Genomic DNA, 61,920 nt, shown 5'->3' on the forward strand with positions numbered 1-61,920 from the left:
CCTATGCGTAGCATTCCAAGTCACTCATGGCGCAGCACGAGTTGAAGGAAGAGCGAGGGTCCAAGAGGTGTGATTTCCAGCTCTAGATATTCCAGCTCTAGAACAGCGATCAGCCTTAGTAAGCAATGCATAAATACTTGTGGAACGAACCTAAATCATCTAATAATTTGCATACAGATTCGGCCAAGTGTTTCTTAACTTTTTAAGAGTCAGTTTCACACTTTAATGTAGTCACGACAAATTTCTAAAAACATCTTTTGCTGGCTGGGCACGGTGGCTCATGCCTGTAATCCCAGAACTTTGGGAGGCTAAGGCTGGTGGATCACCTGACATCAGAAGTTCGAGACCAGCCTGGCCAACATGGTGAAACTCCATCTCTGCTTAACAACAACAAGAAAAAAATACAAAAATACAAAAATTAGCCGGGCATGGTGGTGTGCACCTGTAATCGCAGCTACTTGAGAGGCTGAGGCAGGAGAATGGCTTGAACCCAGGAGATGGAGGTTGCAGTGAGCCGAGATAGTGCCATTGCACTCCAGCCTGGGCGACAAGAGTGAAACTCCATCTCAAAAAAATATATATATAGCCAAACAATCTACTTCAAGATAAAGAACTGAAGATAAACATGCTGTTGATGAATGACAATTTCAGATATGTTCTCTGAGCCAGAGAGAACATTTTCCTTAGAGTGAAGTTTCTTCTAAATCTCCCTCTCTGTTGACAGTGCCTCCCTGCCTCTTCCTGTTCGCACTGTGACTCTTGCCCAGGTGTTTATATCGGGGAACACTGAGATATGAAATATTTTAAGGCCCCCTAAGGTGAATATTTCACTGTAGTTTCACCTAGGGGACGAAAGTACATTGCTGGAACCTCAAGCTGTGAAGCTATGATGATACAACTGATGAAACTGTCTGATTTCTGGAAGTTCAGAGAATACCAACCCTTTGTTCCATTCTGATCGTTAAAAGACTCCTGATTAATAAGGAAAATAATTCTCCCACGTGGTGGATGTCTGTACAGAGTAAATAATAACTAAGTTTTAACTTTATATACACAATCCAAGGTCACAGCCTCTTTCTGCAGCATAGAAATTGCAGCCTGGATTTGAGTTACCTTCTGGGATTGGCTAGATCTTGAAAAAGAGAGAAAAGAGAGGAGAGGAGAGGAGAGGAGAGGAGAAGAGAGGAGAGGAGAGAGGAGAGGAAAAGAAAGGTGAGAAAATTATAGTGATTCTCCTGGTAGTATAGAACTTCACATCAGAACACACAAGCAATGGGGAAAAGATTCCCCATTTAATAAATGGTGTTGGGTAAACTGGCTAGTCATATGCAGAAAACTGAAACTGGACCCCTTCCATACACCTTATACAAAAATCAACTCAAGATGGCTCAAAGACTTAAACCTAAGACCTAGGACCATAAAAATCCTAGAAGAAAACCTGGCAACACCATTCTGGACGTAGGCATGGGCAAAGACTTCGTGACTAAAACACCAAAAGCAACGGCAACAAAAGCCAAAATTGACAAATGGGATCTAATAAAACTAAAGAGCTTCTGCACAGCAAAAGAAACTATCATCAGAGTGAACAGGCAACCTACAAAATGGGAGAAAATTTTTGCAGTCTGTCCCTCTGACAAAGGGCTGATATCCAGAATCTACAAAGAACTTAAACAAATTTACAAGAAAAAAGCAAACAGCCCCATCAAAAAATGGGCAAAGGATATGAACAGACACTTCTCAAAAGAAGACATTTATGCAACCAACAGACATATGAAAAAATGCTCATCATCACTGGTCATTAGAGAAATGCAAATGAAAACCACAATGAGATATCATCTCATGTCAGTTAGAATGGTGATCTTTAAAAAGTCAGGAAACAACAGATGCCGGAGAGGTTGTGGAAAAATAGGAACGCTTTTACACTGTTGGTGGGGGTGTAAATTAGTTCAACCATTGTGGAAGATGTGTGGTGATTGCTCAAGGATCTAGAACTAGAAATACCATTTGGCCCAGTAGTCGCATTACTGGGCATATACCAAAAGGATTATAAAACATTCTACGATAAAGACACATGCGCATGTATGTTTATTGTGGCACTATTCACAATAGCAAAGACTTGAAACCAACCCAAATGTCCATCAATGATAGACTAGATTAAGAAAATATGGCACATATATACCATGGAATACTATGCAGCCATATAAAAGGATGAGTTCATGTCCTTCGCAGGGACATGGATGAAGCGGGAAACCATCATTCTCAGCAAACTGTCACAAGATCAGAAAACCAAACACCACATGTTCTCACTCATAAGTGGGAGTTGAACAATAAGAACACATGGACACAGGGAGAGGAACATCACACACTGGGGCTTGTTGGGGGTGAGGGGCTAGGGGAGGGATAACATTAGGAGAAATACCTAATGTAGGTGACAGGTTGATGGGTGCAGCAAACCACCAGGGTATGTGTATACCTACGTAACAAAACTGCAAGTTCTGCCCACGTAACCCATAACTTAAAGTATAATTTAAAAAAAAAAGAAGAAGAAGAAATTGTGGTTGGGGCTTGAGTTACCCTCTGGAACTAGCTAGATCCTGAAAAAGAGAGAGAAAAGAGATAAGAGGAGAAGAAGGGAGAGAGAATTATGCTGATTCTCCTGGTGGTACCTGTGAGCTTGTAAGGAACTAATGTAGGACAGGATTCTGACTCCCTGTGCATTACCTTTTTCTCCTAAACCCCATCAGGCAACAACAACCTGCTGCTGCTCCCAGATTTTAAAGCTGAGAAAAGCCAGAGTCCTGCATTTGTGGCCATCTTTACCATGCTTTGTCGGAAAGAGGCTATGACTATCCTCAGTAGGCAGGGGAGCAGAATGTTGCAAGTTCTTTGGAGTATCAAGCTGTAAGATGTTCCTGTGCCAGAAGAGAAAATGTGATTTGCTGATATCAGTTTGCCTGTGTTATACCATAGCTTTTTGACACGGTTGGAAATTTTAACCTATTTGGTCTTATTGTAATTTAATAGACAGAAATTATATCCATACATGTACATGAGTTAAATTAAATTGAAGGGTTTTAATGATTCAACCATTTACTATATTCAGCCAATGCATCAGAGATGAACTCATAAGTTTCCTAAGAAATAAAAATTTATTATGGGTTATGATGACTACTGAGAACAAATTATCATCCATCTTTTTGCATTTTCATTTTGGTCTGTGGCTGAAATCTACAGTGAAATATATTCACAGATTTTTCTTCTGGACAGGGAGATAAAACATTTTCACTCTCAATCATTATAACTCTTTCTTCCTATGCACCAAGGCATTGGATTCTGGGAAAATTTATATTAGATAAAGTTTCTTGTTTGCTTAATGGCATTACAGCAAGTTTCTTGATTGACAAAATTTGTCCCATTGCATGTGGCCAATAGCAATCAATAGTAAGTCTGTGGTAGGAAAAATCTGTCTTTCAAACGTTGCACCCGACAATCTAAATGAGTGCAGCCAAACTCATCAGGGCAAGCATTCTTATTCTCTTATATCATAAATAAAGCAATTGGAACATTACAAATCCCTCTGTCAGCCACTGCTGTGGCAGATGTGGCTGAAAGACTTTTTTCACTGGGGACAACTCTATAGTTTTACCTTTCAGCAGCATGAAAGTTAGTGACTGATTTACGTGGTGTCAATGTGTAGATTTACGAGTGTGATTCAGTTGACCACAGCTTTTAATTGTCTACTTATGTTCTCTTCTTTGAGTCAATATAATTGAATATAATATAATGACCTATAGTCTTTCTTATTAGAAAATACAGCTTTTTAAAGTCCACGATGATTTAACTAGTGATACAATTATCAGAAAGTGGTTGTCTCTAGGAGGAAAAATTAGACTGGAAAGAGACACAAGGGGACTCTAAGGATGTAGGGAATGTTCTATATATTGTCTTGTTACATGGGTGTATACGGTTCTCAAAACACATTAAACTAAACATGTAAGTGCATTTCATTGTAGAAAAAATTATACCTCATAAAAAGAACCAAAATGAAATAATATATACACAGAGAAAATTAATGTTTTTAGCTTTCTACAGTTGTTGCAGGAATTTGTTTATACTTTTCTAATTGCTACAGAGCAGCTGTGGTCTGTCGTGATTATGGTCTACTCTGATAACTGTCTGAGACTTGGAATCAACAAAGACTAGCTGGTCGTTAATATGTCCTGGGATGCTAAATATACACAAATGAAATGACTAAAGAAAATAAAACGCCCCAGAGTCTGAGAATGAAGATTTATGGCTACACATAATAATACAAATACATCTCATAAGGTTATGATTGTGTAAAATTAGCTAGAAACCAGAGTACACACTAAATGATCCCATTTAATTAAAGTGCAAAACTAATCTGTACAGCTAGATGTCAGGATAATTGTTACTTGGGCTGGTAGAGACAGGAAGCAGGTACAAGAGTGGCCTGCCATGTGGGTAATGCCCTTTTTGTTGATATGAGTCCTGGTTACATGGGCTTTTCCAAATTGTGAAAACTTACCTAACTTTACAATTGTGCAGGGGCACATTTATTTCTACATAGGTTATTTTATTTTATTTTGGTTTCTTTTTTATTGAACTATGGTTGACATAATAAAAAGCACAGATACAATATATTCATTTTAATAAGTTTGAGAATTTTATACGCCTGTGTAACTATCACCTAAAACAATACGCAGAACATTTTCATGATCACAGAAAAATCCCTTTGTGCTCCTTTTTAGTCAAACCCTCCTTCCCAGAGGAAACCACATTTTTACTTCTATCACCATAGTTTAGTTTTTTTTCTTGAATTTTATATAAATGGTATCATGCAGTGTTTGGGGGGAAGGGCCTGGTTTCCATTTGCTCAACATAAGGCTTTAGAGATCCATTAATATTGTCATGTGTACCAGTCAGTAGTTCCCTTTTATCTCCTGTTGATGGACATTTAAGTTGTTTCCAATTACAGCAAATATAAATGAGGTGCATACACAATTTTTTGTATGGATCATTTATGGGCCTATATTTTCACTTATCTTTGCTAAATATCTGTGAGTGTTCTTGCTGGGCCACTGCAAGACCCCAGAGTGATTGTGCCATTTTACATTCTCACCAGAACTGCATGAAATGTCTAGTTGTTCCACGTATTTGCCAATACTGGGGTTGTCAGATGGCTTGTTTTTAGTGCTTCTAGTGGGGATGAATGACACCAGAATGTAGGTTTTATTTGCATCTCCCTAATGACTTATGATGTTTAACATATTTTATGAATTTGTCTTAGTCTGTTTGGGCCTCTATAACAAAATATCATAGATAAGTGACTTGTAAACAACAGAAACTTATTTCTCACAATTCTGGAGGAAGCAAAGTCCAAGATCACATTCCCAGAAGATTCAGTGCCTAGTGAGGGCCTGCTTTCAGGTTGGTAGTCATCTTTCCAGTGTCCTTACATTGCCAAAAAAGCAAGTAAACTCTCTGTGATCTCTTTTACATGGGCATTATTCTCATTACCTAATCACCTCTTGAAGGCCGCACCTCCAAATACCATCACACTGGTAATTAAGTTCTGTCATAAGTTTGTTTAATGTGGTTGCTGCCTTGGCGTCCATTTTCAGGCCTGACATAAGTCATACTTCATCTCCCTTGGCCTAGTTAGAACTTCTCCTCCCTTTGTGGTTGTTCCTCATCCCACTGACCAACACTTTCCACAGCTGTTAACCAAGATAAATTTAACAGCCAATGCCAGAGTCATGTTCACAATTTCTCCCCTTTTTATGTGTTTTCTCTAAACTAGACAGTCCTAAATACCCGTGGATAAGCCTAAGGGATAATACCCATGAACCTTAATAAAGGTATATTCCTACAGGCCTCTCTCTCCCTCTGTTTTTCTCTCTCTCTCCACCTACTAGTTGAGCTCCCTGCTGCCTCCAAACTTCCCATCAGCCTCCCATTGGCACCAATAACCTCTCTGGGACCTGTGAGTAATAAATTCCTTCTATTTTATGCATTTTCGCTGGGAAAAGGGCCTGGTTTCTATTGCTCAACATTAAGTTTTAAAGATCCATTCCATTTTACCTGACCCACACACCTAAACCTAATTTTTCCCCTAGTCAGGGCTCTCCTAGGCAGTGGTTATCTTGGCTTATGGTCATTCTCAGGAGAGAGACCTCAAGTCCAAATTAAAAAGACATAACAAATTAGTCAGGTGAGGTGACTCAAGCCTGTAATCCCAGCACTTTGGGAGGCTGAGGCAGGTAGATCATGAGGTCAGGAGATCGAGATCATCCTGGCCAACATGATGAAACCCTATTTTTACTAAAATACAAAAACTTAGCCAGGCATGGTGGCGCACATCTGTACTCCCAGCTACTCAGGAGGCTGAGGTAGGGGAATTGCTTGAACCCAGGAGGCAGAAGACACAGTGAGCCGAGATTGCATCACTGCACTCCGACCTGGCAACAGAGCAAGACTCCACCAAAAAAAAAAAAAAGACATAACAAATTAAAATCACAACAGATTTCAACACATGAATTTTGGGGGACACAAACATTCAATCTATAGTAGTACTCATTCGTTACAACATTTATGTGTTTTATTATTGTGTAATTTTTAATTGTTAATTTATGGGAGGTTTTAAATATATTCTGGAAATAATATTTCTTCAGCTGTGTCTTTCTTGAATATTTTTTCAGACTTTAGGTTGCTAATTGACTTTCTTAATACTGTCTTTTGATGAGCACCATTTTAAAATTTTATTCATGTCCTATTTGTCAATCTTTCTTTTTGGTTAGCGTATTTTGTATACATATTTTTAAATACACTGGTTAATCTATTCCATATATATATGTATTTATTGTATATATTCCATATATATATATTTGTTCTCTCTCTCTGAAACTTACATCTCTCAGCATGCATATTGTCTACAATTTCTATTAAATCCATTGGTATTTTATTATATTTATTTCAAAGTACGTCCGATAAATCCAACACCTGGATAGTCTCTTTTTGGGTTTGTTTTATTAACTGTTTTCTCTTTTGACCATGGGTCACATTTTTGTGTGTATGGTTTAATCTCCCAGTGGTTCTTTGCACTTCTTGTATTTGGATAAACCATTTCTTCTAATTATTTTTTAATTTATTTTTTATTCATTTGTGGGTTTTTATTCCTTTTTTGCCCTCTTGAGGATATGACTTTGATTATAGTTTATTGCAATCTGGTTTGGCTCCGGGTGCTTTCAGAGATGGATTCTGTATGAGTTCCTTCGTTATAGAGAGTCTGTATGACAGCTTTCTTGGCTGCTGGTTGTAGTAGCAATGGACTCAGTACGTGAGCGGGTTCATTGTCTCCTGTGGGGCTTGAATGGCAGAGATATCTAGACGCTTGTCTCATTCTCCAGTGGTGTGCACCCTTTTATTTATTTACTTTTTTTCCCCAGTATTTTATTCACTGGGTGGAATAGTTCGAGCTTCAGACCAGTAAGAGATGTCCAAGGGGAACAACAACAACAACAAAAAAAAAACTGTGGCTAAAGCAGATGGGTAAATGCAATATTTAGTGGTGGGCAGAGGTCCCAGTCTTGACAGAAGCAGCTGGGGGAACTCTCAGTGAAACGCACTGAGTCCTTTTCAAGGGGAAGGGAGAGAGCCACCTCAGCTACCCTGCCAGTCCAGCAGGAAAGTGATCCACCTCCCAGTCATACTCCTGGCCCAGTGTCCTGCTATACGGATCATATAGGCACCTCTTCTTCACCTGCAAGAGTGTTGATGTTCCATGTAGACAGGGATTGTGACTTTCCCTCTTGTGTAAGCCTGAACTTGGAAGGCATTTTTCCCGTGGGGATGCACTTACCTTGAAGTATTCCAGAAAGGTTGTCTACAGATGCACCCAGACTGAGCTTCTGTGGGAGAAGCTCCAGCTGTGTCTACAGTGGTGGATGAGGGGGAAAAAGAATTCTATTTTTCAAGATGCTTCTCTAACACCAGGGCTGACTGACTGTTGAGTTAGAGCTACAAGCTTTTCCTGCTGAGCCCAGCACTGCACCTGTGCCTCCGTTGAAAGAAACTTCCCCAAAGCAGAAAATTCTGGGACTCAAGACCAGCCATCTGGATTCTTTTGTCCCACAGGGTGCTCCCTTGATGTGGTGCACTCCTTTTTTTTTTTTTTTTTTTTTTTTTTTTTTTTTTTTGACGCGGAGTCTTGCTCTGTGCCCCAGGCTGGAGTGCAGTGGCGCGATCTCTGCTCACTGCAAGCTCCGCTCCCCCGGGTTCACGCCATTCTCCTGCCTCAGCCTCCCGAGTAGCTGGGACTACAGGCGCCCGCCACCTCGCCCGGCTAATTTTCTTGTATTTTTAGTAGAGACGGGGTTTCACCGTGTTAGCCAGGATGGTCTCGATCTCCTGACCTCATGATCCGCCCGTCTCGGCCTCCCAAAGTGCTGGGATTACAGGCTTGAGCCACCGCGCCCGGCCGGTGCACTCCTTTTACCCCTAGAAGTAGGAGTCCCTGAGAGCCAGACTACTGTGAATGCTGCTGCTCCTCTGGATCTGGCCACTCAGTGGGACTGATGCCTCCAGGCTGGTGCTGCAGAATGTCGCAGGTGATCTGGTGATGTGACCTGTTGTCAAGTCTCCCAGAAGTGGCTACCAGCACCAGCTCTGATGGGAGTGGCAGGAGAGTGACTTAGACTCTGAGAGATTGCTTGGTTATGAATAGCTTTAGCGTGTCGGCTTTCTCAAATACTGGTTATACTAGTAAATAAACTGATCATGTGGACAGGCTGAGGACCTCCTGGTTAGCCAGGGTGCTGCAGGCAATGGTGATAGTTGGGGTCACACTCAAGTTTCCTCTTTCTTGGTGCTGTTTTATTCTGTCTACAAATGCTGTAAAGGATTGCGTTGGTTGGCCTCCAGCCAGGAGATAGTGCTTGCAAAGGAGCACCAACTATGGTAATAATGGTGGGATCTGTGCTTGCGTTATGCTACCGGGAGAGGTACTCTGTTGTCTCAAGCAACAGGAAGGGCGATATAGCTCCCAAAAGACTCAGTCTTTGTGTTAAGCAACCAGAGCTGGTGGAGGGGCAAAGCTAGGTGGGGCTAGGTTAGGGAAGTCCATGTTCTGTGTGCTGGCACAAGCAGAGGCACAAGCTGGCACAAGCAGAGGAGCGGAGCTGCCTCTGTTGCACAGAAGGCACTTCCCCATGTGTACTCTTCCACATGGGGAGTGGGGAGTAGCAGGCAGCAGTAAGCCTCCCTCAGCCCCCACACACTTGGCAAGGCAGGTCTCACACCTGCAGTGTTTCACTATCAGCAGCTAGCTAGATTCCAAGCAGTCTGCACTCAGAACTCATAGCTTCTCCAGCCATAAGCCTTCCCCACAGAGACAGAAATTGTGGTTTTCAGGCCATGCCCCTCCTGATCCACCTGAAAAGCAGGGGCATTTAGCTCCTGTGCTAATGGTTATAGTACACTTTCCGCTTGTCCCTGAGTTCGGGCCAAGGGGGTTTATCCCCACTTGAGATTATATTTGCAAATCTCAGTTGGTAGCGTCTCTCAACCACCGCCTGAGCTAGCTGGCAGACGTCTGTGAGGTCCCCTGTGAGGATCAGAAATGGCTTCCCTCTGTCCCCACTGGAGACTGGGAATGCATGCAAAGCACACACCCCGATGCTGCTCCTTCTCACATATCCCCTGCAGCTCACTAAATCAGCTCTATGGCTTGGTTGGATTAAGGCTTTCCCTGTAGCCTGGATTGCCAGGTTCCCCAGTGGGCATGTATATCCCAGAAGCAGTTTCTAACCTTCTCACACTCTGGGGACTTACAGTTTTCCAAGTAGCTCACAGTGCAGGCTGCAACCTGCTGCTGCTTTTTTTTTTTTTTTTTTTTTTTTTTTGAGATGGAGTCTTGCTCTGTCACCAAGTTGGAGTGCAGTGGTATGACCTCAGCTCACTGCCTTCCAGGCTCAAGCGATTCTCCTGCCTCAGCCTCTCGAGTATCTGGGACTACAGGCACGCACCACCATGCCCAGCTAAGTTTTGTATTTTTAGTAGAGATAGGGTTTCACCATGTTGGCCGGGATGGTCTTGATCTCTTGACCTCGTGATCCACCCACCTCGACCTCCCACTCCCAATGTGCTGGGATTACTGGCATGAGCCACCGCACCCGGCCTACCTGCTGCATCTTTTAAAGGGTATGTGGTTTCTTTCAGTTTTCTTGTTAAGTTCCTGTGTTGCTTCTTGGAAGAAAGTTCACGGTGCGAGTCTCTACACACTATTTTGTCTTCCCAAGTGGGAGAGGCATGTTGACGATGCCTCCAGTCCACCATCTTGGAGAAAACGAAAACCAAAAAGAACCTTGACCCTGTTTTTAATGAAATAGCTTGAAGGGAAGGTAGATACCTAAGAAGAATGGAATAGGTCTCTAAGAAGAAAGCGCTAAACATTCATATTTTATAGATTCATAGCAATAATTGGGGCAATGTTCAATTATTACTTGCATCATTTTCTCCTTGGGTACAGATAATAATCCCTAATAATTCCAGACACAACTTTTTTTTTTTTTTTTTTTTTTTTTTTTTTTTTTTTGAGACGGAGTCTCGCTCTGTCACCCAGGCTAGAGTGCAGTGGCCAGATCTCAGCTCACTGCAAGCTCCGCGTCCCGGGTTTACGCCATTCTCCTGCCTCAGCCTCCTGAGTAGCTGGGACTACAGGCGCCCGTCACCTCGCCCGGCTAGTTTTTTGTATTTTTTAGTAGAGACGGGGTTTCACCGGGTTAGCCAGGATGGTCTCGATCTCCTGACCTCGTGATCCACCCGTCTCGGCCTCCCAAGGTGCTGGGATTACAGGCTTAAGCCACCGCGCCCGGCCTCAGGCACAACTTTTAAGTAGAAAAATCTGAGGTCTCTTCCTTGCGCATGTCTTCATAGTTCTCATGGGACAGAGAACATCTGCCTAGAAAGTCCTCTCTACTCTCCTTTATTCCTTTGTCTGGATCAGTTCTATTAAGCCCCCAAGACACAATTAGTATGCCATCTTATAAACATGATAATGCATGTTAGAAACGTTATCTGATGTGGCTTTTTTCAAATAATCTGTGATAAATAATCAGTGTTTTCACCAACTTATCATGGACCACTACAACTGTAAAATACAACACAAATAAATTACTTTGACTTTTGTTTCCTTGATAAATGTATACTGCTACAGAAATTGATCTTCAAATTTAAAAGCTGGACAAAATAAAGGAAATTTTCAGACCTTGGACTGCAGATAATACAGAGATAATGGAAATAAATGAAGTGAGTCCTAACATTGCTTCCACTTATTTCCTGGAGGCAGTTTCTAGGCAACAGCACAGGGAGGATTAACCACAACACAGCACAGCTGCCTCATTGCATTGAGGAATAGAATAGGAGAGTGGGGATCCTAAAGCATCTAGAAGGTATGAATAAGTGTACCAGAGAGGAGGAATTTGGGGAGAGAGAAAAAGAGAGACAGACAAAGAGAAAGAGGAGGAGAGAGAGATTCAGAAGATAACTGGCTCTGGAGGGGTCACTCTCTGTCTTTGGATGATCTGTATATGTATGAGAGGAAACTCAGACAAAGAGAAGCAACAGGCCAAATAATTTCCAGAGTTCACACAGTGCTGGGCATAGTTTGTACTACTAGCATCCAAGATTCAAAGGATATTGTAATGCATGGGACAGGCACTAGAATCCTCAGAAAGGTGATAAATTAGTAGTGAGTTAAATTAGTCCCAGAATAAAGGCTGTTCAGATAAAAATTAAAAGAAGTCTCAAAAAATCAAAATGATACACAAATTATTTTAATGATGAGTACAATGTCCAATTGTGTTTAAAGTAATATAACAAAATTCTGCATCCAACAACGTAAAATACATAATATCTAGCACCCAATCAAAATTATCAAGCAGGTGAAGAACCAGGAAAATAAAGTCTATAACCAGGAGAAAGAAATGGAATTTAAAATGATGCAGATTATATAATTATTATAAAAGGACTTTAAAACAGTGCATATAAACTACATATATACAATAAAAATGAATTCAAGGATGTAAAGAAATGCAGAAACATAAGGAGGAGGAAAATGGAAGACATGAAAAGATCCAAGCGGAACTTGTAGAAATAAAAACCAATTAAATAAATAAAATGAAAAATAAGTTGGACAAGATTAACAGCGGATTAGAAATCACAGGAAAAAAATCTTAGAGAACTTGAAGAAAAAGCAGTAGAAATGATCTAAACTGAAGCAAAGAAAAAAAATTTAAAAAAAAGAAATAGTGCTCCTGAACTCTACGAAATCAAATAGTCTAAAATAGGTGTAACTGAGGCCTCAGAGGAAGAGAGGGAGAGAAAGAAAGATACTTAAAGAAATATTGGCTGAAAATTTTTCATAGATACAAAGAAGAAATATGGAGAAAATTACCCCAAGCCTCATTGTAATCAAATTTCTGAAAACCAGTAATAAAAGGGAAAATTTTAACAGCAATTGGGGTGACAGGATAGAAAGATGAGGAAAGACAGTTTAGGTACCAGGAGTCAAAGCTAAGAATAACAGCCAGCTTTTCATCGAAACAATGTATGTCAGAACAGAACTTTAAAGAGCCAAAAAAAAAAAAAACTTTAAAAGATAATATTTTAAGGAAAAACCATAAAACTGCATTGTGGGGCTTTTAACTTATGTAGAATAAAAATGTGTTGACAACAATAGCACAAAGAATGGAAGTGAAATGCTGTAAATTTATTGTGAAATGTGTGTGAAATGGTAAAATATTATTCAAAGTCATATTGTGATAAATTGAATTTCTAGTCTGTAAACCATCAGTTCTCAAATGTGTTGGTCTCAGGATCCCTTTATAATTTTACTGAGAGATTCCAAGAAGACTCTAAAGAGGTTTTGTTTGTGTGGAATAGAGATAGAGGTAGAAATATATTCCATTAACCATCAGAGGGATGACCTTATCACATATCTTGTAGACCGGAAACCTTGCATATACGCCTGCGAGACTCTGCAAGTAAAAAAGGATAGTAATGTGTTTTGGAATGCCAGACTCCCTAAAAGGTCTGTCTAGGGTTCCCTGGACCATACTTGGATGACAGCAGTCTTACACCTTTAGCCTTATGAGAAATAGGTAACCTTACTTTAGTAACTTGGCCTTTGAGATGCCATCTTTTTACTTTTTGTTTCTTTTACAATGCCATGTTTACATACTTACTACTACACACTTCTCTTCGTTACAGAGGCATTTATTTTATTATAGCTGTCTCCTGTTTATTTGTTTTATTAGGGATTTCAGGAATCTCAATTAAAGGTTCTGGTTGCTCGACATCTGTTGGCCTATTTGTCTAGCGCTTTTAAAATTATTTGTGCTAATGAAACAAGACCAGCAGAATTCATAGCTTGTAATTTCTCTAGGATTGGATTTACTTTATGCAAGGTATGGTTGTAGTATAGTAAGAAGCCAAAGCATAGTTCTTTGCTTACACAAACCATTTTAAAGCATTAGGACTGTGTTACTGAGGACCGCTATAGTATTTTTTTACACAGGCTCTGATGGGAAGTGCTGTCAATATGATAACAATAGCTATGGCAAAAATAAAGTGAACATAAAAATAATCTTCAAATAATAAATATTGATCCTAAATGAATTTTCTCACCAATTAAAATTGCCTACACACTTCAATTCTTAGTAAAATTATGGTCTTGAGTACAGTTACCATGCTGACAAGATTCTCTGGCTGGACAGATCATCTAGCCGCTCTTAAATCACTATGCATGCTCAGGAATCCCCAGGCTCAAGTACTCATTCCAGAAATTCAGACTTACATGATATGCAAAGCTCTGCAAAAAAAACACATAAACCAAAACAAAACACGATTTCTGCCTCAAATTGCTTTCATTTGAGTGAAGAGCAGATAGTAAAGCAAATTCTAATCGCTGTCTGTACTCCTGTTAGCCCAGGCACAGGCTTTTGGAATGAAGGGTCAGACTAGGAACAGATACTGGATGTATTTAGCACTAGGCAAATAAAGACTGTGTGAATACCTTCTTTACAATGTTCAGATTTATTTTGGTCCTTCTATCTCCCTCTTCTTTTCCTAGTCTTCATATCTAGATGTTTAACTTCCAGTGCTCAGGTGTCTAACACCTGAGTTTGTGGAAGTCAACAATGTAAGGATAGAAGGTAGCACTTACCTTCAGTTTGGTAGCACTTACCTTCAGTGTCCAGACATCCACCTAGTCTGTTCCCCATTCTTTCAATTTCATCACACTAGTTCTGTGGCTAGCTTCCAGAAAGATTTAGTATAATAGAGCCTTTGGAATAAAAAGTTAAGTTTTACATTAATATAGTTAAATTATATTAAACTGGGCTTCAAAATCAAAAAGTTCTCCATTTTGCTTAACAGTTAAATTACTTGAGTAGTGGTTTCTGGAATTTGATCAATTTGAAACTTATTTCATTGTGATTCATTTGTAGTTCTTGAAGCCCATTGTTCCCCATTACCTCTTACAGCCTTCTTTGAAACTTTTCAATATGGAGTCTAGGATATAAAGGTAAAATTAAGGCTGCCTGACCTTTAAAAGACTCTTTTTCTTGTCTCTTTCTTACTTCCAAAAGCAGATTTTTTGGAGATGCAGTGATTATTTTCTTCTACAATTCAGTTTTTGCTCCAGAAGTCCCATAGAGCAGAGGCAGTACAGCTTTGTCAGTCCTTGAGCTTGCTAGGAACAATGTTGAAATAAAATCACTCAACTCTACATAGCCCCATAAATGTCTTGTCCGGTATTGTGAGAGACACAAAAGTGTAAGCACATTTAGAAAAAAAATGTATATTTGGGAGGAGATAACGTATATACTTATAATAAGGTAATTGGGTATAAAGAGCTTGGATGAGAACAGTGAGCTTTACCCTTGGCTAAGCACCCTGGCTTAGGTCCCCTCACTTCTCTGAACCTCAGTTTTTTTGTTTGTTTGTTTGTTTGTTTTTTTTGTTTTTGTTTTTGTTTTTGAGACGGAGTCTCGCTCTGTCGTCCAGGCTGGAGTGCAATGGCCGGATCTCAGCTCACTGCAAGCTCCGCCTCCCGGTGAACCTCAGTTTTTAATCTACAAAATGAGATTAGTTCTTTGTACCTTGCCTTGTTCATAATGTTATTATAAAGAGTGAATGAGATAGTGCTTATGAAAGTGCACCGTAAAATTAAGTCAACTATATTTTAAAACATACATAAAACATATAAAACTATATTTCAAAAATTTTTTTTTTGCAAAAAGTCTTTTTGAAATATATTTAAAACATTTTTTTGGTAATTTATCAGAAGGGAGAGATCACTGTGAGCTGGGGTGACCAGAAAATTCTTCACAAGATAATAATGATCAGAGATAGCCTCTAGGATCGGGAGAAATAATTATGGTAAGCATTCAGACAGGTGTAATGATGGGAGCAAAGGACTATGAGCAGAGCTGTTAATGGAGGACAGTAAATGTCTCCCAACCTCATTCACAAGTTAGACTTAATCTGATGAAGCAGAAATTTCGTGACTACTGTAGAGGCCATCGAGAGCTACACCATGAGTTTTAATTAACCGTACTCCTATAGGCAAAGGATGGTCATTGAAGGTTGTTAAACAGAGGACTGATGTTATTGATGCTGTGTTTCTTAAAAGAATAAGTCATTTGTAGGGTATGAGAGCAGATTATGGGGAGGAAATGCTGGAAGGAGGGAGGCCAGTTAAAAGCCTGTCACAGAAAACCATGTGTAACATGCTTGTATTAGACCATTCTCACACTGCTATAAAGAACTACTTGAGATCGGGTATTATGAAGAAAAGAGGTTTAATTGACTCACAGTTCTGTAGGCTATACTGGAGGCATGGCTGGGGAGGCCTTAGGAAACTCAGAAAATCATGGCAGAAGGTGAAGGAGAAGCAAGTACATTTTCACATGCCCAACAGGAGACAGAGAGAGAGGGAGCAAAGAGGGAGGTGCCACACACCTTAAAACAACCAGATCTCTTGACAACTCTATCATGAGAGAGCACTAGGGGGGTGGTGCTAAACCATTAGAAGCCACCTCCATGATCCAGTCACCTCCCACCAGACCCCGCCTCCAACACTGGGAATTACAATTCAACATTAGATTTGAGTGGAGACAAAGAGAAAAACCATGTAAATATCAAAGATCTAATCTCAGAGCAGTAATTAGTAAGCTACACAGGAAAGTTCAAGTCCATCTAATAACACACTAGATCCTAGGACCTGGGACCAGAGCATCTTTTTAAACATGTAGCTCAGTCCTTTGTTGAGAAAACAATTACGAAGCATCTTTTAAATAAAGGCTAATGTGAAGGGCAGTGGGGCTATGAAGATGGATTGAATAAGAATTATGTTCTCAAAATTTAGGCAATGGGATGGATAAGGTTTCTTTTAAAAACTTTTAAAGTATAATATAGATTCAGTAAAGTGCACAGAACTTAAATGTAGAGCTTGGTGAATTTTCACAAAGTGAAATCGCCTATGTAACCAGCACCCAAATTGAGAACCAGCGTTGCCAACATCCAAAAACCTCCCTTGTACTCTTTCCAAGTCACTATCTCCTTATAAAGATAGCTCCTATCTTCACTCTCCTGACTTACAACTTCATAGCTTAGTCTTGCCTTTTTTTTTGAATTTCTTTTGCTTTCATTTTTCACTCAGTAATATTTGTGTGATTCAATCTGCCTTGAGCATATGGCAAATTTATTCATTCTCATTGCTGGGTAGTATTTCATTATCATAATTCATTTATCTTTGAAACTGTTGATGTGCATCTGAGTTGTTTTCCATTTTTAGGATATTATAATCACTGATGTAATACATGTTCTTATTCTTGTACATGTTTTACAAATGAATATATGTAACTTTTTACTGGGCATATAGGTAGAAATGGAATTTCTGCATCACAGGGAATGCACATGTTCAGCTGTAGTAAATATTGCCAAATGTTTTTTGAAATTGTGCCAGTTGACATTCCTTCCAACTGAATACATGAATTTCTGTTGCTCCATGTTCTTGTCAACATTTAGTGTAGTCTTTTTCACTTTAGCCATTCTGATCATGGTATAGTTATAGATATGAATTTTCGGAACCATAATGCAACATATCAAGTGGTAAGCAGGAACAAAGGTTAAAGAGTGATTGAGAAGTTTAGAGAAGGAAAGATTACACACGTTGTATCTTTGCATCAGGACAGCTGTGTCTTGTAAGATAAGAATGGTGACTGTACGTTATCCAGGACCACTCTGCATTTTAATAGTTGTTCTTATAAATTATGAAATGACAATATTCAATGTCTAGGCCACATCTTCTAGACTATCAACCAGCAAAACAGATGTCTTTTCTCACCTACTGTGTTCTACACTTTCCTTTCCGAAAGCACAGTCATAGAAGGTTGAGACAGAAGTTTAGCCTGTGGAGATGGAGAAAGGACATTCTGTGCAATGGGGACAATTTAAGCAGAGACACAGATCCATATCCAGACACAGTGGCATCCATATTACTGTTAACAAGCAGAAGAGTGAGGAGGTGTCTGTGCTCTGCTGGTGAATGAAACCTTCTCCTAGCTTCCTGGAGCAGGTTATAAATCTCCTCTCTTTTGTATGACAGCTTGCATTTAAACTGAACACAGGATGAGAATATCTTCTTTGTCAATAATTACCTCATCTTACAAAATATATTAATTCAGCAATCAGTAATATTTCAAGTACATTTTAAAAGTGTTTATGTACTCTTAAGAGAGGAAAATCTCCATAACCTATATTTATTGCTTCACGAGTCATCTTTTAGGTGTATATTTGCTCAAGGGAAAAATGTCATTTCTTTGTTAGCTTTTATCTTGATGTGTGGGACTTCACTGGGTTGTTTATTTCAATATTGTGAAAGACTGAAACCAAATTGGTTTGAAGGCTGATGTGAATATTGATTACATCTTAGAGCATTTCTTCTTTGGTCTGTTGGCAAATATGAGAAAATGTACCTTAAATTACCTAGTTAGGGCAATTAAAGCAGCCCTGCCTGCCCCCTGAAAACACTTTTATGTTAAACATCCCTCATGTGCTGTTTCTCTACAGGGCCTGGGGCCTATCAGCAGGGTGGGTACTGGTGGGGGAGCAGCTGCAAATGGGTTTATTTACCGGAGCTGCAAATAGGGATATAGGGCCCTGTTGGGGTGATTTTCAAGCAGAGCCAAGATGTCCTTGCCTTATCAATAAGTTTTGGCTCTTTCCTTTGAAAAACGCGTCAAGGAACAGTGTGGTGTTTTGAAACTAGCACATGATTGAAAATCTGATTTAGGTCCTGAACAAATTCCACCCTTTCCATTAACATTGGCTGTCACAAACCGAGTCTCCACTGTGTCGACATGCCATGCTAGGCACTGTGTGAAAACTGTGTCTGTATAAAATCATGTATAGTTTAATTTAAACATATAGGTGTAATGCAAATATGTATAATTTTAATTCTCAACTCGACTTCAAGAGGTAAATTCTATTATCACCATTTAATGGATGAGGAAATTGAGACATCAATGGGCTAAAGAATCAAAAGTCACGCTGCACTGGAGATGACAGGATTTGAATCTAGCCAATTTCTATTTTTAATTTTATTAAAGAAAATTTCTCAAATGTATAGAAAAGTACACAGTATGGAACAATGAAACTCCATGTACCCATCACCCATGTTCATCAAATATTGATTCTTGGTCAATCTTGTTTTATTTATGCCCCAATTGCATTTAGCCATTCAATTATTTTTTTAAACCCATTCATACATTTTTAAAATATCATATTATTTTGCTTTTGCTTATTTTAGTACTATCACTAAATTTTGACTTTTTAAAAACACAACCAAATTAGTAAATGTGTTCATATTTTCAATTATTTTACAGCTTGTCTGATTCAGAATTCATCTAAGAGTCACATATTGCGATTTGTGGACATGTTTTCCAAAGAGAAACCATTCAAAATTTATTTTCCAACAGATAACAGTAGCAGCTACAGGAGTTTCTCCAAAGATCATACATTGACAAGGCATTATTAGCTCAACAGTGAAAAAGTCACTGGTGTGTTCTCTGTAACAATATCCACTTCACAGGATAAACAGATACCATTATTGTGTTCACTTACAATACCAGAAGAAAAGGCACAAATGGCAAAAAAAAAAAAAAAAAAAAAAAAAAAAAAAAAAGGGCGGGGTGTGGTTAGGGGGAAGCCTAAAATCAGGTACAATAACCAACAGGCAAAACATTAGCTAACAGTCTCCATCTACATTTCAATCAGGGCCTTCCACATACAGGGGACAGACTTCTCCCAGAAGTTAGGATTTTTCTTTCTCCTTTTTTGTTAAACCATTACAGAGATGTTTCATTTGCTCAATATCATTACATATACAAAAGGAGATTACAAATAAAGGAATCACAAAACACCTTGAACATCCAACTCTGTCCACCAATACATTGACTTTTAGGTTTAAGACAGAACCTGGGAATTCTTCAGCAGTCTTAAAATAGGAAAATAGAGACTATGGCTAATAAACAGATAAATAAAGTAGATAAAGTAAAAGCTTTCCTATCCAGGACTCACCTGTTCCAACTTCATAGCCTTCATAAAATCCTCAAGAAAAAATAATTTTCCTAAGTTGTACCAAATAAACAAAACAAAAAAATAGTATGTATGGCAGGAAACACACCCTTCCATGAGTTTCTTCTTAAGAATGAAAACCCAGTTTTTCAATAGGGTAGGCACTGGCAAACTAAATTAAGTCACCTGAGATTCCCCGTTCAGGTGTCCACCTCAGGTTCGGGAAGAAAAAGGCGTTTGGGAAGTATGAAGAGGACATTGGCACTCTTGTGGCTCTGACTGAACTGCATTTGAATAAGCAGCAACACACACAATGAATCCCTAAGCACTAACATAAGTCCATCTGAGGGCATCCTACTTAAGGTTCTAAGGTTGAAGCAATTTTATAATTGTACAACCTTAGTTTTTTGTTCTTTTTAAAGTATATTTAAAAAAAAAAAAAGATGTGAACAGGGTTGGGGGAATATAAAACAGTTTCCTAAATAGATGACAGATCACGTCTGTTTACCTGCATACAGTTACCAGTACCCTTTGCGCCAATTAGGCTAAGTAGTGTGTCTTCCACTGTGGTTCAATAAGTTCCAATGGTTCCACCTTGAAATAGATAATGGTCTTAGAAAAAGTCACCCTAGGTTGTACGAAAGTCCTATGTATACAGTTTGTTACAAGTAACAAGGCTACTTTGCAAGACCTGCTGCTTTCAAAAAAAAAAAAATCTAGCGTATATTTGTTTGGGTATAATTTTTTTCATTTTCATTTCAGTCGTGCTTGAGGTGGTGGTCATGACCTTCATAAACATCATTTGCATACCCTTCAGAAAAAGAAGGCCAGGCGCAGGAAGCTCATGCCTGTAATCCCAGCACTCTGGGAGGCCGAGGCAGGCAGATCATGAGGTCAGGAGTTCGAGACCAGCCTGGCCAATATGATGAAACCCCATCTCTACTAAAAATACAAAACTTAGCTGCATGCAGTGGCACATGCCTGTAGTCCCAGCTACTCGGGAGGCTGAGGCAGGAGAATTGCTTGAACCTGGGAGGCGGAGATTGCAGTGAGCTGAGATCGTGCCACTGCACTCCAGCCTCCAGAGCAAGACTCCATCTCAAAAATAAAAATAAAAATAAAAAAGAAGGAAAAGAGGAGGAGATGGGTCTTTACAAAAAAAAAAAAAAAAAAAAAAGGCAGATTCTAGAGATTTAACTCTGTCTGTATTTATCCTTCCAGGCAAGTTAAGCTAAGCTAAAAAAAAATTAAGAAAAAGAAAAATAAAAAGAAAAACGAAATAAAAGAAAAAAAAAGAAGACTGCAAGCTTGTTTTCTTCCAGGAAGTGAGGGAACTGGTGTTTGGGAATGCTGTCAATTGCACCTGGTTTTTCCACATCCACACTGACTCCTGATTGGGAGCCATCATCTTGCAGATGGTGGTGTTATTCATGATTGAGACAGCCCCCAAGGAAACCAGGAAGGTAGGAATACAGCTACTCTGGATCACAAAATTGCTCCCTGGTTTTCACTGCCAGACCACCGTCAAGTGTAGGGGTATACTGGTTCCTTACAACAGGGTCCACATTCACCAAAGGATTTCCTTAGGGGCTGGGATTTCCTTAGGAAACATTTTTGAGACTCTTTTTCATTTTGTGCCTAATAGAGCCATGGTGTTCTTCAGGACCAGGTTCCTCCCATGGTGTGCTGAGTTATTGTTCACCCCATGTGTCATATAGTAGACCCTCAAGTTGCCTTTGGTGGTAAAAACTGTCCCACAAATGTCGCATGCAAAAGGCTTCTCTCAGGTGTGAGTCTGTCCATGAGTCTGAAAAGACTAGTGGACAAGAAGTTCTTCCCACACTGGGTGCAGCCGTGTTGCTTGACCTGACGGTGTAGCTGGGCATCTAACAAAGGGGTCATCAATGGAGACAAGATTGAGGGTCCTACAAATATACCTGGAACTTCAAGTTTGACATATGTTGGCTGGGCTCAGATAAAGTTGAAGGGAGATTGCTCTGACCTTCCATCTCTGCATCTGTTCTCAAAGCGCTCTGATTTGCCCCCAGCATCAGGAGACATTGACTTGATGATTTGTGCCTCACTATTGACCGGAGACAGTGCTTGGAAGGACCTGGTTTCCATGGTGTCTGAACTTGGTTCTCACACTCCTGGTCTCGTTTCAGTGAGGATGAGTTTTTGGTCAAGACATTGCTCTCCACTGAACCATTTTTCGGCTGCTCTGGCACTGCAAGTCAAAAGGAATAGGACCCAATCCCCCCACCTGGGGCATCCAAGGAAGTCATCGTGGAAAGAGGTACACTGATCTTTGAGGAGCTGCTTGGGCCCTCCTGGGAGCTGACTTCTACATCAGTGCTTTTGAGGACATCATCATAGCAGATGGCACTGGTACTGCCATCCTCACTGACTGTCATTGGATCAGGACCATAAGGTCACAGGGATCCTCTGGCAAGGGAATATTTGGAATATGACTGCCCATGTGCATCCGAATATGCTGCTGCAATATCACAGCATTGGTAACTCTGGCAGATGGGGCATGAATGCTGCCTCTTTATGGGTGTGTTGGTTCAGTGAACTCCAAGGTGCGTCTGCAAGTTGCCTTTGGTAGAAAAAGCTCAGCCACAAATCTTATACTGGAATGGTCACTCCCTGCTGTGTGGCTGCCTGTACAGTAATATATTTTGAGAGCGCTTAGGAATCAGTAGAAAATGAAGCCAGTGGTGGCCTTGTGGATGTTCTCAAACAGCTACAGTAATTTTAGGGTCTCTGGTCCTGGCTAGGGGTCCCACTCACTTAGAAGCCACCAATCCTTGGTGAATTATTGTTTGTCCATACCTCAGGGAGGGTAAGCCTGCCCTCACTTACTGCAGAAGGACTAGGATGCAGGTCATTGGGCAACAGGCCATCCATGAGGTTCTTGGGGTTAGTCTTTGAAGAGAGATTCTGAGGTAGCCTTAGAGAGGAAGTTACAAGGACAAGTTTGCTGTCTAAAGAGAGACTTGATTCATCGATGGGGGCAGGTACAGAGTGCATATGGGTTGCCATTGCCTGTTGCCATTTTGTCCTGAAACTCAGAAAACAGCTGAGGGTTCACCTTCTCTTGGAGATGTTTGTGAACGTGTACGCTGAGGTTACCCTTGGTGGTGAAGCGATGACTACAGAGCACACGAAGGGTCTCTCTCCAGTGCTGGAGCAGAGGTGGATCTACGAGAAGCTATCAGTCCCCAAAACCTTGCTAGAGTACTTACACTTGTGCTTGGAGATGTTCTGTAGCTTTCCTTTCCCTTTCTTGGAGGGGTCTAATGCCATAGTGGAGAAAGGACCCTGGAAGAGCACCAAGCCCAGAGCCTGAGGGAGCAAAGCACTCAGTATGGGAGACACGATGTTTTCCCAAACAGGGAAAGGGAAGAGAGTACCCTTTTCCCATCTGGCTTCAGAGCAAATGGCATCAGTCCTGGGGCAGAGTGGTGAAGGTAGAAGGGATGCTGGCATGTGGTATCTTGGCTTGTTTCAAGGCATCCAGAGACAGACCTTGGTTTCCAGCCTTCTGGCTGAGCAAAACCACAGCTGCAGAAACTTGCTGGACATGCCCAAAGTCTTCAGGGTGTCAGCCCCTGCCCTGCCACAGTGGAGGACATGGGAGGCCCACATGTTCATCTCAATGTAGATCTTCTCGGTTAGCTGGATCTGCTATAGCTGCTGTTGCAGATGCAAGATCTGCTCCAGGACCCATGGGATGCTGTTGGTGCTGGGCACAGGCTGGCAGTGCACCTGCACTCCACTGATTCACTGCCAACTTGGTGTCCCAGAGAGCTTGCATGGGCACCTTAGTGTTGGCTGCTTTGCCTGTGGGTAAATAGCTTATGTCCTTAGGTGTGGGTGCAGGGCCATCTCTGTAAGTGCACCACAGACTCCACACCCGGCTTCTCTTTCATGTCCCCTAAGCTGCCACTGTTCTACTTCTGGCCATCTTTATTGCTTGGACTGGGTGGCTGGTGGCTCAGTCTGGCTCCAGAGAGCTGCCATGGCCTCTATCTGTCATTCCTGATGAGGACAGGGGGGTTTTTAGTACAATTTTTCTTATGTTCTAAGAACTCAGAGATGCTAAAGAACTGCACAGTATTTCTCACAGGTGTCCAGTTCCTCCCGATGAAGCCATTTTACCATGTGGCTTTGTCCTTATTTGCTTCATCATCATTCCCTTGGTGATCCATGGGAGCACCCCAGGCCCTCACCACTGGTGCCATTCAGGCTGCATCTGTGAACTCTGGATTCAGTTGCTGCTCGCCCTGATCCCCCTCCAAGCTGGCATGCTGGAGTTTCATCTGCTTGCACTTCTATATGGTGTGAGCATGGGGCACTGGGAAAGCCACAGTTCTGGCTGATATGTTTTTTAAAGGCTCTTTTAATCCATAGATCCCCTCACTCATTCTTTGTAGTTTATGGGAAGAAAAAAAAGAACCAAGATGTTTGTCTTGCAGAGTTTTTCACACCATAAATTTTGCTTACCGTATACTTGTGATGGGTTTAATATGTTCTGCTGTCCTTTGTACTTACTATAAATTGGCGATGGGATCTAGAGGGCAGTATTTTGTTTAATACAGTGAACAGAAAACAAAGCTATTTTTCACTTCTGGGGAAGTCTATTGGATTGAGTTACTATTTCAAGTCCACCTAATATTTTCCCTCTGTTTGGAAATTCTGAAAGACACTGGAGGTTGTGGAATAACAATTGTGTGAAACATTAAGAATTCCACTCTACTTCTGGGAGAGTACACATTTGACAATTTACTGTTCGCTCCCAAGGGTATCCAATTCTGATGGGGAAATTTCCTTGTTTCCAAAGAAAGGAAATTTTAGTTATGAAATCAGGTGGAAAGGTTCCTAATGCTACCATTTGGGGTTGAAGCAGCACCGAGCTGTTGAACTTGTATCTTATTGTCTATTAGAAGATGGAAATGAGGGCAAACACACAAAGGATGTAGGTGCTAAGCAGGTTGTACTAGGGGTCAGACGGAAGGCAACTACTACCTGTAATAAAGAGGGATGAGAGTTAAGGTTCAGAGATTCTTTGTATCACACATAATATGTCCCTAATATTTGCTTTCATTCTTTAAATTAATTTTAAAAAGCTTACGACAGTGGATCAGGTCCAGAACAGAAGTTTCCTAAGTCAAGTGATTAGGGACCCTGTACAGCTCATTAGCTTGACCAGCTCTCTCTGTGTGTGATACACTTTATCTGAACTCAGTCAAACTCTAGCCCAGGGATACTGGAACAATTCTGCAATGAAGACATCCATCATATGCAAGATTGGAGGCTCTGGGATGTGGGATATGAGGGTGACTAATTTCAGGGAACACCTGAAGAGGTTCCCTGATGAGGATCATTAGGAAGTAGCAGGGGCTGAAGCCTAGTGGTCATTATCATTGACTTTATTCACAGAGGCTGGAATAAGCCTCAGCTGTCTTGCAGGCTGTGATGGCTTCATCTCCCCAGCCCCTCATAAAGAGACTTCCTGTATTATAGCTCTTGTGGATTGGCCTGTCTACATCTCACAGCTTGTAGCCTGACTTAGATAGGACTCAGGAACAAACAACAAAGCTTCAATCTCTGGATAACCTTTCGGGACACCCACTCTACTTAGGAGAAGAATAGGGTTTACTGCGTCATTTTTGTTTATCCTCTGATGCCAAGGCCCAGTGCCTCGTGACACATCATCAAGCCTGTACCTTTTTAAAACACTTGGACAATCATACTCATTTCATTCTACTCCAGGCACCTACGAGCATTTGCATTTGCTACTCAGCTCTAGAGACAACTCTAATATTGAATGAACCTTTCCCAGTTACAATGTACTTAGTTCCTTTAGGAACAGATGAATTATATTAATTTTACAAGAGACAACCAGAATTACTAGAAAATCTGTCTCTCAACCTGCCTTAGAACTTAACAGGAGGAGCTGTGTCCTCTGGAGTTTCAGCCAGCTAGTCCAAGTTCAGTGTGACCCCATGCTTGTCAAATGGGAATCTTCTAGTTTTTCTCATTCTTTCATGCTGAGGAAAGAAACTATGTCTAATGCCTTGTGGAAAAAAAACAATAAATTCAAATTCAAATAAAAATATTCACTTTTGAATTAGTACCTGTTCTGTCCCTTCCTCCTTCTCTCTTCCTCCCTTGTTCTTTCCTTCTTTGTCGCTCTTTCTTCCCTCCTCCTCTCCCCTTCCTCCTTCTCCTCTTCTTCCTTCTTTTCTCCCTCTTCTTCCATCTCCTCCTTTTCCTCTCCCTCTTCTGCTGCTGCCTGGCTACATAGAATAGCAGTTTCTGTGTATGGAGAGCAGGTGACTTCACAAGCCACTCTCCTCTCTGCCTGCTTCCTTTGGCTTCTTGTTACTACTGTTACATTATCATGCAACATGTGGAACAATACGAATATGTCTATAACAACTAATTGTCCTTTCGCAAAAAAGAAGGGCAGCTAATAAGTGTTAGGAACTCAAAAAGGTAGTGGACTATGTGCTCTTGTGAGGCTAGTAAAATTTTGGAACTGCCTAATTAAATCTCTACATTTTACAAATGAGAGAACAGGTTCAGGGGAATTATAACTTTCTCAAGGTCACATAGATTGTTTGTGTAAAACTTTAATTCCCTCTGCCTACCATTCTATACTGGATATAGCCCCCTAGAACATGGCCTTCATAAAGGCAGGAACCATGTCTGTCTTATGAACTAATGTTTCTCCAATGCTTACTATAGCTAAAAATACCTCCTAAATTAGGAATAAACTACACTTGAGTTTCTCAAGCTGGAATATACCCATGGTACATGAAATCATGGGGGAAAAACAGGTGTAGTTTCATGAGATGGTATTTCAGATTTGTTTGTCTTGAAGATGAGTTTATGTCTTGTAACTAATAATTTAAATTTTTACTTTTAAATTAGTTCATACTGTGAAATGAATGGTAAATTTTTGTAAATTTTAAAAATAAAATACATATACATCAAAGCCATTATGTGTCCAAAGAGAACTTTTGACCTCTACGCCAGAGAGTGGAGTGTTTCCCAGATCTTCCCATGTTTATAGCTAAGCTAGAAATCCAGTTTTTAATGTGGTATCTGTTTTCTTTTAATGTTAAAAACTCAGGTTTCTAAAAACTTGTGTGGAGCAAAAGAAATAAAAATCCCTGTTCCTGAGCACCTGCTGTAATATCCAAGGAAAATATATGTTTAGACAGGAAGTAGACACTGGACACACCATCTGGGTTCTGTTTGCCATAGCAGTTGTAATTCTGGCCCTAACCACTTCTCAGCTTCAAACTGGCCAGAACTCAGAGGGGAAAGGGTGAAGGCAAGATATTCAATAGGTTAGGACCAATTCCCACCTTACACATCTCTCTTTGTAGGCAGCCTCTAAATGAAAGCAAAATACTTAGATACTTTTAAAATATCATAATCATGTCACAAAAAGAGAGGAGCCAGAGAAAGGAAATTTGAGGAACATTTCACATCTATTCTGATGTATAAGAGGTTGCTGGTATGATTATGGAAAGAAGTCTAAATTTAATTATTCTACCTCATTTAGTAATGATACCATTATTAAGAAAAATCAATGGAAGGCATTTCTATTACACTTGGATTAAAGCATTCTACGTAATAATTAATGCATAAATGTATGAATCATTCTGAAAACTTAACAGCTTATGAATGGAATCATCCATTTGGTCTGAAGATAATTGGATAGTTTCCCACCCTCAATAAAACCAACACGAGATTAATATATTTTGTTTTTGCACTTTTTGTTGCATAATTCTATATATGATATAAAAATATGTGCTATATATTCTGTCTCAATCTATTCTAAAGAATAGAAGACACCCATGCTTCTAATAAATGATATATCTAGACACTGTACATGAATTGAACTCAGGTTTCCTTGCCAAACCACCTGTGCTGACACAGCCCCAACTTGCTTCTTCCTGTCTGTGATGGAGTCTCTCCCCAGGAGCCCTGTCTCTTGTTGAGGTTTTTGTAGGGCTCCCACTGACACCCATCTCACTGTGGCTTCATTCAGAGCACAGAAGTATACTGCTGAGTCCACGACCTGTGAGGCTGTGATGGTGAGGTTGAAGGAACTGGTGGATTTCTGGAAGTTCGAATAATATCGACCATTTATTTCATTTTGCTCATCAAAAGAGTTCTGACGAATAAGGAAAACCAATTCTCCACTTGGTGGTTGCTTGTACCAGAATAAGTAATAAGTATTCTCACGGGTTTCATACACACAGTCCAAGGTCACATCCTCCTTCTCCACCACAGAAATTTCAGTCTGAGCTTGAGTTACCTTCTGAGCCATGCTGGATCCTGCAGAAAAGAGGAAAAATAGACTGATCCCTTATTTGCAACACTGGGGATAAAATGGATTAAGTGGCTTAGGACCTAGTGCTCTGATTTCATTGCCTGTTACCCCTTCTTTCTAAGCCTCATTAGACTACAAAGGTCTGCCTCCCTCCACATCCTTCTGAGCTAACAGGAGTCTGAGTTCTGTGCTGGTGGTCCTGCTTACCAACACAGATGGAGGTTATGACTGCCCTCAGCAGGCTGGCAGTCAGCATGTTCATAGCTCTTCCCCTGAGTGAAATGTTCTGTGCTCCGTCTCAAATCCAGATCTTAATTCTCCACCTTGCACTCAAGAGGTACTAGCAAAGTTACTGGGCTGTGTGAGGCTTCTGCCTTTTACAGGAAGTATGGTTAACAGATGTATGATGAGTTTGACTGTGCCATGTCACATGCTTCCTGTATAGATGGAAGATCCTAGACTGTCCTAAGTACCAATTTTGTCTCAATATAACTTACTGGACTGTAAATATACAGTGGTAAAATTGAATCATGGTTAGTTAATTCATCTTTGGTGGAAAATGTGAGGCTTACAATTTATTATGAGCTATAGTGAATACATGGGATGATATAATTATGCACCTTTTGGTCTTACATATGTCTTTTTCTTCAGATGGAATCAAAGTGCAAACTAACCACACAGAGTTTTCACTCTCTAGCAGGAAGGCAAAACTTTTAGTCTCAATCTTTGTTACTACTTTGCCAGTCACGGAATCCAGCAAAGGTTATGTAAGAAATAGTTTATTGTTAATAAATGATTTTACATCATACCTCTTGAGTCACCAAATCTGTTCAGTGTTTGCCATGTCAAGTAACAGCAGAGAAAAATATATACATGTTTATTTGCACATATATTTGTGTGTGTGTGTAAACAAAAATAAATTCCAAAAATTCTACTCACTGCTCAAATGCAGGAGTTTCTGTTATAACTCAATATGTGTGCTCCTGAAAATGCCCCTGCTATTCCAATCCTCACACATTAATTGTAGTGGAGATTAGGATAGGAAAAAAACTAAAAATATATAATTTATAACCAGAGCATTACCAAAAATCATAGGAATCCTATTAAAATACCAGCAGAGTTCAATCTCCACTGGCTTTTGTCCCTTGCAGCACAGTCATTAAACTCTTTGCAGTGTTAAATATTGGGACTTATGTTTCACCCCTTAGATATAGGTTCATAAGAGGTCCTATATTTACAATAAGAGTGGGTTCATCAAAGTTTTGTGTTATTATTCTTCATTAAAAATATATTTTATTTGATTTATGGCTAGGGTAAGAAAAGAATGGGGGTGAGTGCTAGTGGGCACACATTTTCTTTGTGAGGTGGTGAAGATATTCTGGAGTTAGATCACAATAATGATTGATAACTGTGAATATACTAAAACCACTGAATTGCAGACTTAAAAGGATGAAGTTTAAGGTATGCGAATTGTATCTCGATAAAGCTGTTTTTTTAAATGATAGAAGTGAAAATACTCATATTAATGATAGCTAAAGTGATTCTAGTGCTGCCGTGGAAAAGAGGACTGGGGGTTAGGGAACCTCCCAGTATCAGGACAAGCTAAGACTATTATAATATTTCAGTCTTAAAGAAGATGATCTCTATGGAACCCTAAATGCAGATTTACCATGAAGTATATTAGGCTTTGATTTTAGAGCCCCTTTCTACCCCGGAACCTAGAAACTTAAATTTATAATTTAATTTTCTTTTTCTTAAAGAGCACCCCAGAAATCAAAGAAAAAACTTCGGGGTCTGCAAAAACCTGTACCTTTTTATGTGTAAAACTCACAGGATCATGCAGGATAGAAAAAGGACAAACAAGTCTCACAGAACTCCAAATATTAGGAATAATTTCTCGTGGTGAGCTACATTCTGAGAGTTTTGGTGAGGGGCCCACATTTCTGTTTTATGCTCTTTGATATAGAGAATTATGAGATTATTTTCTCCATTTCGGGTCCCAGTGAACAAAACTCCATGTTCATTCACCTCTTTTTTATAAAGTCTTTCTTGGCTGCTAAATTTGATGCAATTTAGAAGGATCACAGGCATAAATGCAATGATAAAAATGTTAGTTCCCAAGTTAAAGTAATGTCCCAAATCCAGAATTTCTCGTAACACAGATCCTCAAGTCAAAAATCCAGGTCATGATTTAGTGTTACAATAAACAGCTGCCAGGCCAACAGGAAGATCAGTGTGGAGGGGTGTAAACAGTGTGGGCAAGACAAGCCATGGGTGCAGCCTTTACTGACTGGGCTGCTCTGAAACCACAGTGCTGATAACACAAGGAAAGCCTCTCATCAGCACACTCTCCTCATAGAACTTACTCAGGTAGCAGAATTTCTTAGCAACCACAAGAGAAGGAAAAGTCAAGGGAAGAGAAGACAAATGCCGCAGTCCCTGGAGATGGAGTTTCTGCAGGTGAAACTCAGCAAGACAAACCACCTTGGTCTCAATTGTAAACACAAGGGAGTAGATTCAAGGTGATCATTAGTCCATGAACTGTTTCCCCTTAGAGTTTTTATTGACAGGTTATGAAGTATTTCAGCATAGACCAACTGAACTGTCACATAGCAAGTTAATGTCACTTCTCAGGAATGTATGCCATCTGAGGGGAAGAAGAGACATCTGGACTGAGGACAGAAGCATTTCTAGAAAACAGAGCTTAGGTTCTGCTTTAGACTGTTCCTCCCCCAATTCCTCTGTGTGGTGTAATGTAAAATCTCCATGGCTTCTTGGCACCAAAGAATCAGAGCTGGAATTACATGGAGGAAGGCTGCAGGGTAGAACCCTGGAGACAGAAAATAACGCCCCCTCCCAAAGCCGCTGACACCCAGGCCCCACCTGCGGCCCCCGGGGTTTGTGCTGGGCTCTCGCTGCAGTCCCTCCCACTGTGTCTCTCAGAACACAGTAGTACACGGCAGAGTCCGACAGCTGCACCGAGGGTTTCTCCAGATGGAAGGAACTGTCACTCTTGACATGACTGGCCTGAAAACCTCTGCTGTTCGTCTCCTGGTTTTCTGAACTTTTCAGGAGGAGCTCAGGCTCTTTGTTTGGATACTGGACATACCAGAATATAAAAGCTGAATAGCTGGTCTGATAAGTGCAGTTTAATGTTAGAGCTGCCCTCTCAGGGAGGGTAACTGGACCTTCTGTCTGGGTCACCGAGTCTCCATTGGTCCTTCCTAAAAAAAAGGAAAGACTTTATTATACTGGCAATAGACAGTATGGTCTCCAGTTTGGAAGGGGTTAAAGGTCATCCTAAAGCTAAGGAATAGAACATCTCAGAAGTTCTGAGTAAACATTACTCACTGATTATCAACAAGATCACAAGTCCTGAGCAGGAAGCAAACAGCATGGCTGGCTGAGAAGCAGTAGAAGGTTTTGTTGAGAGATATCCAAACCAAGAGGTATATTTCTTTATGTTGTTGATTCTTTGGCAGAATCTTCTACAAAATCTTGACTCACGTGTTAAGCATGGCAAACTGCTCTACAAATCAGGCCACAGGCAGAACAAAGAGATGTGTGCGGAAAGGAAAGATGAAATTTGTGTCAAACCACAAGCTGAAGGGAGCAGCGCCCTCTTGCGGCTCCTCTCTGTCCCTGAAGCCTGCTCTGAGTCTTGGAATGTTGTTCATTTTCTCCCTGGGGTGCGGCTTAACGGGCAGACATAGAAGGAAAACGGTGTCCGAGGTGAAGGGTGGTGGGACTCAAGGAAGGAGCATCAAACGCTCTGCTGACTTCACCGTGTGGGTGAGTCCTGTCAACTTCTTCAAGGTGCAGAGCAATATGACTCCCTTAAATCTCCACAGTCCCGGCATCTAATGTGTTCGCAAGTGGTAATTTAGTTTTAGGCGTCTTAGGATATCCTGAGAATATCGATAAAGAAAAAAAATTGTGAGATTTATTCTTGGTATATTTCCCACTGGTCCCCGGAAACTAGGGGGTGAGCACTTCTGCTTAGAATGTCCTTCCTTCTCCCCACTCCGCTTCACTTGGACGACTCTTCTTCATTCTTTGAAACCAGTGCATCACCTCCATGTGAAAACATTCTCCCAACTCTCCTTTTTTCTAAGTTAGTGCTCTCCTTTTTTCCCACCATACTTTCTGTCCTTATCACATCATGTTAGAATCATTTCTGTCCTGTTTCTCAAGCCGCACTTGGTGCTCCTGAGATCAGAAGTTGAATCCTGTTAGTATCAGCAGCCCTTTCCCTAGGCCCTTAGCTCATAGGAAATGCTCAAAAAAAAAACCCTTAAAAATTGGTGAAAAAATGAATGAATGGCTGTGTCTGGTAGGCAAAATTATCTTTGATGAAGGACAGTCTGTGGAAAGATGTGTCTTAGGCCCCTGGCATGACTGACTTCATTTAGGAGTAGATCCAGGACCTGGTAGCAGGTGCATTCCATGTTCTTCAAAATCGAGTAAGGTGCAGGACTTCTTAAAAGGGGCCGCTCTCATACTAACTTTTTTTTAATATTATGGTGTTTTCATATACCCAACAATAAAATTTGGTATCAACTTTTTAGGCTCATAGGTTTTATACAATTACCAAATCAGACAAAAAATGCAAACAAAATATGAAGTCGATAAAATTCAAATTAAAACATTAGTGTGAGAAATGATTTTTCACTGAAACTAAAGGGTTAGCGTAGGCTTATTAAAAGAAAGCTATGGATGTGTATAATTGAATAACTGACTTGATTAAAGTTGTTTGGAGCTTGATGTACTATTGTCTGAGTTATTGTGATTAGTGATTACTAGGATTTTTTCTTCACTTTTCCTATTCAGCAATACTCAAGTCAGTCACTATTACACAATTTTATTATTTAATGAAGCACCCAAGAATTCAGCACTGAAAAAAATATGTTTTTTATTTACTGCTACTTTTGTGTCTATTGAATTGTATGTTGATACATACAAACAATGAATGTTTGCAATGCATCCTCTTTCAATGGAAAGATGCAGGTTCTTGGGAGTTTGTGGCCCATCTGTAGTGCGATGCAATATACCTGTAGTGCTATGTGCTATGTTCTATATCATAACCAAAATTTTCCAAAAACTTTTCACCATTTAAACAGCTGCAATGTCTTCATTTGTAGAATATTATTATCCCACTTGTCCTTAATTTGGTAAAAACGACATAAATCAAAATCAAGAAGGCTATTCTATTAGTCATCTAGATGATTAGAAATATTCCTTTGTTATGATGAGTTCATGTCCTTTGCAGGGACATGGATGAAGCTGAAAACCATCATTCTGAGCAAACTATCATAAGGACAGAAAACCAAACACTGCATGTTATCACTCATAGGTGGGAACTGAACAATGAGAACACTTGGACACAGGGCAGGGAACATCACACACCAGGCCCTGTCATGGGGTGGGGGCAGGGGGAGGGATAGCATTAGGAGAAATGCCTAATATAAATGATGAGTTAATGGGTGCAGCAAACCAACATGGCACATGTATACCTATGCAACAAACCTGCACGTTGTGCACATGTACCCTAGAACTTAAAGTATAATAAAAAATTTAGAAATAAATAAAGAATAAATTTTCCGTTATTATTTTATTTTGTCCTAATCACACAGAAAACTGCAAATCTAAAAATTCTCATTTAATTTCTATACCTCAGGGACTGGTGAACTTTTCTCTATAAAAGGACAAACAGTATATATTTTAGACTTTGAAATCATACACTCCCTGTTGCAAATACTAAACTCTGCTGTTAGAGCCCAGAAGCCATCATAAGCAATGTGTAAATACATGGGCAGCCTATTTTGCAATAAAACTTTACAAAAACAGGTGGCAGGTTGTTTTGAATGCTAGGCCATCGTTTTCTGACCCCCATTATACACCAACAATTTGTTCATACAATTCCAAATACCCATGGACTATATAGTTTGAAAAACTCAGCCCTATTTTCTTGTGTGTTCTTTCACTACAACATTATTGTAACTCTTAGAGGAGGCTTAAAATAAAGTATATTATTTAAATATATTATATTAAATAAATTAAAAGGAAGAAAGAAGAGGAAAAATTGATTATCTTAGTGCTTAAGATATTTTGGTGTTATGGATTCAAGGCTGAGCTCACAGATAATGGTCCCTGCTCTTACAGAGCACATAGAGTAATAATAGAGACAATTATTAATCAGATAAAGAAATAAAAGGAGAAACTATACATTAAAAAAGGCAGAGGTCGACAATTCAAAGACAGCATATTGAGCTTTCTTCTATTACTGACTCTTGAACAGATGTACAAGAACAAGTAGGCATTTACTGGGTTCTACTCTCAAGGGAAGAGAAAAGAATTATTTAAAAAGAGTAAGAATGTATCCTAACATTGCTTTGAGGGGGTTATGTAAGATGAACAAAGTGCATTCAAGAAACGTAGATAGGCTTCCTGAGCAAGATGGCTGAATAGGAACAGCTCCAGCCTCCTGCTCCCAGCGTGAGTGATACAGAAGACGGGTGATTTCTGCATTTTCAACTGAGGTACCTGGTTCATCTCACTGGGGAGTGCTGGACAATCGGTGCTGGTCTGTGGGTACAGCTCTACCAGTGAGAGCTGAAGCAGGGCAAGGCATCACCTCACCTGGGAAGCGCAGGGGGAAGTGAATCCCTTTTCCTAGCCAAGGGAAACTGAGACACACAACACCTGGAAAATCGGGTAACTCCCACCCTAATACTGCGCTTTACCAAGGGTCTTAGCAAATGGCACACAAGGAGATTATATCCCACACCTGGCCCAGAGGGTCCCACGCCCATTGAGCCTCCCTCATTGCTAGCACAGCACTCTTGAGATCTAACTGCAAGGCGGCAGCGAGGCTGGGGGAGGGGCACCTACCATTGCTGAGGCTTAAGTAGATAAACAAAGCCACAGGGAAGCTCGAACTGGGTGGAGCCCACTGCAGCTCAAGGAGGCCTGCCTGCCTCTGTAGACTCCACCTCCGGTGACATGGCATAGCTAAATAAAAAGCAACAGAAACCTATGCCAATGTAAATGACCCTGTCTGACAGCTTTGAAGAGAGCAGTGGGTCTCCCAGCATGGAGGTTGAGATCTGAGAACAGACAGACTGCATGCTCAAGTCAGTCCCTGACCCTTGAGTAACCTACCTGGGAGACATACTCCACTAGGTGCAGACCAACACCTCACACCTCACATGGTTGGGCACACCATGAAAGGAAGTTTCCAGAGCAAGAATCAGACAGCAACACCCACTGTTCAGCAATATTCTATCTTCTGCAGCCTCTGCTGCTGACACCCAGGCAAACAGGGTCTGGAGTGGACCTCAAGCAAACTCCAACAGACCTGCAGCTGAGAGTCCTGACTGTTAGAAGGAAAACTAACAAACAGAAAGGACACCCACATCAAAACCCCATCAGTGCGTCACCATCATCAAAGACCACAGGCAGATAAAACCACAAAGATGGGGAAAAAGCAGGGCAGAAAAGCTGGAAATTCAAAAAATAAGAGCGTATCTCCCCCTCTAAAGGAATGCAGCTCATTGCCAGCAATGGACCAAAGCTGGACAGAGAATGACTTTGACGAGTTGAGAGAAGAAGCCTTCAGTCAATCAAACTTCTCAGAGCTAAAGGAGGAACTATGTACCCAGTGCAAAGAAACTAAAAATCTTGAAAAAGGAATGGAAGAATGGATAACTAGAATAATCAATGCAGAGAAGGCCATAAACAAACTGATAATGATAAAAACCATGACACGAGAATTGCGTGACAAATGCACAAGCTTCAGTAACCGACTCGATCAACTGGAAGAAAGAGTATCAATGATTGTAGATCAAATGAATGAAATGAAGCGAGAAGAGGAGTCTAGAGAAAAAAGAGGAAAAAGAAATGAACAAAGCCTCCAAGAAATATGGGATTATGTGAAAAGACCAAATCTACATCTGATTGGTGTGCCTGAAAGTGAGGGGGAAAATGGAACCAAGTTGGAAAACACTCTTCAGGATATCATCCAGGAGAACTTCCCCAACCTAGTAAGGCAGGCCAACATTCAAATTCAGGAAATACAGAGAACGCCACAAAGATACTCCTCCAGAAGAGCAACTCCAAGACACATAATTGTCAGATTCACCAAAGTTGAAATGAAGGAAAAAATGTTAAGGACAGCCAGAGAGAAAGGTTGGGTTACCCCATCAGACTAACAGCAGATCTCTCAGCAGAAACTCTACAAGCCAGAAGAGAGTGGGGGCCAATATTCAACATTCTTAAAGAAAAGAATTTTCAACCCAGAATTTCATATCCAGCCAAACTAAGTTTCATAAGTGAAGGAGAAATAAAATCCTTTATATACAAGCAAATGCTTAGAGATTTTGTCACCACTAGGCCTGCCCTACAAGAGACTCTGAAGGAAGCACTAAACATGGAAAGGACAACTGGTACCAGTCATTGCAAAAACATGCCAAAATGTAAAGACCATCGATGCTATGAAGAAACTGCATCAACTAACAAGCAAAATAACCAGCTAATATCATAATGACAGGATCAAGTTCACACATGACAATATTAACCTTAAATGAAAATAGACTAAATAGTCCAATTAAAAGATACAGACTGGCAAATTGGATAGAGTCAAGACCCATCAATTTGCTGTATTCAGGAGACCCATCTCACATGCAGAGACACACATAAGCTCAAAATAAAGGGATGGAGGAAGATCTACCAAGCAAATGGAAAACACAAAAAAGCAGGGGTTGCAATCCTAGTCTCTGATAAAACAGACTTTAAACTATCAAAGATCAAAAGAGACAAAGAAGGCCATTACATAATGGTAAAGGGATCAATTCAACAGGAAGAGCTAACTATCCTAAATAGATATGCACCCAATACAGGAGCACCCAGGTTCATAAAGCAAGTCCTTAGAGACTTACAAAGAGACATAGACTCCCATACAATAATAATGGGAGACTTCAACATCCCACTGTCAACATTAGACAGGTCAACGAGACAGAAAGTTAACAAGGATATCCAGGAATTGAACTCAACTCTGCACCAAGCAGACCTAATAGACATCTACAGAACTCTCCACCCCAAATCAACAGAATATACATTCTTCTCAGCACCACATCGCACTTATTCCAAAATTGACCACATAGTTGGAAGTAAAACACTCCTCAGCAAATGTAAAAGAACAGAAATTATAACAAACTGTCTCTCAGACCACAGTGCAATCAAACTAGAACTCAGGACTAAGAAACTCAATCAAAACCGCTCAACTACATGGAAACTGAACAACCTGCTCCTGAATGACTACTGGGTACATAATGAAATGAAGGCAGAAATAAAGATGTTCTTTGAAACCAATCAGAACAAAGATACAACATACCAGAATCTCTGGGACACAGTTAAAGCAGTGTGTAGAGGGAAATTTATAGCACTAAATGCCCACAAGAGAAAGCAGGAAAGATCTAAAATTGACACTCTAACATCACAATTAAAAGAACTAGAGAAGCAAGAGCAAACACATTCAAACGCTAGCAGAAGGCAAGAAATAACAAAGATCAGAGCAGAACTGAAGGAGATAGAGACACAAAAACCCTCCAAAAAATCAATGAATCCAGGAGCTGGTTTTTTGAAAAGATCAACAAAATTGATAGACTGCTAGCAAGACTAATAAAGAAGAAAAGAGAGAAGAATCAAATAGACACAATAAGAAATGATAAAGGGGATATCACCACCGACCCCACAGAAATACAAACTACCATCAGAGAATACTATAAACACCTCTATGCAAATAAACTAGAAAACCTAGAAGAAATGGATAATTTCCTGGACACTTACACTAAACCAGGAAGAAGTTGAATCTCTGAATAGACCAATAGCAGGCTCTGAAATTGAGGCCATAATTAATAGCCTACCAATCAAAAAAAGTCCAGGACCAGATGGATTCACAGCCGAATTCTACCAGAGGTACAAGGAGGAGCTGGTACCATTCCTTCTGAAACTATTTCAATCAATAGAAAAAGAGGGAATCCTCCCTAACTCATTTTATGAGGCCAACATCATCCTGATACCAAAGCCTGACAGCGACACAACAAAAAAAGAGAATTTTAGACCAATATCCCTGATGAACATCGATGCAAAAATCCTCAATAAAATACTGGCAAACCAAATCCAGCAGCACATCAAAAAGTTTATCCACCATGATCAAGTGGGCTTCATCCCTGGGATGCAAGGCTGGTTCAACATACACAAATCAATAAACGTAATCCAGCATATAAACAGAACCAAAGACAAGAACCACATGATTATCTCAATAGATGCAGAAAAGGCCTTTGACGAAATTCAACAGACCTTCATGCTAAAACCTCTCAGTAAACTCGGTATTGATGGAACATATCTCAAAATAATAAGAGCTATTTACGACAAACCCACAGCCAATATCATACTGAATGGGCAAAAACTAGAAGCATTTCCTTTGAAAACCGGCACAAGACAGGGATGCCCTCTCCCACCACTCCTATTCAACATAGTGTTGGAAGTTCTGGCTAGGGCAATCAGGCAAGAGAAAGAAATCAAGGGTATTCACTTAGGAAAAGATGAAGTCAAATTGTCCCTGTTTGCAGATGGCATGATTGTATATTTAGAAAACCCCATCATCTCAGCCCAAAATCTCCTTAAGCTGATAAGAAACTTCAGCAAAGTCTCAGGATACAAAATTAATGTGCAAAAATCACAAGCATTCTTATACACCAGTAACAGATAAGCAGAGAGCCAAATCATGAATGAAATCCCATTCACAATTGCTTCAAAGAGAATAAAATACCTAGGAATCCAATCTACAAGGTATGTAAAGGACTTCTTCAACGAGAACTACAAACCACTGCTCAGTGAAATAAAAGAGGACACAAACAAATGGAAGAACATACCATGCTCATGGATAGGAAGAATCAATATCGTGAAAATGGCCATACTGCCCAAGGTAATTTATAGATTCAATGCCATCCCCATCAAGTTACCAATGACTTTCTTCACAGAATTGGAAAAAAACTGCTTTAAAGTTCATACGGAACCAAAAAAGAGCCCGCATCTCCAAGACAATCCTAAGTCAAAAGAACAAAGCTGGAGGCATCACGCTACCTGACTTCAAACTAAACTACAAGGCCACAGTAACCAAAACAGCATGGTACTGGTACCGAAACAGAGATATAGACCAATGGAACAAAACAGAGTCCTCAGAAATAATACCACACATCTACACCCATCTGATCTTTGACAAACCTGAGAAAAACAAGAATTGGGGAAAGGATTCCCTATTTAATAAATGGTGCTGGGAAAATTGGCTAGCCATATGTAGAAAGCTGATACTGTCCTTATACGAAAATTAATTCAAGATGGATTAGAGACTTAAATGTTAGACCTAATACCGTAAAAACCCTAGAAGAAAACCTAGGTAATGCCATTCAGGACGTAGGCATGGGCAAGGACTTCATGTCTAAAACACCAAAAGCAATGGCAACAAAAGCCAAAATTGACAAATGGGATCTAATTAAACTAAACAGCTTCTGCACAGCAAAAGAAACTACCATCAGAGTGAACAGGCAACCTACAGAATGGGAGAAAATTTTTGCAATCTACTCATCTGACAAAGGGCTAATATCCAGAACTTACAAAGAACTCAAACAAATTTACAAGAAAAAAACAACCCCATCAAAAAGTGGGCAAAGTATATGAACAGACATTTCTCAAAAGAAGACATTCATACAGCCAACAGACACATGAAAAAATGCTCATCATCACTCGCCATCGGAGAAATGCAAATCAAAACCACAATGAGATACCATCTCACACCAGTTAGAATGGCGATCATTAAAAAGTCAGGAAACAACAGGTGCTGGAGAGGGATGTGGAGAAATAGGAACACTTTTACACTGTTGGTGGGATTGTAAACTAGTTCAACCATTGTGGAAAACAGTATGGCAATTCCTCAAGGATCTAGAACTAGAAATACCATTTGACCCAGCCATCCCATTACTGGGGATATACCCAAAGGATTATAAGTCATGCTGCTATAAAGACACATGCACACGTATGTTTATTGCGGCACTATTCACAATAGCAAAGACTTGGAATCAACCCAAATGTCCATCAGTGACAGACTGGATTAAGAAAGCGTGGCACGTATACACCATGGAATACTACACAGCCATAAAAAAGGATGAATTCGTGTCCTTTGTAGGGACATGGATGCAGCTGGAAACCATCATTCTCAGCAAACTATCGCAAGAACAGAAAACCAAACACCGCATGTTCTCACTCATAGGAGGGAATTGAACAATGAGATCACTTGGACACGGGAAGGGGAACATCACACACTGGGGCCTATTGTGGGGAGGGGGGAAGGGGGAGGGATGGCATTGGGAGTTATACCTGATGTAAATGACGAGTTGATGGGTGTTGACGAGTTGACGGGTGCAGCACACCAACATGGCGCATGTATACATATGTAACAAACCTGCACGTTGTGCACATGTACCCTAGAACTTAAAGTATAATTAAAAAAAAAAAGAAAAGAAAAGAAAAAAGAGAAACGTAGATAGGACCAGTATTGAAGAAAAGGATAAATTAGGAGTTTATTGTGGAAAGATACTGGAGAGGTATTAAGAGTCTAAATTATGCAGGGTTTTATAAATCACAAGAAGCAATTTTTTTTTCTACTCTAAGAACCAGTGAGGACCCAGGTGGTTGACATGGTCAAATTTGCACTCTGAAAAGTTCACCCTCACTGTGTACAAAGCACTATATTGAGAAGTGATGGGGTCTGTCAAGTTTGCTAGGGGCAGAGGAGCAAGGGATTAGGGAGGATTTTAAATTTGGATGTGGAGGTGAATTAGGTTATAGAGGTTGCGATGTCTTCTGGAAAACTTGGTAGGTGGTACACTCAATAGAACTTGGAAATACATTGGATATGGTAATTCAAAAATAACTATGAACCAAAAATATTATGAGTCCTAATATGTCCTAAACTGAGGGTCTGGAAGAAACTTCTAATTGTCTGTAAAATGTCCATTATCACCTATTTTTTTTACTAATAGAACCAGAATTTTGCTGTGAATGGAAACATACTTAGATAATAATCCTGATATCCTAGCATCCCTTGCAGATGGGAGGAGGTGGGAACATCGAACAGCACTCTAGTAAATGAGTGTAAGGAGAAGCCATTGGGCGGAGCTTCTGGTAAAGAATGACTCAGCCAGCATGTACACGTGCCCTTGACTTTCTCCTTCTTTCAGTCTGGAAGGTGTATAAAGTGGAAGGATCTCTATCAGTCTCTTGAAAGTATGAAAACAAGAGTGGCACATTAAGAGTGAAAAACAGTAAGCTAGAAAACCCTGGTTCCTTTGTAACATGATGAAGGTACTGCACCAGCCCTGATTATTACAGAGCTCCTTTGTGTGGAAAAAAAAACCCTCAATCTTGTTAAAAACATTATTGTTTGGGTTTTTTAAATGTGAACCTGAGCCAGTCTCTTACATATATAGAAGATATTCATTAAAAATTGAAATTCGTCACTTTATCGGAGGCTGATGGAGTAAGTCAGAATTGAGCTTAATAGTCTAGATCTTCAAAGACGCTCTAGTGAGTCTGGTACAGCTAATATTGATGGGTTAAGGTCTGACTTGTGGGAACCACTATCCTATACAACCTTTGCCTGCCCTCCCCCACTTTTCTCACCAAAGTGTGCACCTAAATACAAATGCTCTAATTTTCTCCACAAACACATTTTCGGTACTATCTAAACTGTGTCAAGAAAACTATAGTCAGCATTTATTTCTCAGTAGGAGCAAGAATAAATAGCTGAAAAACTGTTATGTATTTGATACTAAAAACACTGCTTTCAAAACACAGCATTTTAGGACCTGGTAGTGGCAAACACCTGTCTCTCGTTTGGATGGGGAAAAGTTGTTACTTTCTTATAAATTCCCAATTTACCTAATAGAGACATTGAAGCTTGGTAATCATATGACTAATAAATGGTGAAATCAGATCCAGATATTTGTCACTATCACTCCAAAGATTCAAATAATTGTCTGTCTTACTATGCAATGGTTTTACTCCTCAGCTCTAAAATGAAAAGTTTGGTTGAGAGTCCTAGGACCCCTTCCAATTCTAATGCCTAATGAATCTACTGCTTCTTATACAATCAGAGGAATGCAAGAGCCACCTAATGCATCTCAAAGACCCACTGACATCTTGGGAGGGCTGCACATAGGACAAATGAGACCTTCTAAAACTGAGCAGCCTTCCTCCTCTTCCACAAGTGCCCAGTGACTGTTTCTTTTTTTCCTAATAAAATTAGAGATTAAGTAATATTTTGGGCTCATTGATCCAAATCCTTTATTTCAAGTGAGGAAATTGAAGACTGCTGCACTGACAATGTCCCTATGTAGCCAGGATTAGCAGAACTGAGCCTGGTATTTCCATTTCCTGTTCCAAATTTCATGCCTTTTCCCCTAGTCCAAGATGCTTTTTAAAAAAATCATGAATTTGAAAGGGTTCCCCTTTTACTTTGCCAGCTGTTTGTAGATTCTTCTTCACTGAAAGACATAACCACCAGTTCTGCCCACTGTTAGGGCTTCTAAGAAGCTGCTTTGGCAGGGTTTGTGTAGAGGCTGCAGGTTCCTGGGGAACACTGTGCATCCGTAGCACAGAAGTAAGAAGCAGTGTCTGCTGCCCGGGAAGCTGTGATCAACAAGGAACTGCTTTTCTTCGAAGTGTCAAGAGTGACTCTTAATCTTCCACTATTTTTCTCTCTTTCATTTGAACGTATTAAAACTAGCTGTACAAGGCTTCTACCTGAATCTTGTCTATACCACTGTAAATTGTTTATACTAGTTTTGTAACTGCAGTTCATGGTGGCATTTTCACCTTCCTGGATGCTCAAGGTCTGAGGATCCTCTTCTCCTTGTTGACTGTTCACCCCTAGGCAGAAACACAGGTCCGGGACCAGGAATCACTCATTGCATTTTCAAATTACATTTCCAAATTAATTAGAACACTTTACCCCTCAGTCCTGTGGGCTCTAAAGTTTGGTCTTGCCATTCCCATCACCAAAAACCCCAACTCACTGGCCAGTTGAAGCCATAGAATCACCAAAGACACTCCCAGGAGAGTTTCCATTCTTCTTTCTTATTGAAATCACAAAAGACCTGAAATGGAGCCAGGCTCCTCAGTCACAGGTGAGCTCTCTTTACTGGATGAATCTCTAGTCCTTCTGTCCCCTAGTCTCAGGTTCCTACCTAGCCAGTCAGAGGCAAGCTCAGTCCTTTGCTTTCAACGCAAGACAGGCTGATTTAAAGCCAAGTTAGTCTGAGAAGAGGGAGGCACTGCCCTCTTGTGACGGCGACATCATCCTGCTGCTAGAATGTACTCTGGAACGGCGATGCAAGTTCAGAGCTGACTCAGAAGAAATTATAAAGCTATTCCAGTCTCTGCCTTTATTGAATTCTAGTTCTAACTTAGAATAGGAACAGATGCATTTCAATTCAGGTAAGAACTCAACTACGAAAGTTGGTGCTCAATATTTGCAGACTACCTCTGAGAAGCACTGTTAAATTCCCTGTAGTTACTATGACCTCTGATCATGTACCTATGAGCTTCCTTTTAAAAAATTTCCCTGGAATGAGATTATATACAAGTCAGGGTTTTTATTGATGGGCAACAGAAATGGACTCTGCCTGAATTAAGTAGAAAAGGAATAAATTAATGAATACTGGATTTGCCTCAGAATCTCCAATAGGGTCAGAGAATTGAACTCAAAAGCTATTAAGTCAGCAGCAGTACAGAAAATCACTCTGGAGAATCACTCCTCTGAGTATCCCACTGGCTCCTCTCCTGAGCTCCAGATACTGCATGTAGTTTATTCAAGACTGTTCATGCAGGACGATGTATGTAGCTACAATTCCACTGCCTTGTAGCTCTGTAAACTCTCATGTCCAGCTTGCTGTAATTACCACCACTCTCAAAAAGCAAATTCTTACTTTTTCTTTTTTCTTTTTTTTTTTTTTTTTTTTGCACAAGTAATTCTTGAGTGAAAGTTAGGACCAATTCATCTAACTGTTAGAGCCCAAGCCATGTGCCCACATCAAGCCATGTGCCCACATCAAGCCATGTGCCCACATCAAGCCTAACCAGAAGGCAGGTTACGAGTGTACTGTATTAGTTTACCAGGGCTCCCATAACAAAGTATCACAGACTGCATGGCTTAAACCACAAACATTTATTTTCTCATGATTTTAGGGACTACAAGTTCAAGGTCAAAGTGCTGGCAGGTTTAGTTTCTTTTGATGTCTTTCTCCATGACTCATAGATGGCTGTCTTCTTGATGTGTCTTCACATGGTCATCCCTTTGCCTGTGCTGTCTGTCCTAATCTCCTCTTAAGGATACCAGTCTTATTGAATTAGGGGTTACCCTCAGGACCACCTTTTAACTTTACCTCTAAAAGTTGTGTCTCCAAATACAGTCACGTTCTGAGGTACTGGGGGTTAGGGCGTCTACATACATATTTTGTGGAAACGCAATTCAGCCCACGGCAATGAATACCTACAAGTTTTAGTTTCTATGGCAGGAGGCAGGTAGGTCCAGGAAGAGAGGAAGTTTTGTAGTCAGGCCATCGAAGTCAGGTTTACATCTATCAATTCGGTAGCTGTTTCTGTCTTCTGTGCCTACATTCTCTTGGCTATACAACATGGATCATGAGTAAATAATAATACTACTTTTCAGAGCTGTTGAAGGTTAATGATGAGATAATAAAATGTCATTTAGCACAGTGCCTGACATTCATTAGTGACTGAAAAATTATTATTGTTCTAAGAAAATGGGTCCTGATGCAGAGCAGTGAAAAAGAAGAGTAAGAATCTTCTAGAGTATTTTATAAATGTTCTCAAAAATTGATCTTAAGATATTTTGTGTGTAAAATAGAGGGAGAGATGGGAAAGAGAAGAGAGGAAAACAGAGAAAGGAAAAAAGAAATGAAGAGAAGAAGAGATTGCTGACTGGAGCAATATGTAGATTGGAGAGTTCCACGAGATAAGTCTAGAAGAATGGTCTGGGTCAGATGACTGCCAGAATAAATCTGTATGTATTTCTGTGCGAAATGAAGACATATGAAAGCTTTTTGAGCAATGAACCAGTGTTATTTAACAAACTGAAATTTTAATCTGTCTGCTCTCTTCCAGATAATTTTGGAAAAGTCTGTGAGGAAATTTAGAATAGTAGTTAAAGGATGTACGCTGGTTCTAAGAAATTAAATGCTGTGTCTAATGTCTCACAATGAGGAGGTTAAGAATATAGTACTTTTAATATTTGTATGTATTTAGCTGTATCTGCAAAAAGTAACCAGAAATATTGCTGGCCTCTTGGGAAAACTGTGAGACAGAGTGTGAGGCAGAATAAAACTATTTTTACAATAGTGCTGATATTATTTGAGTCTTTCACTGTGTTGACATTTACACTGATGGAGCAAATGCAGTTGCTTGCATTTTAAAACAGGTAAAATAAATGAACCAAAAATGTTCTAGTAGTCATTGTATGTAATTATTACCACCACACTGGTGAGAGAAAAAGATTTTACTCAAGAATGTCCTAGATGTAGAAGCAAAAATTTTTAAATTAACCCTTGAGACTACAGCTTTTTAATATTCTGTGTGACGACATAGCACATATGCACAAAGCTCATCTGGGGTGTACTAACACAGCGGTGTCTTGAGAGTGGAAGGCACTGGAGCATTGTTTGAGTTGTGAGCTAAATTAGCTGTTTTTCATAGAACTTTTTTTTTTTTTTACTTGAAGGCATGAGTGACAGAACAGCAGATTTGGGTAGTTGGAAGAAATGTTCTTGAAAATGATAAAGTGTGAACCTGCCACTTTGAGGAAAACACTGAATAGTGGTTGTTGCCAATGATAATATTTGAGCTTCCAAGTGAAAATTAGAATTTTGGAAAATTTGCATCCACTACCATTGGCTTCACAGCTTCCCAATTCTTAGTGGTTTTGCTGATAAGATTGGTGGTGATAGTAAAGAATGCAATTTTTGAACTATAGTCCTGTATTTGTTTTGAAATTATTATAAATCCATGGGAAGTTGCCAAAATAGTTTATAGAACCCTGTGTACTCTTCACATAGCCTTTTCCAGTAGAGATATCTTATATAACTGAAATGCAGTATAAATACCAGGAAATTGACATTGTTCAAATACCACTAACTAGACTACAGGTATTATTCAATTTTCACCATTTTCCTGCTTTTCTCTGTGTGTGTGCATGCATACATATGTGTGGTTCTTGATTTTATCTCATATAACCACCAACATAATAAAGATTCAGACTGTTCCATCAACACAGAATTCTCTCATCCTAACCCTCTATATGCACGAACACCCTCCCATCCCCAATCTCTGTCCCCTAGCAACCATCTCTTATAGTTCTGTTATTTTGAAAATGTTATATATATGGAATCAAACTGTATGTAACCTTTGGGAATTGACCCATACAGGTTGTTTCATGTATTAATAGTTTGTTCCTTTTTTGTCATATTATTCCATGGTATGAACTACTATAGTTTATTTAACCATTTACCCCTTGAAAAATCTCTAGGTTGATTCCAGTTTTTGGCAATTATGAAGAAAGTTACTATGAATGTTGTATCAGACTTTATGTGAATGTTGCTGGGATAGGTGTCCAATTCACAATGGCGTGGTCATATTTAGTTTATGTTTTAATATTCTGTGTGATGACATAGCACGTATGCATAAAGCTCATCTGGGGTTTAGTGCATGTTTAGTTTCATAAAAAACTGCCAAATTATTTTCCAGAATGGCTGTACTATTTTACAATCCCACCAGCAATGTATAAAAGCGTCCATTTCTCTACATACTCACCAACATTTAGTATTATTATTATTTTGTATTTTAGTTGTTCTAATATGTTTAAAGTGATATCTCACTGTAATTTTTGTTTTCATTTTGCTAGTGAAGAATGATACTGAATATCTTTTTATTTGCTTATTTTTCACCCGTATTTTTACTTTGGTGAAATATCTGTTCTATTTCTAATTGGATTATTTATATGTTTCTTTTTTACACTGAGATTTGAGTGCTCTTTATTCTAGATATAAGACTTTTGTCTGATGTGTGATTTATAAACATTTTCTCTCTGTCTATAGGTTGCCTTTTATTCTATAACGTGGTCTTTCTACAATGCCAAAGGTTTCAATTTTATTTAAGGCCAATTTAACATTTTTCTCTTTTATAGATTGCACTTTTTGGGTGGATGTCCAAGAACTCACTATCTAGCTCTAGTTCTCAGATATTTTCTCTAGTTCATGATACATGAGTTTAGGATTGGTAGAATGATGTGCTGAAGGTCTTGAGGTGAGTTTTATTGATAAAACTATTGTTTTCATAAGCAAGCTATTTTTCCAATTAAGGAAACTCTTATCCTGATTAGGCATCTGTTTGCCCAGATGAACATACTGTTTGCCTATATTAATTGGTTTGACACGGTTCCCTGAAGAAACCAGTGAAATCACATTAGTGGAGGTTGACTCACATGCTCACAGGAAAGGATTGCTAATTTTCATATTTGTTTAAATGAATTTAATATTCCTTTCCTGTGTACATATTGTGTGCTCCATACTGTGTTAGAAGGTTAGGTAAAAGCCAGAGAGAACATAATAGCTCTTCTCTGGAACATTCAGCTCAATAGGAAGAGGAGATAAGATAAAGTTTTAATATACTGTGATAGTTACCAGAACATATTGCAGAGTTGTCAGGAAGGGGGCGAGTAGCTCCAGAAGCCATAACATGCTTAAAATATAAGAAGCTCTTGAGCTGGAAGTTGAAGATCAATACCTTTAATGATAAACTCCACAAAAATTCAAGGACTTGTCACTTCAGTGAAGTTTCCAGAGGTTCAACCGTCCAGAGAATATTGAGGCATCTCTTCCAAGGTGAAAGACATGTTGCTGCACCCCACACCACCTACCACAGAAAAAGAGGCACACATTTGACTGACTATTTTACATTTGGAGGCAATCTATGCCACATGGGGGTGTGCTATTTTGGCCTATTTACAGAGTCATCTGTAAAGCTGCCAATTTTCAGAGGAAACCAGAGCAACAGGAGACTCTACAATTTCAGGCTTCAGTACAATCTGTTTCATCGCATTGGTCTTTTGATTCAGCAGATCCAACAATGATATTCAAAGTTTCCATGGCAAGTAATAATGCTCTATAGAGACTCTGGGAAACACCAATAGGAGAATCACAGCATAGTCTTCTAGTAGTTGGGAGAATATGTTCCGTTTTCTACAGATAACAAGGTAACTATTGCCAGTTTACCTTGGTAAAGTCTGAATGTCTCATTTAGGAAAACTAGATGACCAAGAACCAACTGCTGTCTGACCTAATCAGCCATAATGTTGAGCATGCCCAGAAGCAATCATCAAGCGGAAATTGTACATAAGAGACCACATTGAGGCAGATCCATAAGGTGCAAGTTAGCTGCATGAGCAGGTGGCTCAGATTCCTTTGATGCCAACTTCTCTTACATTGTCTCTTTTTCTGTAATCCATGACCGTATCCTCCTGGGGAGTTCCTTACTCCTTCAAGTGGTACATTTTGGTTATCCACATTATCTGGTAAAAGATGGCCAGAGGTGCTCATCTACACTGATTCATGATTTCACTGTCATTTCACTGTTGTGTCATTTCACTGTTGTTTGGAAGTTGAAATGTGCATATAGGAATGCATGTGAACCAGGTGCAGTGGCTCACACCTGTAATCCCAGGCATGATTCATGGGAAGTTGTTAAAGGTTTGGCCAGATGGCAAAAGACCTAGAAGGAATAGGCTTGAAAGATGATGACAAGAAAATCTAGGAAAGAAGTATCTTGATGGACCTCTCAGAATGAACAAAGACTGTCAAGATAATTTTGCTCAATGTGAATACTGACCAAGAGAAAACAAATGCGGTAGAAACTATTGTAATGGACAAAATGATGCCTTCTATGGATGTGTCAACATTTTTCCCAGCCATCCCAGTGCTTGCTCAATGGTCACATGAAATAAGTGGCCCTGCTGGCAGGGATGAATGCCATGCATGAGCTCAAAAGCATGGATTTCCCCTTATTAAGGCTAACTTAGCTAATGCTACTGCTGAACGCCTAATCTGTAAATCACAGAGACTAATACTGAGCTCCTCATATGGTGTCATGCCCCAAGGGACCAACCAGACACCTGTTGATTGCTCTTCTATCATAGAGATGACTGAGATATGTCCTTACTAGAACAGACACATATACTTGCCTATGAATTTGTCTTCCTTGTATGCAATGCTTCTGCTGGCCTCCTCTTCATAAACTTACAGAATGCCTAATTCACCATCAAAATAATCCTCACAGCATTTACTCCAATGAAGGAACTATTTTTACTGCAAAGTAGTGCATCTGTGGACACATGCCTATGGAATCATATAGACTTCTCACATATCTTACAATGCACAAGTGTTTGTTGAAATGTGGAATGGCTTGTTGATTGAGCTATGGCACCAGTTTGAAGACACCCTGAAAAGATCTGGTTCTATCTTACAAGATGCAGTATCTGCTTTACATCAAAAACCATTATATGGTATTGCCCCCCACCCCCCACCCGCCATAGCCAAAATGCATGGGTCAAGACATCAAGGAAGTGGTCCTGAGAATGGATTGTCTCACTCTTATTACCAGTAGCCCACTATCATAATTTTTGCTTCCTGTCTTTGTGACTTTGAGCTGCGTTGGTCTGAAGGTCTTATTCTCTAAATGGAAGAATGTGTCTACCAGGAGACCCAAAAAAATGGTTCAATTGCATTGAAAGATGACACTGCTATGTGGCCATTTTAGCCGACGTATGCCTCTGAACCAATAAGTAGGAAAAGAAATTACTGGCTGGAGTGATCGATACCGATTACTAAGGAGAATTGAGATGTTGCTATACAACACATATAGAGAGAGCTACATCTGAAACCCAGGGGATTTTTTAAGGAGCCTAATGGCACTTTCATGCCCAATAGTAAAAGTTAAGGGAAACCTACAGCAACAAATTAAAAGCCATGACTATTGAGAACTCAGACTCTTTGAGAATGAAGATTTTTGTCATTCCACCAGGTAAGTAACCCCAATCCACCAATGATGTGGCTGAGGGCAGAAGAATATATAATAGGTAACAAGAGAAGGAAGTTGTCTATGTCAATTGAAGCCCAGGACCAAGTCTGGAATCAAGGAATGTAGTAGCTTTATGCATTTTCTCTTTGCTCATTTTATGTAGGTGTTTCTTTGTATGTGTTGCCATTTTATTCTCTCTCTTTCTTATCATAATTATTTTACATGTAAATTGTTGGAGATTAACTTTATAATTTAGTCTGTATATAACAGCATATTCAGTAGAACTTCCTCTGAACTTGAGATGTGGCTGATATAGTCAGAGATTCATACAGCGGTTGTTGGGACTATGGATCGTCTCATTTGGGAAAAGTAATGAAAACGTCACTTGTTCAAGGACAGCTTTAGCTTGTTAGGTAGAAACATAGTGTCGTTTCACTGTTGTCTGGAAGTTGAAATGTGCATATAGGAATGCATACAGGCCAGGTGCAGTGACTCATGCGTGTAATCTCAGCACTTTGGGAGGCCGAAGTGGGTGGATCACCTGAGGTCAGGAGTTCAAGGCCAGCCTGGCCAAAATGGTGAAACTCCACCTCCACTAAAAAAACAAAAATTAGCCAGGCATGGTGGCAGGCACCTGTAGTCCTAGCTACTCAAGAGGCTGAGGCAGAAGAATCACTTGAACCTGGGAGGCGGAGATTGCAGTGAGCAGAGATTGCGCCACTGCACTCCAGCCTGGACGACAGAACAAGACTCTGTCTCAAAAAAAGAAAGAAAGAAAAAAAGAATGGATGTGAAAGATCAGTAGCCCGAGGGACAGGCTGTGACAGTTATCAATGTATTACCTCTCAACTCCAAATCCACCCTCATTACCCTATTTGTGAACTGGATCTGGACCCTCTAAATATTTGATATTAAGCTTTGTCAGTAGAGGGGGCTGGAAGGACCCTGCAGAAGGATGATGCTGCTCTTCCTGGTTCTGGTATGTTTTCCACACTTCTTGTCCACTATGCTTGGTTGGCCTGTGGGACACCAGTGGCAAGCCTGACAGGTGGTTTCTTGGCAAGTTTCACAGCCACCACAAGCAAGTTCAGCAGCACTCCTTTGCGGGCTTCCCATGAATTGTGTTGTAATCCTGGTAGGTATTTTTCTGCTTGTCAGTATTTTCCTCTGGCACCTCCGCAAACTTCTCCACCATCCAGCAGGCTCCAGCTACACACTCCCAATGAGATCTGAATTATAGCCTTGGCAGAGGGGTTCATGCTTATGCCAATCTGTTCCTTTCCTGGAATTCTACGTTAGCCCTAGAGATGGGAACTTCTGCTTACATGTGCATTCCTACATTCTTTAGAGTTTTTTTTTTTTTTTTTTACCCATTAGTAGTTAATTACTCATTATTATTTAATAAATCTTTATATTAAACTTCATTGGATTTCTTTTTTCCTGGCTGGACCCTAACTGAGATAGGAAAAGTCTATGAAACTCATGGAAAGAAAGGTAATAGATACAGAAAGATGAACAACCACAAGCCATGAAACAGCAGAGCACTTTAAGGAACTGTGCTTAGGTATGTGGTGACAACCACATGTGCGGATCATGTGGGGCAGCAGAGGAGTTGGAGAGGTAGGACTGTGCCATGGAAGCCTGGACAGTACCTCTGAACCAAGAAAAGAATACTTTTTATGCCGTGCAATATAGTTTTTATTTCAAAAGTATGTTTCCTGTACTACTAGACAAAATAAATACATTTACTATTTTTAAAATTAGTTTAAGCAGAGTAAATAATGAGAATGTTTTTGGACAAAACTGTGAGGTTAATCTATAGCTAACTGACTACTGATGATATAATATTTAGGAGACAAACTCAATATTAATTTCTGGAGAAAGAATGCCCCGCTGTGGCCATACAGAGAGTTTACAAAGAAATATTTCCTGTGACTAAAGGGTTTGTGTTCTGCTTCCTTGCAAAACCAGCTACTGTGCCACTTAGAGCACAGTAATACGTGGCTGAGTCTTCCTCTTGAGCGAATAGTTTCTTCAGATGGAAAGATGTCTCGCTTTTGTTAAGGTCAGCAGTGAAGCCTTTGATGCTCTCTCTAGAGATGTGTCTCAAGAGTAACTGGAGGCGTTGTTTGGGGTACTGGACATACCAAAAGAGATCAGGACTCCCAGAATATGAATAGTAGCACTTCAGCTCCACTGGGGCCCCTTTAAAGACAGAGAGGAGCTTCTCGGGCTGAGTCACACTCTGGGCTCTTGTTCCTCCTATAACACCAATTCTGGATCAGGAAGAGCCTTACAGACTGGGGATAATACTCATTAAAGTTATTCTAAATCAGAATACCATAGAAAAATAGAACAAAAAGAGGTTTTACTCACTGAGTATAAATATTATCACAAGCACTGAGATGAGAGTGGGCTTCATGTCTGAGCGGTGGAGAAACAGGAAGCTATTTTCTGGAGGTCTTTTCTGGAAACAATTCGGCCACATAGACACTGTGATAGAGAAGTGGATGAGTTTGCCCAGCATGTAAAGCAAAAAGCTGTTCTTCAAAAAGATCAGGTTGTTTTTGGCTATCGAATTCAATTTGTGTAACATCTCCCTCTAGAGGCCAAATACAATACTGCAGCTAACTCAGGCTTCAGGAAATCTTCAAATTCAGAGGAGAATTTCCTCCTCAGTTAGTAAGACAAAGTGTGATGCTATACTAATTGAAATAGAATGTTATTTTAAAAATCCACATATGGGGCTTAATGAAGTAGAATATAAAGTTCAAATATACAAATACATATGGAAATTTAGTTAAAAATGGGAAAATGTGTAATCCTACCAATCATTTGGAAGTTAACAGATAAGTTAGGATGCCTACCTTAATACCTGTTATAAAATAAAGTTCAAAAGGCATAACATTTAATATTTTAAGTAAAATAAAAAACTTTTAAAATAAATTTAGAAAGGTCATGGATTTTCTAAGCATGACAGTCAAAAAACATAAGAAAAAATATAGATAGATTACTCTTCATAGAAATTTAAATTTCTATACAGATATTTTGGTGAAATGTGTAAACATTATCAGATCAAGTTTTTTTTTTTTTTTTTGAGACGGAGTCTCGCTCTGTCGCCCAGGCTGGAGTGCAGTGGCCGGATCTCAGCTCACTGCAAGCTCCGCCTCCCGGGTTCACGCCATTCTCCTGCCTCAGCCTCCCGAGTAGCTGGGACTACAGGCGCCCGCCACCTCGCCCGGCTAGTTTTTTGTATTTTTTTAGTAGAGACGGAGTTTCACCGTGTTAGCCAGGATGGTCTCGATCTCCCGACCTCGTGATCCGCCGGTCTCGGCCTCCCAAAGTGCTGGGATTACAGGCTTGAGAGATCAAGTTATTTTATTTTCCATCCACCATCATTGATTCTGACCTTCCCCACACAGGAAATGGCCCTTTTGGATTTTAGTTCTATACGCTTTAAAAAAAAAAAAAAAAAAAAAAAAAAAAAAAAGCCCATAATAAAAGGAACAATCATTTGACTTAGAAAGAGGGAAATTCTAGAAAAATGGTAGAATGAAAGTGTCCCCAATCCCTGTTCCTTAACCAAAGATTTTCTCCAGCTCCCAGTCAAGCTATGTTGAGAGAGCTCAAGTGAGGTGTCTCATTTTGGGGTCAGATATAAATCTGGGGTCAAGTAGGCAGAAGCTCCGGGATTAAGAGTAGAAAACTATGGGTCATGCAGATAGCTTCTCCTGCAGATATCTTGTTTTTCTAAAAAGAAAACTAATTCCCTTGAGAAAGTCTCTCCTCTGACCTCCAAATAGCTCAGAAAAAAGTAACAGATATGCTGTTACTTAAATGAGGTGGGATACAACGAGATCAGGGAGCAAAGAGATTTTCTCTAGTTTCTCTGCAGTGTACTAGCATAATTGCTGATGTCAGTACCCCGCTGAGTGCTGTGCTGCTGACTAGAGACACGGAAATGTCTAGGTTTTTTATGCCCTGAGGATGCCTCCACTTAAAGTGATCAGTAATCGGACATGTCAGGAGGGGAGTGAAGAAAGGGAAAAGATACCTCAGAGACAAATGGGAGCCTCATCTGGATCAAGCATAGCCTGAAAAAATTATCAGGGTCAGTGGCCCAATTTCCTCAGCCAAAAAAAATCAGGACTCGTGATTTGAAAAATGATCACAATTTCATTTATAAGAAAGTTCTCACAAAGAAAGAATATCTCATCGAATGCATTGTTTATTAAGCACCCTTAAAGGAGTGAATACAATACAATTAAATTAAGAGAATTCTGTTAACATAGACATATAGTCATCATGAACATATAAAATGTCTCCAACGAGACTGTGGTTGATAGAGAAATAGCACGTGTGTATGATGGCCACCCCGACTTAGTTGCATCTCTCTTCTCCTATCCAACACTTTCTCCATTCACTTTGCAGCCCCACCTGGTCAATTCTGCTCTGCAAACAAGAGGTAGAGGTCACATTTTTTATTGTGATAAAAAACGCATTACATTAAATTTACCATCTTGACTATTTTAAAGTGTACAGTTCAGTAGTGGTAAGTATCTTCACATTGTCGTGCATCAGATCTCTAGAACTTTTTAACTTTGCAACACAGAAATTATATGAGGCATAGACCACATTTTGAAATTCAATTAAATGTGTCGTGTCATCTTCCCCCCCCCAACCTCTTATTTCTTTTTCTCTCTTTTATCCTCTCTCTGAATATTTTCATTATTTTTTCTCATTTCTTCTCATTTCCTTTTTCCTGTTTTTCTAGTTTCAAAGGAGGTATAAAAGAAGGTGGAAACTATTGAAATAATTTCAAAGTCAAAATAGAGACTCATATTTTAGAAGTTTTAGTCATAAAAATTAAACCTGTAAAGTTTCCAGCTTTATCATTTCCCTTGCTGATTTCTACGGTCAATCTTCTTGGGAGACTGTCTCTGTGACACCCATCACAGCCACAGAACATCTTTGCAGATAAATAAATGGAGACTCCTCCTGTCTGTTTCATATATGACTAGTTCAGATGTTTTGCTAACTGATGCTAACTCTCAATTTTTCACTGAGTCAGCTATCTTAGAACTTGAGGGAAAAGTTCCTCATTTAGAGTAAAGCCTAGAGAGCCTCCTAGTGGTCTGAAACCACCAAGCCAACTAAGTCATCTGTGGAGTCCCAGAGCCTTCATCCCAATTCCTTCCTGAGGAACCACCCAGATTGTCAAGAGCAAAAAAAACTGTCAGGCTTATGGTGATTTTTTTTTTTAAAGGAAACTGGTTTCTTCCTCCAAATTCCATGTACAAGAGATTACCATATTAAAATATTTTGTCAAATTGCATCTTCAAGGTTTAATGTGATTTCTCCAACTTATTTCAAAGTAAGTCCTTAGTAATTTATTGAGGTGTATGATAAGCTAGATCTTGTGCTAGGTCTTAAGAAATTAAAAAATTAGTAAGACATTTTCTCTACTCACAAGACATTGCAGTTTAGTGGGAAAGACAAACGTGTATATGTGTGTGTTTTCATATATATCAAGTAACACCTCAAAAAGTACAAAATGAACCCAGAAATAAGGAGATATTTCTTACAACAAAGGATGGTTATACAAAAATTTAAGGAAAATATGATCATTGTTGTCTGTTCCTAGAAAAGATAAAACAGAATGCAATCAAGAAGCTAAATAAGCTTGGGAGTTGAATAGAGACCCTTACTAAATGAAAATATAAGAAGAGCAAATGGACAAAGATGTAGAAAGAAATTGGAGCCTATTTTTTATTATTAATTTTAAAATATTGCAGAACACATGGATGAATACATACTCAATATATATATATAGTTTACATTTTTATCTGTTTGCAATTTGTTTGGAATCCAATTATATGTCCTGATAATCTATTGATGTTAACATGTTTGCTTCCTAATATTCCATAGTATAGATTTATTACAGTTTCTGTAGCCATTCTCTGAGAAACGCCTTGTGCTTTAATTTTCACTATTACAAAAAGAATCTGCAGTAAATATTTTGTGCATGGTTATTTGGCAGAATAAAGTGTAGAAATAAGGCATGTGGTTACCTAGAGTACTAGTACACAAGGCAGAGAAATGAGCAGCTGCAAAGACGTTGGGGCAGGAAAATAATTGGTATGTTAGAGCAACAATAAGTGAAGTGAGGCTGGAGAGAGGGAGTAAGTAGGAAGGTGGTAGCTGATGTCAAATGCCAAAGATGTGGCAGGGAGCTAGATGGACTTGTCTATTACAGTAAAGAATGTGGTTTTCATTTGAGTTAGATAGTAAGACATTATATAGTTGTGAGCAGAGAAATGAAATAATCTGAATTATGTTTTAAAGAGATTACTTATCCTGCTGCATGGAGAACAGACAGAAGAGGAACAATGGTGAAAGAAAGAAGTTAAGTTAGGTTTCTTTCAATCAACCAGGCAAGAGATTACTGTGGCTTGGATCAGGATGGTAGCAGTAAAGGTCATGAGAACTGGTTGATTATGGGGATATTTTGAAGAAATGGCTGATAGGAATTCCTAATGGATCAAGTGGGGATGTGAGAAAAGTAATAAGTCGAGGATTATTTCAAAGTTTTTGGCTAAGGGGATTAGAAGATTTGGTAAATGGAATTGTCTTTTACCAAAATGAAGAAGCATTCATAAGAAGCGAGTGGGATGTAAAGAAGGTTTAGTGAGTATAGAGGTCAAATTCAGTAGACTATTTTCAGATATATTAAGTGGAGGATGTCAGAAAGAAGATGTCAAATAGATTATTTGATACTCGAATCCAGAAGCCAGATGAGTTATCTGGGATTCAGTTATAAATTTGGGTATTTAAATGGGATTTAAAGCCAAGAGACTGAATAAAACCAACTCTTTATTTACAGAGGAAAAAGACTTCCAAGGATAAATTTCTGAGGCATGCCAATGTTTAAAGATTAGATAAATGAGGGGAAAAACAGCAAAAAAGACTGAAAAGGAACAACTGACAATACTGAAGAAGAATGAAAAAAAGGGTGGAATTTCTAAAAATCAACAAAGAAAGCATTCCAGGAAGGAAGTGTTCTACAATGTCAAATGTCACTATGCCGAGTAAGATGAGTCAAAAATACTAGTTGTAGCAATAAATGCATGTATATATAAGTTTAAAAGGCTCAATTTTTCTATTAAGATATGAAACTGATCTGAATGATTTTCATATCCAGCCTTCTACTGCTTAAGAGGCACAGCTAAAAGAAACGTCAAGGAAAGTTTAAAGCGTATGATTGGGCTGTCATTGCAGGGCAGCATACTGGCAGTCAGGCAGCACCACCATGCCCACAGTGAACACCACATTCAACTAGATGCCCAAGAGGAGGTCAGCTCTGGTGAAGGGCAAACAAAGAAGCCCATGAGGAGAACAGTAAGAATTCTGTCCCTGAAAGGTATGACATCAGCAAGATAGCAGAACAGAAATCCCTGGACCCTCTTTTCCCCAATGGACACACCAATTCAATAGCAATAAATAAATCAATTCACTTGTGAAAAATCCAGTAACTGGTTCAGAGTCTCCAGTACCTTGAATGAGCAAGCAACCAGCCACATCAAAGATGACAGGAGGGTTTGTGACATCTTCCTACCCCCAGCACAGTGAACCATAAATGAGAGGAAAGCCCCAGTTTCAGGCTCTCCCTGGGGAAGGAAAGAGTTGGACATTACATCCAACATTCTAGCTTTTCCACAGGCTGCCTGAGAGACTGGCTTCCATCACACTTGTCAAGGATCACTGATAGGACCCAGTGTATTCCTGATGCATAGGGTCACTGAGAACAAAGAGGGAAGTTTTCATTGTTTCATTTTTTGAGACAGGATGTCACTGTGTTGTCCAGGCTGGAGTGCAATGACACCGTCATGACTCACTGCAGCCTCAAACTCCTGGACTCAAGCGATCATCCCATCTCAGCCTACTGAGTAACTGAGACTACAGATATATGCACACCACCCCACTGGGCCAATATTTTTATTTTTTGTGGAAAAGGAGTCTCACTATTACCCAGACTGGTCTCAAACTCTTGACCTCAAGCATTCCCACCTCAGCCTCCTAAAGTGCTGAGATTACAGGTGTGAGCCACCATGCCCGACCACAAAACAAGTCTCGACAAATTTAAGAAAGTGAAATCATACCATGTATTTTTTCTAATGAGAATGGAATAACACTAGAAATAAATAGCAGATGCAAAACTAGAACATTCAACAATATATGGAAATTAAACATCATATTCTTGAGCAACAAATTGGTCAAAGAAATCAAAAGGGACATTAGAAAATGTTTTGAGATATAAACACAAAAACCCAACATATCAAAATTTATAGAGTGAGCAAAAGCAGTACTAATAGGGAAGTTTATAGCAATAAATGCCTAAATTCAAAAAGAAGTTCTCAAAAAACATAACTTCACATCTCAAAGAACTAGAAAAAAAGAACAAATGAAGTCCAAATTTAGTAGAAAGAAGGAAATAATAAATATTAGAGCAGAAATAAATAAAACATAGAGTAGAAAATAGCATAAAATAAACAAAACTAAGTTTTGAAAACACACGCTAAATTGACAAACTTTTAGTTAGACTGAAAAAGAAAAGAGAAGATTCAAATAAAGTAAAAATGTAAAAGAAGACATTACAATTGATGCCACAGAAATAAGAAGAATCTTAAGAGACTATTAAAAAAATTATACACCAACAAATTGGATAACCAAGAAGAAATGCATAAATTTATATAAACATACAACCTACCAAGAGTGAATCATGAAGAAACAGAAAAATCTAAACAGATTTATAACTGGTAAGGAAATTGATCAGGTAATCCAAAACCTCCTAACAAAGAAAAGCAAAGGACCTGACAGCTTCACTAATGAGTTCTACCAACCATTTAAAGAAGAATTAACTCTAATCCTTCTTAAATTATTCCAAAAAACTGAAAGGGGAATACCTCTAAACTTATTTTATGAAGCCATTATTACCCTGATACCAAAGCCAGACAAGGACACTACAAGAAGGTATACAGACCAATATTCCTGATGAACATAGATGCAAAAATCCTCAGTGAAATACTAGCAAACCAAATTCAATAGCTCACTAACAGGATCATATACAATCACCAAGTGGAAGTTATCCCTGGGATGCAAGGATGTTTTAACATATAAAAATAAATTAATGTGACACACTACATAACAAAATGAGGGATAAAAATTACATGATCATCTCAATAGATGCAGAAAAAGAATCTGACAACATTCAACATCCTTTCATGCAGGATGGTTCTCCGGGTGGTCTTGGACCAACCCAGTTCTCTCCACTTTCTTGTTTGCGGTTCTCAAGAATAACCGTAGAACATACTGGGAATGTAACATCTTCAGATAGGAATGAAATGGCTGGAACAGGCTGGCTGTATTTCAGATACCCCCTAGAAACAGTGTCCTTCAGTACTTTTTAGCCCAGGGTGTCACATCATCCTGGGGTCTAAAACCTAGGGCATGGTAATTTCTCAGGTCCCTCAGGTGTGGTACAATTGGACCACATGCAGATGATACCCCATCCACCCTAGGCAACTTTCCTGAGCCTTGAGGGACCTGTTTGCAATGAAACCTCAGCTTCTGCTGTCCCTTGCTTATTTGTAATTAATAAACCTGTTTCATGTTGTTGTATGCAATAAACCTTGTTGTATGCATGCGTGTTCTGTCTCACTGGACTCAGACAAGTTAGTAGCCAGTGCACAGTGAACCTGCTTCACATTTCACGATAAAAATATTCAACAAATTAGGAAATTACCCCAACATAATAAAGGCCATATATAAAAAGCCCACGGCTAACATCACACTCAATGGTGAAACACAAAAACACTTTTCCTCTAAGAGCAAAACAAGACAAGAGTATCCACACTCACCATGTCTATTCAGCATGATACTAGAAATCCTAGCTAGAGTAGATAGACAGGGAAAAGAAATTAAAAGTACTCAAACCAGAAAAGAAGTAAAATTATTTCTGTTTGTGGATGGCATAAATTCATTAAAAACCCTGAAGACTCCACCAAAAAAGCCTATTAGAAATAAGAAATGAATCCAGTCAAGTTGTAGGGTATAAAAATCAACACACAACAATCAGTGCCACTTTTTTTTTTTTCTTTTCTTTTCTTTTCTTTTCTTTTTTTTTTTTTTTTTTTTTTTTTTTTTTTTTGGAGATGGAGTCTCACACTGTTGCCTGGGCTGGAGCGCAGTGGCGCAATCTCAGCTCACTGCACCCTCTGCTTCCCGAGTTCAAGCAGTTCTCCTGTCTCAGGAATATTGCTCCTGAGTAGCTGGGATTATAGGCTCCTGCCACCATGCCCAGCTAATTTTTTGTATTTTAGTAGAGACAGGGTTTCACCACGTTGGCTAGGTCGGTCTCGAACTCCTGACCTCATGATTCACCTGCCTTAGCCTCCCAAAGTGCTGGCATTACAGGCGCAAGCCACCGCGCCAGGCCCATCAGTGCCATTTCTACACATTAACAATAACTTATCTGAAAAAAAAATCCAGAAAGGTATCCCATTTATAATAGCTACAAAATATTAAAATGTTTAGAAGTAAAATTAACTAATTAGGCTAAAGGCTTGTACACAGAAAACTACAAAACATCTATAAGAAAAATTAAAGAAGGCACAAATAAATGAAAGATAGTCTATGTTCATGAATTGAAAGATTTAATATTGTTAAGATGTTTATACTACCCAAAGCAATCTACAATGCTATCCTTATCAAAATCCCAAAGAAATTTTTACAGAAATAGAAAAAAACTAAAATTTTAATTCTAAAATTTCTATGGAACCACAGAAGGCCCAGAATAGCTCAAACAATCCTGAGAAAGAAAAACAAAGCTAAAAGCACACCACTTCTTGGTTTCAGAATATATTACAAAGCTACAGTAATTAAAACATCATAGTACTATCATAAAGACAAACATAGAACCAATAGAACAGAATAGAGAGCTGAAGAATAGACCGACACATATGCACTCAGCTGATGTTTGACGAGGGCATCAAGAATACATAATGCGGAAAGAGTAGTTCTTCAACAAATGGTGCTGTGGAAACTGGATATCCACTTGCAAAAGAATGAAATTGGACTTCTAGCTAACATAATACACAAAAATCAACTCAATATTAATTAAAAACATAAAACCTGAAACTGTAAAACTATTGGAAAAATATATGGGAAACTCTCCATGACTGTGGTCTAAACAACAGCCAATTCTTGTATGTGACACCACAGCCACTGTCAACAAAACCAAAAGTAGGTAAGCAGGACTTTATAAAATTTAAAAGATTCAGCCCATCAAAGAAGATAATCAATAGGAAAAAAAGCCAATATATGGAATGAAAGAAATAGTTGCAAACCATATGTCTGATAAGGTGCTAATCTTCAAAATATATAGAGAACTCCTATAACTATCAATGTTTTAATAACTTGATTAAAACATTGGCAAAGGATTTGAGTAGATATTTCTCCAGAGGAGACATACAAATGGCCAAAGTTATACGAAAATATGTTCAACATCATTAATCATCAGAGAATTTAGATATCACAATGAGTTATTACATCTCACCTTTTAGGTTGGCTATTATAAAACAACAACAACAATGTTGATAAGAATGTGGAGAAGTTGGAATCCTTGCTGCAAAAAGGTG

At 39.5% G+C, this 61,920-nt stretch overlaps 1 protein-coding gene, 1 pseudogene and 2 gene segments (V, D, J or C); all 4 read right to left on the minus strand.

Moving 5' to 3' along the window:
- Positions 1 to 19,862: 19,862 nt before the first annotated feature.
- LOC126959199 (sal-like protein 4) lies at positions 19,863 to 23,909 on the minus strand (annotated as a pseudogene).
- A 2,813-nt stretch (positions 23,910 to 26,722) lies between these two features.
- On the minus strand, positions 26,723 to 28,656 carry LOC126958316 (T cell receptor alpha variable 19-like). The segment is given in 2 exon segments: positions 26,723 to 28,023; positions 28,226 to 28,656. Coding segments are annotated over 2 exon segments (564 nt in total).
- A 1,153-nt stretch (positions 28,657 to 29,809) lies between these two features.
- On the minus strand, positions 29,810 to 32,251 carry LOC126958307 (uncharacterized). The gene is made up of 2 exons (XM_050796586.1): positions 31,370 to 32,251; positions 29,810 to 31,242 (listed from the first exon to the last, which is right to left on the minus strand). The coding sequence occupies exons 1-2, from the start codon at positions 31,413 to 31,415 to the stop codon at positions 30,602 to 30,604; spliced, it is 687 nt and encodes a 228-aa protein (XP_050652543.1). The 5' UTR covers positions 31,416 to 32,251; the 3' UTR covers positions 29,810 to 30,601.
- A 19,885-nt stretch (positions 32,252 to 52,136) lies between these two features.
- On the minus strand, positions 52,137 to 52,826 carry LOC126959200 (T cell receptor alpha variable 16-like). The segment is given in 2 exon segments: positions 52,137 to 52,486; positions 52,601 to 52,826. Coding segments are annotated over 2 exon segments (570 nt in total).
- Positions 52,827 to 61,920: the final 9,094 nt, after the last annotated feature.

Source organism: Macaca thibetana, chromosome 7 (assembly GCF_024542745.1).
Source record: "Macaca thibetana thibetana isolate TM-01 chromosome 7, ASM2454274v1, whole genome shotgun sequence".
Lineage (NCBI taxonomy): Eukaryota > Metazoa > Chordata > Mammalia > Primates > Cercopithecidae > Macaca > Macaca thibetana.

Bases quoted from the DNA above. Each gene is read 5' to 3' on its own strand.
- LOC126958307 (XM_050796586.1), bottom strand. From the start codon at position 31,415: ATGCTGTTTGCTTCCTGCTCAGGACTTGTGATCTTGTTGATAATCA. The intron at 31,243-31,369 runs GTGAGTAATGTT...CCTTTTTTTTAG, and splicing joins TGTGATCTTGTTGATAATCA to GAAGGACCAATGGAGACTCG.